Source organism: Amborella trichopoda, chromosome 1 (genome assembly GCF_054954075.1).
Source record: "Amborella trichopoda isolate Santa Cruz 75 chromosome 1, AtrichopodaSantaCruz75HAP2 v2.0, whole genome shotgun sequence".
Lineage (NCBI taxonomy): Eukaryota > Viridiplantae > Streptophyta > Magnoliopsida > Amborellales > Amborellaceae > Amborella > Amborella trichopoda.
This window is the reverse complement of record NC_142336.1, coordinates 28,546,036-28,618,124: the sequence shown is the minus strand read 5'-3', so window position 1 is coordinate 28,618,124 and position 72,089 is coordinate 28,546,036. Positions and strand designations below refer to the sequence as shown.

The window sequence follows — 72,089 nt, the reverse complement described above, 5'->3', positions numbered from 1 at the left end:
CTATCTTAGGAAACATTCGATGCTCTTGTATTTGAACCTTGCTCTCTTTATATTGTTAGTGTTTATATTTTGAAGCATGACTCCACTCTGTGACACTAGTAAGACCTCTGATGAACCATGGGCTATGTTATTATGTATCTGTATGTAAACGGGAATACAAGGGTAGTGATCTACTTACTGGGCTTTAAGTTCATTCTACTTATTTTTCCATCTGTGTAGAGTGATAACCTCCAATTCTTGAGAGTGGGCAGCTGGACAATTGTGGCAGTCGGCTGAAGCTCGAGACTGATCAACGAACTTTTTTATAGTAGGTGTCAAGTGGCGATGCCACAGTGTTGTTTTGATGAAATATTGTCATTTTGTTGTCAGGCCGATAGTGCCTTGAACAGAATTGTAAAGAACCTTTGAGAATTGGATATGTACATAATGGATTACATTTGTGCAGTTTTATGATGCATGATGAATGAGTTTTTATTTTCTTTCGTGGTTTACTTTGATTCCGCCTTTCTAAATGCGTTAAGCCAGTCCCACCTGAATGACGTTTGCGACCTCTGGTCGCGATCCCACACTTTGTCGCCCTTCGGCAAGTATAGTAGTTGGGGGCGGGATCGTGACAATGAAGTTTCTATAGGTCTAGGCTTAATGAAAACAAAATAAAGCGTCACCTCAAATCCTCATCCAGAAAGCACTTTAAGCATCGAAAATCTTTGTAATGGCTCTATAATTAATTTCCAACATTGACAATAAAATTTAAAACTCAAAAAATGTACTAGATTTTGCAGATCTGCGATACTTATTTTCGGGAGAAATGGATGGTCTAAATGAATTGTTTCAACGTACACTATTTTTAGATTTTGAAATCCTAATTATTTTTCACAACCATAATGTTCAAGCTGAGACAATATACTTAAGGTTATTCAACACTTGAGTTGCAATTTTTGATAATTTATGAGGTGAGGCTTTACTTATTTTGATAGGGTTGCCGCCCTATCAAACCATTTTCCTTTTTTTATTTAAAAACATGCTCCTGGTTTGTAATCTAAAACAAACATAATATTTAGGTCACTTGGCTTTGGTTTGAGTGGCCAAATTACCTAAACATCCCTACTTGTCTATAGCTTCCATACGTGGAAAGTGGTTAGTTTGGACATTCTCTCACAAAATGGTAGGAGGTGAAATGATTTTTTAAAATGACCATTTACTCATAGTTAAAATAAATGATTTTCCTAATGTCTTTTATTATTTTATTGATATCACCCCTTAATTTTTAAAAGAAAACTGCATTTGAAACTTCTCTTTGCTTGTAGAAGGGCATTCTTGAACAAAGAATGGTGACTCTACTACGATTTGAATTTACTCCAATGGTATTCTCTTCTAAGAAGGGATTTGACAAGAATCTCGAACGGCTTTGCAAACAAGAAAAAGTTTATAGAAGGTGTTTGTCTTATACTGTAGAAGTATGTGGACCTCAATCTATTCGAAGAACTTGTTTGACATTGAAAAACCTTATAATTGATCATCTCGACATTAAGATATATTGATATGTAAAACATTATCTTTTTCAAATCGTAAAATCGCATATTATCCACACCATCCATTTTCAAAAATGTTAAGCATTCACATATCTGTTTTGGAGTTTAAATTTTATAATTAGGGGTAAAAATAAATTTTTACGTCGTCTTAAGAGCTTTCGGTACTAGAACTGCATGTTTTAACAAGATTTAAGGTCTGTTTGATAAAACAAATTCTACATATTCAAATTTATGGATATCTAAATAAAGCAATTGCCATATATGATTTATATATAATACTTATTTGTGATTTTCTATGCATGTTTGATTGTATTTTATAGAAGAAAATAGGGTGCAAGCAGTATATATTACACGACTCTCTCTCTTTCTATGTAATTTCGTTGACTGGGGACCAAACCACAAATCCACAATGCAATCCCTAACAACCATTGCAATTCCTCTTTCTCTCTAGAAAAACCACCATTCTCATATGGTGACCTAAATAGGGCACATAAATTCTCTGCACTTTCATCCCATATATATAAGGTCAGGAATCCACACAAAATAAGAAACTTCCTATTGATGTTACATATATCTCAAACCAAAGAGATATATCCAATAGTCCTGATCTTTTTTGGATTTCTATTTCCTTTAGGAAACTGATCAATATCAATCTCAATCCCTATGGGAATATTTCAATCCCACATAATATAGGAATATCTCAATCCCACATAATATGTAAATATCTCATTCCCATAAAATATGGGATTTCATTATGTTGGTGATTTTGGATGGCACCAAATGAAGGTGCTCACCATGCCAACATCCATTAGCTAGCTCATTGGATTCTTCATCTTTTGTCAAATAAATTCTTTCATCATTCTTGTGGATTCTTTATCTTTTGCCAAATAAATTCCTTCATCATTCTTGCTGAAAAATAGTGTTTGCCATCAAATTTCTCCACCTTGAACTTTGCATTTGAAACCTTTATTGCTTTACCGAAATCCCTAAACCAGGGCTTTGATACCAATTGTTGTGTGCTAGGAAGTTTTAAACCCAATGGGTTAATATTTGGTAAATAAAATATGAGAAATTAAATATGGAATACACACAACAAGAATACAAAGATTTACGTGGTTCACTCTAAAAGGACTATATCCACGGGCACGATAAACAGAAATCCACGATACCAATGAAAGTAACATCAAAGATTTTGGAACAAACCTCAACAAAAACACTATCGAGCAAAACCCTTTAAAACCTGCTCTCCCAAACGGCACCATGCTAAATTTCTCATCTTTATTCCATAATTAGACCACTGTCTAAGAAGAGAACAACTTTGAGAGCAAATGAGACTTTATGTCACTAAAAGGGGAAACAACCCAAAATCTCATTGAGAACTGCTTCTCTAGACCAATGTCTACGAAGAGAACAACTTTGAGAGCAAACGAGACTTTACCTCACTAAAAGGGGAAACAACCCAAAATCTCATTGGGAACTGCTTCTCTAGACCACTGTCTAGGAAGAGAACGACTTTGAGAGTAAACGAGACTTTATCTCACTAAAAGGGGAAACAATCCAAAATCTTCATAGGAACTGCTTCTCTACAAGAAACCAACCTCTCGCTCTGCATGAGTTTTTAGGAGGCACCAACAATGTTTCTCTTCATATGAAGTTCTCTTCTCTCTAAGAGGAAATTGCATCTTATGAACATGAGGCTTTAACTCTCTCTCTCTCTAAAAGAACCACCATTCCCATATGGTGACCCAAATAGGACACACAAATTCTCTGCACTTTCATCTCATATATATAAGGTTACAAATCCATACAAAATAGAAAACTTCCTATTGATGTTACATATATCTCAAAACAAAGATATATATTTAATAGCCCTAATCCTTTTTAGATTTCTATTTCCTTTAGAAAACTTATCAATATCAATCTCATTCCTTATGAGAATATCTCAATCCCACATAATATGAAAATATCTCAATCCTACAAAATATGGGATTTTTTTATGTTGGTGATTTTGGATAGCACCAAATACAACAGGTCATATGGTTCCTTATTTAACTCTTGCATTAGCATAGAAGAAATACAAGACTTCTTGACACAACGTTGAAACCATGTTTGGATCACCACATTGTTGATAAATAGCAAACATGGTGTTACATGATACACCATCTATGTGAAGCAACAATTGAAGAAATCACTAGCATTCTGAATCATATGGTCTCCATGGTAAGCTGTGAGGGTCACATTCCAAGTAACGGAGTTTCAATGATATGGGTATTCGTCGAAAACTTGGCAAGCTTCTTTCGATATGCCAAGGTTAGAGTTCAGAAAAAGGAATGTCGTGCACTGCGATGTGCATCACCGTGTGCAACAAGAGGCAAGAGAAACTTGGACGGAGGCTCGGCCGCCACTCGGGTTAAGACTCGGCTCACTGTGCACGCTCCAAAAGAGGGAGAACATCATGCCCGGCGATAGGCTCCGTCGTGCATGAATGAAGAAGAGAGAGAAAGGAGAGAACATGGAAAAAGAAAGAAGAGAGAGATTAAGAAAGAGAGGAAAGAGAAAATATGGAAATAATAGAGAGAAGGAAAGTGAATAAAGAAGATCAGGAAAGAGAGAAGAAGGATTGGGAAAGAATGGATGATGAGTAAGGAACGAAGACAAATAAAAAGAAGAAAGAAAGGGATGAAATACACGCACGGCGATGGCCCACTACCATGGGTATTGAGAGAAGAGTGAGAAACAGAAAGAGGAAAAGAGAGAGATAGAGAAGCAGAAGAGGAGAGAGAAAGAGATAGAGAGAAGAAGAGAGGAGAAGAGCGAAAGTGAGAGATGAAAGGAGGAAAGAGAAAGAGAGAGATGAAAGGAGGAGAGAGAAATAGAGAGATGAGAGAAGGAGAGAGAAAGAGAGAAGAAGAAGAGAGAAAGAGAGAGATGAGAGGAGAGAGAAAGAGAAAGAGAAAGAAAAAGAGAATGAGAGAAAAGAGAAGAGGAGAGAGAAAGTTACCTTCTCAAGAGGTACCAAACTTTTTCTTCTCTTTCCTCTCTCTCTCTCTACGAGACGTGCCTACAATCTCATACAAAACTCTCAAATGTTATTCATGAAATCGAAAACTGAGGGAAGCCCTTTACAATTAGGTTTTACTATGTATTTATAAAATTTGGCCCAAACATGAGTGGATATCCAAAATCTAATCTAATTGATGATAATTACAATTTATTTGAATCAAAGAAAAATATAAAAATGAGTGCAAAATAACGATTTTGCCCCTGCCCAACAATACATAAAATTCCAAAACAGTCCCTACTGCTGCCCTAGAACGTGTGTGATCTTCCATGGCTGATTCGAGGTTGCTCCAGTGCCCATTTAGCACAAAGATGATTACTTTCTTCTTGGGCTCGGTATGAGGATCGATTTGATACCAACTTCGAACCACAGATCGTGTTTTAAGCCATGATCATGCGACTCGAAATTTGCACGAATCTTAGAAACTAACGATTGATAGTGCACTCGTTTCTTGATGTATTTATTTGATTTCTTCGTTGAATTGCACTGAGCATATCGTCACAATCGTGTTGCAACAAATGCAACTCAATTTCATGCCCAGACGAAGATTTGACCATGTTTGAGTTTTGGCCGGATCTTGAAATCTGACGGCCGGAATTCGTACCAACTTTATCGGCTCCGCATGTGAAATATGACCATTCATCACATAAGGGGTTTGGACCAGACATAGCCTCGAGCCTTACATACACGATGGAACTAGTTTCGCTTCGATCGGGTACACGAGCACCGTGTATGGCTGCTCGAGCGAGACGTGTCGCTGCTGAATTTCTTGCAACTTTTACCTCAAATCACCAACTTCTTTCTAGCTTTCCTCCATGCTCGGGCATTGTCACAGGGTGTGCCACATATTAGAACGCTCGTCTTGACGGGACGAACACGCTAGCAAAATTTGAGCATGATCCGACTCGTAACAAGTGAGATATGAGTCTTTGAAATTGCTGCTCGTGACTATGCAAACCAGTCTCCTTTAATGGATATTGGTGCAGGGAGGCTGCACGGAAATAGCATACGGCCTACATCTTTTTAATGTTTCACCCATAACTTTGTCCTAGAACATCTATTTAAGCCGAAACTTGATCCTTCAAGGTTTTCGACCGTGCTGGATCTAATGGCGGTGGTCCCACGATCATTTGACGCATCAAAAATAGTATTCCAGTTATGGGGTCCATTTCAGGGTGCTAAAGGCCAATTTTTCCAAAACTATTTCTTTGTCTGCACTGCCTTAGATATGTCGGATTGCGACGAAACTCCGCAGGTGGCCTTTTGAAGTTCTTAGGAACTTCTTCACCAGTTCTGGGTTAATTCTAAGACTGTCAAAAATTTCATTGCATGTTAGGGCTTTATTGACTGGCTTTTCTTTTATTCCGCATCGAGGACCTAAGGTACTGAAAAATGCCTTCAAACAGATGTACATATATACATAAATTCATCCCTTACCTAGTCTCCATGGTTTCCAATCCTGCTGACACCACCCAGTGACACCTTCAAAACAACTAACTCCTTAATCTATATGAAATCTCAAGCATTGAATTACTCAAAAAAATATATACATGCATGCATTCACCGTATTAACAATGGATATCATTGGTTTTGTCCCCTAAAACATGTACACCTGAATCTAGTGAATTTGGGTGTCTTCTCCATCTTGGCCTTCAATGATGCCCATATTTGTCATTTGTAAGTCTTTTTTGGACTCCTAGTAAGGCGGCCAATTTGAAGTTTTGATTCTAGAAATTTAAATTTTAGAGGTATTGTAGCAGTTCCTAGTTTGACAAAAATGTATTGCACAACACCAGGAAAAGCGTGCTTCTCAAAATGAGAATTGCACACTTACTTCCTCCCATGGAAGTGTGAGCTTCTGACGGAATGAGTAGTGCGCACTTCTTATGGCAGCTTGCCTTTTGGGCAAGTTTAAATTTATTTTTAAAAAAATATATCCAAATGAAAATTTGTTAAGTTCATTTCATTAAGGTGAATCTAAAAAAAAAAATCCACAAAAAATTAAATGATCAAGATGCACACTGCAACAGTATTTTGGTTATTTTATTTCTTACAAATTACTTTTTGTAACCTTTTACAGATTGTGAGGTAGAAAACTATAGATAAGAAAATGTAAGCTCAATTCAATGCATATAAAATATGAATAAATTTGAAATACTCAGGCATGCTCTTGTAACTAACTCAATTCATATTTCCAAGTTTGGACTTCTAAGTTTATCAAACAAATGATTTTATAACACTTAGATTTAGGTACAAATATTCCAGCTTCGAGAATCCAAGATTTCCTAGTTTTCTAGCTTCCAAATATTAAAAGACACCCTTATGCATATATTCAATAATCGATCTCCTTTCATTTTCTTTTCTTTTCTTTTGAATGTGTGAACATGTTGTGAAAGTTGGACAGGGTGAACTAGCATGGTATATGCAGTTTTAAAATTTTCTCCTTCTATCGACTAGAACACTTACAAAAGTACAATTATAATTAAATAAACTGAAAAATAAAATACATAAACAACCAAAAGAGGTCCTCACTTGCTGCCACTTATAAACTTATTTTATTCAATAAACAAAATCACATAATACAATGGGAACAATAAAACATAAAACAACATATAACAAAGCAGAATGCCAGAAGACCTCAACTGCACTTTGCAATCCCTACTGCAGGTCTCCTCCTCCAATGGTGCATGGGATCAATCCACTCTGGGTCTCCTCCTCTAATGGGGAATGGGGCCTATAGTCTATCTTAGATCTTTGAAGCATGGCAAACCATAGGCTATAACCCTTTGTTGTAGGGGGTCTAAAGGTCACACTCTTATCATAACAGTCAACAGTGGCATGGTGTGTGAACAACTAGTCCACGCTCAAAATAACATCAAAGCCATGGATATCTAAGAGTATCAAGTCTATAGGTAGGACACACCCCTCAAGCAATACCCCACACTGCTTGTACATTATATCAATCACCATAGAGTCCCCCATAAGAGTGCACACTTTTAAAGCATAGTCAAGATGTGACGATTCAACATTTAGATGACATGCAAAATGAAATGCAACAGAAGAATGAGAAGAACCATGGTCTATCAGAATCCTAGCCTCTCTACCACAAACAAAGGGTATACCTCAGATCACTGAGGTAGAAGCCTTAGGCTCCTGCTCCGTGAGTGTGAACACCTGACCTCGAGTCTTTGGTTTGTTCTCCGACTTCATCATAGGGCAGTCCTTGATCAAGTGGCCAAGCTTGCCACATCTGAAACATGCTTTCGTCTTCTTGTAAGTCTCAGTAGCAGGGTGGTTGCTCATCCCACAGTACGAGCATGTCGGGCGCTGGTTCTCCCTCACATCGCCAGGGAAAGTTTTCTAGGTCTTCACATTACCAGATGGTGAGGACCTTACTCTCCTTTCCTTACTTAGCTGGTGCTCTTCACAGTCCTTCTCAATCTTCATGGCTAGGTCCATCAATGGGGAGAATGCCTTAAGCTTGGCTGACGTCACTCTCTCCCGGATATCTAGTCAGAGGCCCCTCTCGAATTTTCTAGCCTTAAGAGCCTCTGTGTTGATAATATGTGGTGCATACCAGGAGAGCTCCACAAACTTGGTCGCATACTACTCTACTAATATCTTCCCTTGCTGTAGCTCAATGAATTCTACTTCCTTCCTCTCCCAGACGGAGTCGAAGAAATACTTCTCGTTGAATGTCACTAGGAATTCTCCCATATGGCCGCAGTCCCTGGCTCCACTCAGGACTGCTTCATGAAAGTCCACCAGTGCTTGGCGTCCCCTTCCAGTATGAAGGCCCCCAATCTTACTTTTTGCTCATCTGAACACTGTAAGAGCTCAAAGATCTTCTCTACCTGCCTCCTCCATCTATCAACCTTTTCTACTCTTGCATGCCCTGGTGGTGCAAATCTTTTGACTGAATTAACCCTCCATCTATATGGTCTAGAGCTGGGGCAGGGGCAGTTGGGACCAGTATACAATCCTTCATGACTTGAGTCATGGCCCCGAGCATCCTTAAGAATTCCCCAAAAACCTCGATGTTCTCATTTCTCTTACTCGAGTTGCTGGCACAAGACTTCAGCATCTTGATCTAAAACAAGAACACCCAGACGCTGGTTATTAGGTTATCCCTATACAACCTAAGGGCCCTTCAAAGACTTTAGGCCAAAAATCATATCCTGACTGCTCTGATACCATAATTACTTGTCGCGACCCACTCCTTACCATCCCTGCCAGGCCCACAAAAGGCTAGGCTTGGGCCCATAGGAGGACAGTAAGGAGTAGGGTCACGACCACAGTTTGCGAGTGCCACTTAGGTTGGAGTGTGCTCAGCACCTTGAAAAGAGAAGGAATTTCCAGTATCAAGCTAACCACCAAAGAACGAAAAATGAAACAAAATATACATAACCATATCTTGCTGGACAAACAAGTCCCAAGATACATATAACAGTCCAAAATAATACATATATGTCCAAGGCAAAAAAGGCCCAATGTCAAGACATATCAAAAAAACAAAATGGACTATATGGTCGAGCTGCCAACCAAAAAATTTATGCTGCAAACTAGAGCTTCAGCAGAAAGGGGGTAAGGGACCCCAAGCACGACCACCAAGATACATCACTCCAGTTACAATTGACTATCGCTCTACATGAAGGAAAAATTAACAGAGTGAGTTGTAAAGCTCAGTAAATAAGATCTAGGTGTCATGCATTCATGCTTACAAATATTGTCAAGTAAAAAATCAGCGTTTTAAGCAAGTCTTACAAAACATGGAATCGTGTGTCAAATTCATATTTAAACATACGTGTCATGCATGATTTATGTCATGGTGGAGCAATATCTAATCAGATATTATTGTAATAAGAAGTCAATCAAATCATTCAGGCATGAGCACTATAGCATATCAAAACATTTAAGCATGAGCATCATAACATATCAAAACATTTAGGCATGTATATAACCAGCATAATCAAGATCAAGAGATACCAACTAACTCCTGAAGTAGAAGCCCCACCCATTAAGCCAATCAAATCCTGATGCGTAGAGCCTCCACCATCACAACTAAGAGAGAAACACCATCAATAAATAAATTCGTTACATAATACCTCACACATGCACACAGTCCTCAGCATACTTTGGGGCTTTTGATTGGCACTGGCCTTGCAAGACACGACCTTCCCATGTGCCCTTCTAGCGCGAAAGCGTTACACTACTAAAGGGGTCCCAATGAGTAGTGCCTCACATAAGTTTTGGGGGAGCGATCACCTAAACACACATACTCCTAACTCTCATCTTATCATAGGGAGCAGAGAAAGATCATAGCTGTCGGCACAAATATCTCATCAGATCATAACAGAAGCATCTCTCCATGCGCACATATCTTATTGAAAGCATGTTTCCATGCATACATATCTTATCAGAAGCATATTACCGTGCACACATATCTTATCATAAGCATGTTACCATGCACACGTATCTTATCAGAAGCATGTTACCATGTACACATATCTTATCAGAAGCATGTTACTATGCACACACATCTTATCAGAAGCATGTCACCATGCTCACATATCCTATCATAAGCATGCCACCATGCACACATATCTTATCAGAAGTATTTCACCATGCATGGATCATATAACAAAAGTATGTCTCCATACACACGAATCATATTAGAAGCATGTCATACATATAATCATAAGAAACATCAACATGTTCAGAGCATGCTATACATATAATCACAAGAAACATCATTGTCATATTATCATGTTTTTCAGCTCAAGAGACATTATCATGTCAATATCATGCTATATTTACTATGTCATATTATTATGCTTATCAGCTCAAGAGACATTGTCATGTCATCATCATGCTATATTCACTATGTCATATTATCATGCTTATCAGCTCAAGAGACATTACCATATTCATAGCGTGTTATATATCAATGTAATAGATATCACTGTGTCATATTATCATACTTATCAATTCAAGAGACATTATCATGTCAATATCATACTATATATCAATGTAATAGAACATCACTATGTCATATTATCATGCTTATCTGCTCAAGAGATATTATCATATCAATATCATGTTATATATCAATGTAATAGACATCACTATGTCATATTATCATGCTTATCAGCTCAAGAAACATTATCATATCAATAGTGTGTTATATATCAATGTAATTGACATTACTATATCATATTAGTAGTTTTTCTAAGATAAACACCGTCCACCTTTAAGGGCGTATCATTAAATTCAAAGATCATTTAAACTTGCAACCAATTTTTTGATAATATATATTCATTACAAGATAACTTTTATATAAAAAGTAACCCCAGATATTGGTCTAAAGTTTCTCAAACTATTTGATTTTCCAGGATGAAATTTCTATTTTGCGCAACAGAAAATACAGGGTATTATCCTACTAGAAATTTGACCATAACTTTCAAACCATAAGTAATTTTATTATGAGTCCAAAACAAATTTTAAACTAAACTCATTTAACTAATATGTAAAAGTGGTTTCACCTCATTTTAGTAAATTTTGGTTAGCCAAACACTTCACTCAAAAACATGTTAAATCCATGGATTTTTATTCACAGATCTGGCATGCTTTAGTAAATAGTTAATAGCTTTCAAATTACATGAGTTATTAACAAGGGGTCTTTTCCATGTGGAAGTGCATTCAATATCCTACTGACCCACCAATATTCGTAGTCTAAGGAACGGATTAAAGTACCCTAAAAATCTCTGAAACGGGGACCACAATTCTGAAAATCAAAATACACTTTAACAGAATTTTGGTAAGCATGCTCCCACTCTCTCTCTCTATCTCTCACACACACACACCAGAATTTCACATTTGAATTAAGTAAAGAAACATACGTTAACATAAACATGAAACTATGGAAACTAAGTCTACTTACCTTGTTCCAATTGAAATCATCAAGATGAAATGTTTTACAAGCTCCACTTCGGTTGTCAAGCTTCAAGTAGATTGGGTTCAAGCTTCAAAGGTTTAAGGCTTATGGGGTCAAAGGGCTAAGAGAGAAGAAGAAGAACAAGGGGGAAAGAGGGGCAAGTGAGGGAGTGGAGGTGTGAGGAGAGAGAGTTAAACCCAATTTATGAGTGGATGTGGGGTATATATAAGTATGGGGGGTGGAAGCATGCATGTGACACATGGCACTCAAGTGATCATGCATGAGGAGAGAGAAGGCATGCATGATGAACACATCGAGGTGGAAGCATGCATGTGTCACACGGCACTCAAGTGGTCATGCATGAGAAGAGAGAAGGCATGCATGAGGAACACAATGATGAGGTTGGAAGCATGTATGTGCCACATGGCACTCAAGTGATCATGCAAGAGGAGAGAGAAGGCATGCATGAGCATCACAATGATGGGGGTGGAGGCATGCATGTACCACATAACACATAAGTGATTATGCATGAGGAGAGAGAGTGTATGTGTGTAATCATTGTGTGGGGTCATTCATGATGTAATCATTTGCATTGGGATGCATGTATTTTATGAGGATTCATGCACGATGCCTTGGGATGCGCACAAAAAAATATTCAGAGTACGAAGCACGACTTTCTAACAGTAGCTTGGATTTGAGCGATTTTTATACCGTCGGAAACTCGCGATCCCTATAATAACACGATATCACTCAAAACACCAGACATAGGTTATTCAACAAATCAAAAAAGAAATATGAGGGAAGCATTAGTAGGAAACGATTCAAGATGCAAACAAGATCAACGACCCAAAAAGTCCTGGACATTACACTTTTGCTCTGTGACCCATCTTCTTGCATATGAAGCAAGATCTAGTATCTCTTATTCCCTTATTGTCTCTCTCTCTATACCCTATTTCTTCTTAAATTTGTTCTCTCCCTTACCTTATGAGGCTTAAGGAAATGTTTATATTTTACCATATGTATTGCTTCTTTTGGTGTCGGAGTATTGCACACACTTCTCCTTTCTTCTTCCCTTTGAGAAAAGTGATTAGCTCCTCAAGTTTAGGAGCCTTTTGTCGCACCGAGATGGATGTGATGAAGGTATCCCAAGAAATAGGAAGTGCGTTCATTAAATGAACCACTTGCATAGGCTCTAAGGGTCGTGTGCTGATAACCTCTAGTTCTCAAATGAGTGCATGAAAGGTATGCACATGATCAGACAACTTTGTACCCTTGGATCTCTTGAGTTCATTATATCTCTTCATAGCCATTGAATGTTTCATAAGAGATGGATCTGCATGCTCCTTCTTGAGTTTCTTGGGCATTCTTTTTGCAATACTAATTGGCTCATACTCAAATGTGTATAAGTCAATCATAGCACAAAGCAAGATATGCCTAACTCGCATATTTTTGTCCTTCCAAGAAGCATATGCATCTCTTGTACTTTGAGATGAATTGCTTCTTAGAGGGTGAGGATGGTACTCGGTTTAGATCTCATCCAAGCCCTCCTCATAAAACACATAACCAATTTTGTGTTGTCAAGAGGAGTAGTATGTGTAGGGTATATGGTCTTTCAAGGCCCGAGTACCAATAGTCTCTCATTAGTGGGAGTGATCGAGAGATAGAATATGGTGCAAAATGACTGTGACAGTCTCCTCTTTCATTTACAAACAAAGTAAAAACTCAGAGCATCACAGATTGAATAGCATTGGCAACCGAAGTTCACGAATATAGCCGAACTTCCACCCCACGGCAAAGGCTGCCGCAACACCATTAAAGGGCATCAAAATGTCCATAATCGAATGGACATTAAAGATATAACGGCAAATCGTCTGAACCATCACTACAAGTTTCGGGAAAATTTTCCAAGATTTGGCAATGGCTGGACGCCCCTCAGAGAGGAATGGTTTCGTCGTTAGCACAAAAGGTTTTAGGGGCGTTTTGATCATTATAACTAATTTTGAGATTTGTTCTAAATTCTTTTAATTGTAATTAAGCTTAGTTTTTTAACATTCACCCCTGTTTGGTGAGTTCTCTATATAAACAAGCTTAGGTCAATTGTAAAAGGGCGGACTATTCACTACTAAAATAGAGCAATCACGCTTGTTTTCACTTGTCTGGCCCTTAATCCCGCCGAGATGAGGGAGAAACCTTTCTGAGATAGAGAGAATACTCTTGAGTGCGCGGTCTCATTCCCTCTTTCCTAAGCCAGGCTACGCCCCAAGCCTTTTCTCTCTTCCTCTCTAATCGTTACCTGCCCCATGTAGTAACCCCGTCCGCGACAAGCGCATGGTCCTGAGCTAACCCAAGAGTTATAACCCTCGGACCACCGCTCTAACTTTCTCTTGTATAGCCGAGTTGAGCCAAGAGATGCATACGCTCTCTCCCTCAATCACTTGGGAGGAGTCACCTAAGCTTGTAGCCAAGAGGGATCCAACTCTTCGGTCACCTCCAGTGCCCAGATGCCCAGCACTTGCGCGGAGAGGAAGATCATCACCGCCTTTCCTCCACACTCTTTCCTTTTGCTAGTTAACCATGTTTAAGAGGATCATCACGGAGAGGGATAATCGAACCCGCATCGCAGCTTTAAGCACGAGAGAGAGAGAGAGAGAGAGAGAGAAGTGACTTGTTGAAAGCCTAAAGAGAGTCTGTGTTGAAACCGCGCTGACAGATAACCGGAGGGCTTCTTCATTGTTCTAAGAGGCTGAATTGCCCGAGTGTGTCCCCAAACCCCAAATAGCTAGGTAAGCATCTAAACCTACCCCCGTCGTAAAATCTCTCTCTTTGTTGGTTTCTATTCGCACTCAAGAGAGCTCACATATGCACACCCACAAGCGTGCGACGCTCGCGGACAATCCGTGGTTGTTTGAGAGAGGATCTCCTCCCCGTGCCACCACCATGTGTGAGGACCGAAGGAAATCAAGCCCCGACCAGATTGTTGTGATTAGTTAGGACTTGGAGTATCCAATTGAGTACAATAGAACCTGAGTAATTTTTTGAGTAACGAGCTTGTATGGGATGGTTATGACTGATAGGACATAAGTCTGTATCTTGACACAAGGCCATTCCATGGCATTTGCAATAACGTTCACATGGGAAGCCACTCTTCTAAATCCATTATCCGAGTTTGGAAGAGTTAATGCACAAGGACTTGTAAACCATCGAGAGCTGGATGATGGAAAGCCCTAGCGTAGTGACTTTAATGTGACCAATTATGTGTCACTACCATAGACTGTGGAGCATAAGTCCGTTGCGTTAGCTTGAGACACCAACAGAAGATCATTTGGGACTAGATCGATAGAGTACTCCGATATCTATAGTCGAGGCCATGAGATCTCACTCACCCTTTTTCATTTAATTATGGTGATAAATGATGAATGAATTTTCAAAAATATTTTAAATATTTATTATGAATTTTGGAGAATTTTTCAAAATTTTTTTATTAACAAAAGTGTAGTTTTAATATTTGTTTATACGTAATTCCATTTGAAGATTGCCACGTGGCACACCCGAATGGCCATACAGTGGGCAGGTGACACCCCTGGCCCCACCATAAGATCAACGCCTAGCTGGGCGTTAATCTCAAGATGGGGGATGTGGATGGCATAAATTATTTTGTTATGTTGTCATATATTGTTATTTGACTTGTTATATTATGTTATAGCTTATGGTACATTTTTTGTTACATATTTAATTGATTCACACAAGTTCGTGTGTTGGCATGTGTGAGGTTCATTTTAATTTAATTTAAATATTGAATCCCTGAATTTTGATGTACCTACATCCTTGACGCAAATAAGAAGAGAGCTAGTGACAACCTAGTCCTGCTGGTGCCCAAGACACCGCTAGACCAAGGAACACTATAGAATAAGCCTAACACTAGACAACCTAGGAAAAAGTACCATCACACTACAAAGAGACCTTACAACTATAGCCCTGAGCTACGGGTTTCAAAATAGTACAATACCACCGTTGCTGCATCCAGAGCAGCACAAAACCCTTAGGGACCAAATTTGGGATCAATCGGACCTCTCAAGAACGTTTTGGGCCCAAATTACCTCGAACGGGTAGGTCGTATACTATTGCAGTGGGGCCTCACCAAAACCAGTCCCCAATCATAGAGGCCGTGATCTTTACCTCTCGAGATGACCAACAAACACCTACACGTCGCTCGATTGAAGTCGAAGCATGCTCAAATTCAGACACAAGATAGATCTCGACAACCCGATTATTTTGACATATGGCACGCGTCGTGACATAACCCATAATCAAAGTACATATAAGATGAGCCTGAAACCAAGGAAATCAGAGCTTTTTGAAGAAAAGACATCTCAAACTTCATGAAGCAATAAAAATCGAGATCTGTACATTGAATCATCGTAAAGATAGGTCTGATGAGACCGTATCATGAAGAGCTACAAACTGGTATAACTGTTGCATTCAATCTAAGGTCCGATAAATCACAAATTACAAGGAAGAAGAAAAAATAAGATTACCCAGTCGCCAAAATCCTTTTTTCTGAAAATCTCTTGAAATCAGAAAGTACTTCAAGCAAGTACCAAAATGGATAAAAATTGGTGCAAAACGACTGTGGAAGTCTCCTCTTTAATTTCCAATCAAAATAAAGACTCGAAACACCATAGGTTGCGTTACAATGACGGGCAAAAGTTCATGATCTAGCCGGATTTCTACCACTCAGGAAAAATCCACCTCAAGACGATAAAAAAGATATCAAACTCTTCAGAATCAAACAAGTATCAAGACTACGATGATTGATCATCTCAAACACCATCACAAGCATCCAAAAAAAATCTTCCAAGATCTGGCAAAGGCGAAAGGCCCCTCAGAGAGAGATGGTTTCGTCATTAGCATGAGAGGTTTAAGGGGCATTTTGGTCTTTATTCCTAAATTCGAGATTTTATCGTACTTTTTTTAATTGTTTTTAAGCTTAGTTTTGAGAATCCACCGCTGTTCAGTGGGTCTTCTATATAAAAAAACTTAGGTCAATTGTAAAAGGGTCGGATCATTCATTAATGAAATAGAGGCATTAAGCTCGTTTCTACTTGTCTTTTGCCCCTAACCCTTGGATCTAGTGCCAAAGAGAGTGAAAACTTTTCAGAGAGAGAAACTACCCTTAGCCCTCGCTAGCCACGCGACTCCATTCCCTCTCTCCCTCTTCTTTCTTTCTTCCCTCTCATCACTTGTTACTTGCCCCATGCAGTAACTCGTGAGAGCGGAGAACACTGACCTCGTCTCTTCTCCCTCAACAATCATGCGGTATCGTGTAGCACCCTGCTAATCGAAATACGCTCGACCCAATACCTTTCAGAATCAACCTAAGGATTCCAACCTCAGATCATCACTCTAACTTCCTCTTACAATTGAGTTGAGTTGTGAGAGATGCATATGCTCTCTCCCTCAGTCACTTGGGAGGAGTCTTCCTGAGCTAATAAGTCAAGAGAGTTTTACTCCTTCGATTGCTCTGGTCACCCAAACATATAGCATTCATGAGGAGAGGGGAATACTTATCACTTTTCTCTCTTATTCCTTCTTTTCGTCAGTCAGCCCTCATTCGAGCGAACCACTATAGAGGAGTACAACCGAGTCCATATCGCATTTTCCAACACGAGAGAGCGAAGCAACGATTTGAAAATCTTGAGGAGAGTCCGTGTCCAAACCGCATTGGCAGACAGCCAGAGGGCTTCGTAATTGTTTTAAGAGGGCAAACTACCCGGGTGAGTTCCCAACTCCAAAACGACGAGGTAAGCACTTAAACGCATCCCTGTCCTAAAATCTCTCTCTTTTTTGGTTCCTATCCGCATGTAGGAGAGCACATGTGCAACGCCCATGGACCCTCAACGGTTATTTGATAGAGGATTTTTCTCGCCGTCCACGCAAAGAAAAATCAGGTCTGACCAACTGGCGACTCCATTGGGGACATGCTACCCTATAGTTGGCTCGGTCTATTCTCAAGAAAAAATCTCTTTTATCTCTCTTTAAAACTGCAATGGACTCTTATTACTCCTCTTTCATCTAATTTTGGATCTTCATTATCCCCATATTTGTGATCTCGCCCATGGAGAGCAGAATGACCAATCATGCTTCTCTGTTGTCTTCCTCAAGTGGCTTGGCTGGCCTACCATCCTAGTTCAGGATAGGAAGATTAGGGGAAAAGGTGCTCGAACTCCTTCTCCCTCCTTCTTTGACATCAAAGGGAAATCCATTGATGTCACCTACATGGGTGGTTTTGAAACCACCTTCTCTCATAAGCACCTCGTTACTGACGGGTATCCCACCAATCGTAAGCTTAAAAGTGGTCCGCACGCCACTCCTCCTCTTCACATGGTGGGTTCTAATAAGACCACCGTCTCAACGGGTAACCTAAAGGTAACCCCTCCTGCACTTCACAAAGGTGTCGTTGGTAGGCACATCGCTGCAGATATATCACTCTAGCGACTCCTACGCCAGTCCGTGAGATCTCAAAGCCGTCGTGCACGCATTTACACACATCGCGGCTAATGGTTTAACCATCACTGTGACAAGATGGGAAAGGTAACACCTTACCTCGGTCTCCTCACTTGTTTCGGGTCATTGAGACCTGGACTCATCACAAGTGGTCTTCAGGCCACTAATGCACCGCATAATAATATCGCTGCTCAGGGCATCCCAAGGGTTGGAACCAAGAGAGCACACGACTTTCGAGGCAATCGAAAGTCTTCCAAAACAATGCACATGCATGCTGAAGGCTCGAAGGCCTCTCCAACTAAACAGGTGGGTATTTCAAATACCCAGCCTTCCACTTTACGAGGGGTTGCGATACAAACCACCCCAAACACTGTTGCAGGCCATGCACACACTTGCAGGCCCAATGACTCTGCCAATGGAAACAGTAAAAGAGCATAAAAAACGCCCCTCACTACCCTGAAGCCGCTTAGCACATGATATTCAAAGAAATTCCCTCCGCGCACTATCATGTCTACTCCTCCCTCTCTATACACTCCCTCGGGGCAGGGCTTGGGGCAAGATATTCTCAAAAGTGCTCAGTCAGTACCCCCCTTCTCCAAGCAAGTCTATTCCTCCAAAATCGACCATGAGCTCCCTTCTTCCTGGATGTCATACGTTGTAGGAGTTGATCAATTTTTCACTCATCTCCTCGTACGGCAAGCTAGTCGGGAATGAAATCGAGATCGATTCCAATTCTAGAAAAAGATCTACCGGAGCTTGAGAATTAAACAGACGAGAGAGATGAGGGTGGGTGCCGCTTCGAAAGCGAAAAGCAAAGTCTTCAGCCTCATAAGACTTACTAGAACAAAACCGGTTCTACCCGTTGCAAGCCACATAAGAACCATAAATGAGTGACACCATCCACTGTACGTCGTCAAAGTATAGGAAGATGAACTCACTCCATCAGACTCATGGCCCCAAGGCCATCACAAGCAAGCGAGTTATGGCCCCAAGGCCGTCTCGAGCCCATTCAGGTTCAACTATGGCCCCAAGGCCTTCAAGTGCCATGATTGGCAGTAATCTGTCCCCAAGACCTCCAAGAGCCGGTGCTTACTCGCGCTGCAAGGCAATCTCAAGCTCAATTCGGGCAAGCTCAACCCCTGTTGCACGAGTTGCCATATAGAGGTGTGAAGAGGACCATAATCACCCCTGTTGCCGAATTATCCGAACAAGGCAAACGAGTCGAGGTAATGGTAATAAGCCATGAATGGGATGACCCTAAAAATCCAATGGCCCATTTCGAGGATGTGTTGAACAACATTCTGGACACTCTCAAGGGACTCGAAGATGCTTGACCTGCAGTGTCTTCTCATCAAGAAGAAAACTTCCCTCTTGAGCCCCAATGTAGAGAGGAAGAGAGACCTTAGCCTCCTCCGATGGCCCGAACCTTAAGGCATCCAAACTCTTTTGCATCCTTCGATGACCAGCTCAATCTAGCATCTGAAGCTATGCCATCAATGTTTAATTAAGAAGCCGTCCAGAGGATGATCAATAAAAGCATCCAAGGTTTACAAATGTCAAAGGCACAAGAGAGTGACCAATACAAGAAGCCTTCCCTACCTTTATTGATCAAATCCCCTTCCCCATCAAATATCAGAAGGGAAAATTACCAGTCTTTGATGGCACGGGTTCACCCCAGTAGCATGTGGCTCATTTCGTGTCTGCATGCTAGAAATTGGCTTCGAACTCCAAACTGGTTCTTCGGCAGTTTGTTGAAACTTTGGTTGTGACCTTTAAATGTTATGCCCGCCTGCCCCCAGACTCAGTTCATTCCTAATAGGAAATGGAGCAATTGTTCTAGAAAGGCTTTTATGAAGCGAAACTTGATGTTCAAGCAATAAAACTCCTCACAATGTCTCAGGAGATGGACGAGTCAGTGGGCAAGTATATCCAGAGATGGAGGGACCTTTCCATGTGCCAAAGCCATCCCATGACTGAGATTGATGTTGTACAAATATGTATAAGGAACATGAAGAAGGAAATCTCCTTACATGTCGAAGCCTCAAATCCTACCACTTTTTCTGACATGATCACAAAGGCAGTTAAAATTGAAAGCTTACTAAGGCCTCATGGAGGAAATCGAACTCAGACCGTGCGTGGGAGAGGGGGGGGCGGGGGGTGTTCAGACTCTCAATTCCTCTAATAACAAAACTAACCCTCGGATTAGTCAGCAAAGGATTCTAGTCAGTGCGACAATCACTACCATGCCCCTTCATCCTAAATCCCCAACTAATGTTACTCCTCTCTAGACATTAGACACCTCTCGAGGGCTGCCACCCAGAGGTCAAGGAGAGGTCCACAGCAGCAACCTCAACCACATAATTACTGTAGGGTACCTTTGCCACAAAGCTACTATCGGATCGAACAATTCATCCAAAGGCTAAACAAGCCGTACATCTTTAATAAGGCATATTTCAAGTATCGATTCTATGAAATTTGATAGCTCGAATGGCCAGCGTAAACGTCCAAAAAAGATCTTGAGGCCTAGCATTGATAAGAGGCCTATCATGGAGGGATGGTTTTGTCATTTGTTAAAAAGTGCTTAATGGTATTTTGTTCATTTGGTCCAAAAATAAGATTAATATTTTAATTCATTAAATGTGTATTTTTTTATAATTTTGGTTGTCTTTTAGCAATCCACCCTTGTTTTTAGGTTGCTCTATATAAGGAACTCAAGTCATTTGTAATCAATCTCTTGGAGACTCTTGAAAACTCTTAAGAATTTTGGAAATTAATGAAAAGATCCTAAGAGCTTAGGCTTGTTCTTTTTCTTTAATTCCAAATTCAAGACTCAAGATGAGAGGAGAGAGAAAAATTTCTTCGATAGAGAAAATACCCTTAGGAACCCTTTCCCAAAATTCCAACTCCCTTAGCATTCCCAACTCCTAATCCCATAATCCCAAGAACTCCTAGCTCCCATACAACCTAGAGCTCTTAGATCTTAATCCTACTCCATACACCCTACACCCTACACCCTACCTTAGCTAGCGTACACCTTACCCCACTCCATACACCATAGTATTGGATTAGAAATCGAGAGAAATTGTGAATATCGTATGAGAACCACCAATCAAGATGCAAGTTATCCTGTAGATGTTGTATAGCCTCAGGCACACCAGTCACAGTTTTGACTGCCCAATAACCAATTTGGTCTCGAGGTAAGGAATAACCAGTTACACCAAAAGATGCAGTCAATACAGTTAGAATCACACCCGTAGCCCAAGTTAATTCGCGAGGTTTCTTAAATCCGCATGTGAGATAAACACGAAATACGTGCATGTACACCGTAGTTCTCCTATACCTTACGTTATCCCATACACTCTGGTTCCCATACACCATTGTTATACATCATTTTTGACGTACTTGTATCATCGAGGTGAATAAAGAGAAATCTAGTAGTAACCTGGTCCCGTCGGTATCCAAGATGTTGTCAGACCATGGGAACACTACAACAATAAGCCTATAACTGAGCAACCTCTTAAGAAGTATCGGAATGGCCTCAAATTGCATGACAGTGTATTTTGGGATAAGGACACTCGCAAGGTTTCTTCGCATCCTGACAAGTTTTGATATGATCAAGACGAAACTTGGTTCTCAAATGCAGCTCCTAGCATGCTGAAAATAGACCCCATAACTACAACCTTATTTTATAGGTCTCAAATAGTAACATACCATTAGCATTGAATTTAGAACGTCGAAAAACTTAAATGGATCAAATTTGGGCTCAATTGGACCTTCTGGAACCATTCTGGGTGTAACTTACCATAAAAGGGTGGGTTATACACTATTGTGGTACAACCTCAATGAACCAGTTTCCATTTATGGAAATTGTGCTTTTTCATTTCAGGAAGATTTTCAAATACTCATAACTTCCTCGTTTTGAGTCCAATTAAGCTCAAATTTGGGCTAGATATTGATGACCCAATCGTTTTGACATATGGCACGCGTCACGGTGGGGCTCGAAACGAGAGAATTTCTAAAGAAAAGATGAGCTCGAAAGCATGAAAATTCAGATTTTATACAAGAGAACATCCCATACTTTGAGAGGTCATGGCTCAATATCTCGATATTGGACCATCGCAAATATGGGTCCGTTGCAATTGTGTTGCGAAGAGCTACAGTTTGGCATAATTTTTATGTATGATCGGAGGTCGGATGACATGAATTTCGAGGTTGAAAATAGCACAATTTTTCGATGGCTGAAATCCCATTTTTTGGCAACTTCTCAAATTTGGAATATGCTTAAACGGAGACCAAATTTTATGAAATTTATTGCAAAATGTTCATGAAAAATTTCCTTTTCAATATGTGATCAAAATGAAGACTTGGAACATCATAGATCATGCTAGATTGGTCGTCGAAAAATTGCAAAATTTATAGACTTGGTCGGATTTTGGATTCTTCCTAAAAAATCTGTTTCAAGACAATCAAAGGGTATCAAAATGTGTGCAATGGTTCAAGCATCGATTCTACAACGATCGATCGCTCGAAATACCACTGTAAGTGTTCGAAAAATCTCCTGAAGTCTAGCAATAGCAAGAGGCCCCTCATGGAGGGATGGTTATGTCATTTGTTGAAAAACACTTAGCGGTGTTTTAGTCATTTAGTCCAAAAACGGGATTAATAAATTTAATTCACTAAATATGTATTTTTTGACAATTTTAGGTACTTTGAGCATTCCACCATTGTTTAGTGATTGCTCTATATAAGGAAACCCAAGTCCTTTGTAATGGGGTTTAATCATTTTGTAACACTTGAGCATTTTGGAATAAACCCTTGGCTTGTTTTTTTGCTTACTTTCAAGTTTAAGATCAAGTGGGGATGAGAGAGAAAAATTTCATAGAGAGAGAAAATACCCCTAGACCACCATACACCATAGCCCCTTCCCTACACCATACACCCTAGCCCCTTCCCTACACCATACACCATAGTCTATTCCATACACCATGTACCAAAACCTTAGGCCTTAGCCTTGACCCAAGCATAAACCTTCTCTCTCATGTGCATACAAAGAGGCACATGGGTGTGTACTTAGGCTAGAACACACCCTTAGTTATTCTCTCTCTTGTCTCCCTGTTCCCCTTCTCTCACTTCTCTCGCTTCCCTCCTTCTCTCTCACGTCCAACTTCTGGACCCATGCCTAAGGGCTGACCCAACTCTCTTCTCTTTGCTCCTTCTTCTCTCTCTCTCTCTTTCTCTCTCTCTCTCTCACATCCAATTCTGGACCCACTCCTAAGGGTGGGCCCAGCTCTCTCCTCTCTTTCTCTCCCTCCTTTCCCTCTTTCTCTCACGTCTAATTTCTGGACTCGCGTCTAAGGACGAGCCTAGCCTTCTTGGTTCCCTTCTCTCTTCTCTCTTGTTCCCTGAACTCACTTCCCTATGCACACCCGAGCATGCTCCTGGCCCTATGCACCTAGGCACGCCCCAAGCCCAGGCACACTCCTAGCCCTGCACATCTAGGCAAGCTCCTAGCCCTACGCACACAGGCAAGCCCCTAGCCCAGCCACACTCCTAGCCCTGCACACCCAAGCCCGCCCCTAGCGCAAGCATGCTTCTAACGTTTCCCACCCATGCACGCCCTTAGCACAGGCACACTCCTAGCCATGCACACCCAGGCAAGCCCCTAGCCTAGGCACGCTCTAACCCTGCGCACCCAGGCATGCCCCTACCCTAGGCACATTCCTAACCTTGCACACCCATGCACGCCCCTAGCACAGGCACGCTTCTAGCCCTGTGCACCCAGACACACCCCTAGCCTAGGCATGCTCCTAACCTTGCACACCCAGGCATGCCACTAGCGCAGGCACGCTCCTATCATTGCGTATCCAGGCACTCCCCTAGCTCAGACACGCCCCAAACCTTGCACACTCGGACACGCCTCTAGCCCAGACACGCCCCTAACTCTACACATCCAGATGGGCCCCTGGCCCAGACACACCCCTAACTCTAACCCCTACATGCCTCTTTATTTAATAATCTTTTTTATCGCTCTTTGTTGGTTGCTTCTCTCATTTCTTGAGCACTCAGCTTGACATCGTCCTGAGACAACGCCTTAGGGTCCTAACTCTCAAGTTGATGCTCTAACATCCATTCCATACAATAAAGTCGAGTCATAAGAGATATTAATTCTCTTTCACTTGGTCACTCGGGTGGGGTAATCCTGAGTTAGCTTTCTTTAGGGTTCCGACTCTTTCGCTACTCTAACCACCAAGTCTCATAGTGCTCGAGTTGTAAGAAGCTCCCTTCTTCCCTCTTTCTCCTTCTTATCGCTTTAATTATCCTATCCCGAACATTAGAGCCACTCACAAAGGCCACTAGAGAAGAGCACTTTCAAATGAATTGCATTAGCAGTTTCCAAGAAAGGGAGAGGTGAAGTGTTGAGTTTTGAGAGGGGTCCGTGTCCAAACCGTGCTACTGAACAGCTGGAGGGCTTTCGTTTATTGATCTAAGAGGCTAAGAGCCCGGACTTATCCCACGAACTCAAACCATGGTGAGGTAGGTGCTCTAGTCTATCTCTTTATCGCATTAAAATCCTCTCACAGTTGGACATACCTATTTGTAAAGCGACACACGAACCATGCAAGCGACCCATCCAAGGTCATGTGGTTGTTCGAGATGGGGTCTATCCGACCCTGACCCTACCAACAGACGACCCCACTGGCGATAAGCTACCCTATACTTGGTACGAACCACTCTCAAACAAACATTTCATCTCTTTCTTTCTTAAAAATTGCTATGGAGTTCAACTGCTCCTCTCTTATCCGAATTGGGGATTTCATCATCCCCATATATGCGAATTTACCCATGGGAAGTAAGGTTTTTTAATCCACTACTCTTGTGTATCTCTTGAGTGGTCGCTTTTACCCTATCACCCTAACTCAAGCTAAGGGAAACTCGGGAAAGGGTACTCAAACCCCTTGTTCCCTCTATACTAGCATCAAAGGTTAGTCCATTGATGTCAATTGCATGAGTGGTCCTAAAACCACTGCCCTTCATGCTCACTATGTTACTGGTAGATACTCTACTAGTCATAAGCTCAAGAGTGGTTCTATCACCACTCCCCCTCTTCATATGGTTGGTTCTTCTAAGACTGCCACTTTAGTGGATAATCATAAAGTTACCCCATCTATATTCTACAGAAGCACTACTGGTACCAGTACGTTGCCTCACACATGTCATGTCTAGACCATCTTGCTCAAGTGGCTCCAAAGCCACTCAACACACACTCATGCATGTCATGGAAAATGGTTCAACCATTGCTATGATGAATCGGGGCAAGAAGAAGCTCACCCCTGTTCCCTCACCTACTTTGGGTCTCTTGGGACCTGGACCCATTAAGAATGGTACTCAAGCCACTAGTGCATTGCATAATATTCACCCAGCTTGGGACAATTTGAATGCTGCACCCAAAAGAGCACATGACCCACGACTCAGTCAAGGGTCACAAATAAATATACACATGCATGCAAGTGGCCTTAAGGCCATTCAAACTGTAAAGGTCGGCATTCCAATTACCAAACCTTTCACTTCACTAAGGGTTGGTTCCCAAGCCACCTCGAACACTTCTGTGGATTGTGCACACACGTGCAGATTCAATGTTGTCGTTGAGAATAAGGGGAAGGGTTAGTTATGCGCGCCCTCATCTACCCCGAAACCCATGACGACATGGTACTCGAAGAAATTCCCTTCGAGTACACTCATATCCACTCCCTCTTCTTCACATGCATGAGTTGGCCCTCGAGATTGGACCCGGGGCCAGGTGTGCCCCCAAGGCCAGTAAAACAATCCTTCCCTTCTTCAAGCAAAGCTAAACTCCCAAGATCAACTCCGAGCTCACTACTCTCAGGGCACCATTCACTGACTGAATTGATTGACTTCGCTCTGGTCTGCTTGACACAGGACAAACAGTTAGGGTGCCCTACCTAATTCTAGTTTTGGGAACGGATCTATTGGAGCCTGTGAATCAAGCAGCAGAACAACAAAAAGGTGTCACTCATAAGAAAGTAGTCAGAGTCTTCGATATATGAAGACTTTCTAAAGAAAAACCAATTTTATGTGTTGCAAACTGCAACGGAGCTAGAAGTAAGTGGCATCGTTCAATGTTTAGTTGTGCAAGTTAGAGGAGGCGAACCTAGTTCGTCAGAATCACGACCCCAAGGCCATCTCAAGCCTTCAACAGAAGGAGATATGGCCCCAGGGCCGTCATGAGCCAATCAAAATTGAGCCATGACCCCAAGGCCATCTTGTGCCACACCTGTCTGAATTACGGCCCCAAGGCTCAAGAGCCGGTGATCACACAAGCATTAAGGCAATCCCAGATCCAGTTGGGGCACTCTGAACCCTTATTCCCTGGATTGCCGAATCAGGGCACAAAAAGGACTAGGATTACCCCCATCATAGAATCAGTTGACTCTGAAGAGCGGGCTGATATAATGGTAGTCAGCCAGGATGGCGATGGTCCTAAATATCCAATGGTGCGTTTCGATGAAATCTTGAACAATGTACTGGACATGCTCAAGGATTATAGAATGCCCGGCTGATAGAGGTATCTTCACACCAAGAAGCAAATTCCCCTCTCAATATGCAATTTGAAGAGGAAGAGAGGAAGTCTTTGCCTCCCTCCATGCCTCAAGCTTCAAGGCCTCCAATTCCCTTGGCCTTTCCTGATGGCTGAACCAATATGGCCTCACAAATTATTCCCACGGTAGTGACCCATGAGGACATTCAAAACATGATCAATAGAAGCATCCAAGGTTTACAAATTTCAAAGCCCCAAGAAAATGTTCACTATAAGAAGCCTTATCCACCTTTTATTTATCAAATCCTTTTTCCTCTGGGTTACCAAAAAGGAAGATTTCCAATCTTTGACTGCACTGGCTCACATCAGCAACATGTGGCACACTCTGTGTCAGCATGTCAAGAGTCAGCTTCCGATCCTAGACTGCTCTTTCGAAAGTTTGTGGAAACTCTAGCCTGGCCTACCTTTCAAGTGGTATGCTTGTTTACCTCCGAGCTCTATTCATTCCTGGGAAGAAATGGAACATTTGTTCTATAAACGCTTTTATGAAGTGGAACAAGAAGTTCAAGCTATAGAGCTTCTCACCATGACTCAAGAAATGAATGAACCTGTAAATGAGTACATCTCGAGATGGAGGGATCTCGCAATGTATCAAAGCAACCCCATGCCAGAGATTGATGCGGTGAAAACATGCATCAGAAACATTAAGAAGGAAATCTCCTTTCATGTCGAAGCTTCTAATCCCACAACTTTCTCAGACATAATTTCAAAGGCGGTGAAAATCGAGTCTACTAAAACACCATGGTGGAACTCAAACTCAGACTTCTAGGGGATTTCACCAACACCAGACCTAACCCTCGCGCTGGTCCGCAGAGAAATACGATCAACACATCGGTTATGACCGCACCCATTCTCCCCAAACACCCAACTAATGTAACTCCTCTCAAGGCATTAGATACTTCTCGGGGAATAGTATCATTTAGAGGTCAAAGGGAACCCCAACATCAACAACTTCAACCTCTAGGTTATAACAGAGTACCTCCACCACAAAACATGTACATGTCTGACCAATATGAGCAAAGATAGAACAAGTAGAACATTTTCATAACTTCACCGCCAACTTTTCTTATCACAATTTCTTTTTTCTTTAGATTCTCTTAAAACTTATTCTGCTACTTTCTTGATATAGTCAGTCATCTCATTCCATATTACATCGACATCATGTTCATAGTTCTTTTTTTCTTCTTCAATTAATTTATTTTTAAATAAGTCTTTTTTGTCCTTTTTTTTTAAAAAAAATTCCACCACTAAGTGCTTGGACACCCATTACTTTCACCCCTTCTCTTCCATGTCTTTATGCATATGTCCATAACCACGAGCTTATGTTGAGCAGTCAAACTCAAACTCAAACTCTCTCCTGTGATAACCTTGCAGTCTTTACATGATAGTCAATTTACCTTCTTAACTAGGAAAAAGTTCATTTGGCTTTTATGTGATCCACTTTTATAGGTTATCAAATGTTCATCTCACTTTTTAAAGTAAGTGTTTGCTATTGCTAGGTCGGCCATAGCAAAATCTAGAATAGTCTCACCTATCTCATTTTTTTCTCGAAACCCATATCCCCCATTGTACCCCTTCATATCATCTACTATCCTTCCTTACATGGTCATCTAAGTACCTTTCAAAAAGATTCTTTTTCGATTGGGTGTGTCTTGGACTATTCCATCTATGTCCTCCTAAAATTGTCTCTTAATTGTATTATCTAACCTTACTTGTTGTGCATAAACACTAATTAAGATAATAATCTCTTGCCCTAATATAAGTTTAATTAAAAGGAGCCTATCACTTATTCTTTTGACATTAACTATTTTATCTTTTAAATCTTTCTCTATTATTATGCCTACGCAATTTATATTATTATTCTTTCATATATATCAAAGTTTATATCCATCTATTTCTTTAGCTTTTTATCCTTTCTATTTAGTTTCCTGTAAACAGACTATGTTTATTTTTATTCGTCTCATTGTAACCACCAACTCCCTACTCTTATATGTAAGCATTCATACATAGACTTAAAATTTATTAAGTCTAACTTACCACAAGGTAGTGACGGGTAATTTGAAAAAACAAATCGTTTCCATAAAATGTCAATTCCATCTAATTTGGTGGAATCGAGATTTTCAAAATTTAAGCTTAAAATGAGCATTGAGAGTTCCCACAAAAATCTCAATTCGAACAAAATGGTTAATTTTAGGTGAATCAAACACAATCTGAATCCAAAATAACTAAACGGGCCCTAAAGAAAGTCACGGATGGGAAAGCGGCGTAAAGTTTTTCGTAAGCTTTCGGCCAAACTAACCCAAAGGTCAGGAAAATCATGAATTTTCCCACCTTTTCACGGTTATCAAACGGCCCCGTCCTTTTGTTTATCGCCAGTGAAAAAATATCCCTCTGCCGTCGTAGGGGAAGGCTTTTTCATTTGAATCCCGGTGAAAACGCAGAGGACTCCAAAGAAGGCTTCGGAGAAACAATGGAGGAGAAACTACTGGTAACAATGGAGAAGGGCGCCCATTGCTCTTCTTGGAACTACTCTGGGCAAAGAATGGCCGTCGGATCAACTGATGGTACCCTCTCCATTTATGACTCTGATGATCCCACTTCTACCTCCTTCTCATGCACTTCTCAGTGGAAGGTATAACGATAAACTGAACCTCCCATCTCGAATTCACGTGATAATTGTCATCTGCAACATTCGCAGGCACACGTAGGTGTAATTTGTAAGATTGTCTGGGTTCCTCCTGAGTATGGTGATGGCATTGCTTGCATTAGTGGAGATGGAACACTTTCAGTGTGGGAGGAAGTTGAAGAAGGTCGATTTTTTTTTTCTGCAACTTCCCTTCTGGTGTATGTGTATTTTCCCCTCATACTAAGTACACGATTGCCTTCAAGATTGGTGCCAGAAACTGAGGATAGGAAGTCTCTCTATCTCTCTCTTCATGAATATTTATGTGATAGAAAGTACGCTTTCATGCTTCTGCATTCATCTATGTTGAAGGCTTCGCTCTTTCTTCCTGTTAAACTTCTTTCAACATATCTATCTTTTGGGCACCCTAGGACTATTAGTTTGAGATTTAAATAAAGGATGTCATGACTTATCTTCCTCCATATGAGTTTTAAATTCATACGGTTTAAGATATTTCTTAAATCTTTTGTTGTTTACCTGCCATAGATTCATCTGCTTCTCTATGCGTGCTTGCATTTATTAAGAAATGCTTGGTGAATTTGTTGCATGCTTGCTTGAGAGATTTTAAAGTATTAAGTATTATGTGCCTTTTCTCTCGTATCAATTTTTAAACTGCATATTCAGAAATTATGGTGGAAACGCATATCTTGGCCTCCACCATTCTATGAAATACTATGCTAGCCTGACCTTTCCTTTTGGATTTTTTTGTTTTGATCACTGTACTTATGTCCTGGAAGCAAATGTTTTAATTTCATTGGGTTTTCTATTATTTTTCCATCTGCAATGACATCATTGCGTTTCCATCCTTTTACCCTTATTTCTGCAATACCTAATGCATCAGTAGTTGGGAAACATTGATAAATAATTTGCACGCATTGGGCATTAGATTGTGCTGATGAATTTGCAAAATTTTAGTAAAAAGCTATGAGTTTTATCAGTATATGCCTGATCAACGTGTAGCAAGTACATTATAAGCAACCATTTGGGGACAATTAACATCTGTATTCTTCTTCATTTCAATGCTTAGATTTCTCTTGATTTGTTTTAGGCACACAACCTCTCACATGGAAATTGTGCAAACTTTTTGAGTTCCAAGAAATTCAAGCCCTGGATCTTCAATTTGGAAACTATCTAATGGGTTTGAAGTTGGTAATGCTTCTTATTACTGTTTTGGCTTTTGTTTGTAGATTCTGTGGCATGGTACATTCATATTTCATCATGGCCCTATGCTGTCTTAAGTATGTTCTCGTGTATTATGTGTACGAGTGCGATGATACCTAAGCTTTATTCAGTCTCTCTGGTTCATATATTTTTCTTTTATTCACATTCTTGGTTCACAACAGCAGAAAGAGTACATTGTCTAAGCTGGACATTCATATGTTGATTGATATATGATTTAACTCGTAGTTTTAAATTATTTTTTGTGGTTGTCACATATTGATCATACCTTTATTGAGGTTTGTTTCTCTTAGAAAATGGAGACCCATATATCTTTCCTTTAATATGATTAGAACCTATTACTTTTATCATTATCATGTAACACGATTTTTGCTCTCGTTCCTTCTATCACAAATAGATTATTCTTACTTTAAAATGATAGGTGCCTTGATACCAATGATTGGAAACTTAGTGAATTGGGCTGCTTGGCCTCACCCAATTACTTGGACCTGGTGTGATGTTGTCCATCAAAAACCTTGATATGGTGAGTCTCACCGGGTCATGAACCTTTTGTGTATTTCTCATCGAGACTTGGCCAAGTCAGACCACTGTCTTGGACGAGCCGACTGGTGACTCCTCCAAGTTGCATGCTGATTCCAAAACCTAGGGAGTCCCGACTTGAGTCCGAGTTGCCTGTTAGAATATATGTGTTTGATACTTATTTCTTTGATCTCACTTGAGACTCACTGAGATGATTCCCACCCCTAGCTCCTTTAAATAAGTGAATGATGTGACATGAACACATGGATTTGACCAACTAACTTAAGCCTAAGTTTGAAACATGTTGGGGAGCTGAAATGTATTTCTTTGTTTGGAACCTCTTTCTCTTGTCATTCTTCAAAGCAGAGAGCTCTCTATATAAGGTTAATTTGCGAAAGAAAGGCCTTGGATCTAACCACTTTACTGTGGTTATATTATCACTTGAAAAGAATTAATACTATAAGATTTGGACATTGAATCAGGTGTGAAGAAAAACAAAATGAAAAACCATCTAAGTTTCTTGTCAAGTCTTTTTTATAAAACTTTCTAGAATGGCAGCATGGCTGAGTGGTCCACATCTTCCCCACAAAATTCTTAAAATAAAATTACCCCTTACTCGCTGGTTGCTCCTCAAAATATTCATGTCTATCAAAACCTTTTATTTCATCATCTATCTTGAAGAAGGGAAATTCCGAGATGGGACCTTCCACACCTGGGCAACTAGCAATTCAAACTTTTGATGTATTGACATGCTTGCATGGCATAAATAGTTGTACTTTTGAAAGATGCTGTCTCCCACCAGTCAATCTAAAATGCTCCTATGAACAAGCTCCAATAAATGGAGAATGTGCCTCACTTTCTTCATTGCCCATCTCCCAAAGTATCACTATTAATTATGTTCCGAGCATTTTTAGGTTTTAGGTTTTGAAGATATTCCTCGACGCCAATGAGGCTGATCATTGACATTTATGTATTTGATGAGAATGACTTGCCGTAATACTGGTTGTGGACTATCAGGTTACCAAATAGCTGAATTTGTTTGCGGCCCTCAAGTTGGAGCTTGCTCTACCCTTTTACTTGTCTAACTGCTTCACTCAAGGATTTCCATGTCTCTTAACCATTTTCCTTACTTAAGAACTTCTCATTTAAATTTCCTCAATATGCGTCCAATTGCTTGGCATTGTATGATTCTAAATCTACTGAACATTTGTACGTGAAAAAGACCTATTAAAATTTTACATGGTCTCATCATTTTAATGGATATTTTTACTGAGAGTTCATTTTCCATTTTGATTTACCACGTGCACTTTATTCTTCCCTTGTCCTCTCTTGCAAATGCATGTGCATGAATGTCATGCACAAATGAATGTTCAGAAAAAAAAAAAAAAAAACCCAAAAATCATATTATATGCTAAAGAAATTAGCTTCTTAGGATTGAAAGGAGATTTTTCAATTTTTGGACATTCAGATCTAAGTGTTTAGAGACTCAAAATTTATCAATTTTCTTCTCAAAATACTCACCTGGTGATTCTAAAGTTGGTCCCAAAATTTTAAATAGAAAAAATACTTCTATGCATGTCTTTTATCCAAGGAAGTAATGATGCAAATATTCTCCAGTGGAAGCGCACTGTAAGTCTAAGAAGGTTGATGATATATGTGGTAGAAAGGTCGTGTGAGTAGAAGAAGCAACAACACCATATCTCTTTTTATGCATCACAAGTGAGAGTGAGCATGCGAGCAATATATATATATAAATGATGGCATAGGCCCACTAGCCTACAACTACATATGAGCCTAACGGCCCAGATTCAATCTGAGCAGATCTGACGGTCACGACCTCATTTTGTATTTGAATTTGAATTTGTTTTTTCTACAAATCCAAATCACATGAAATTTTAGACAATCTGTTCTTCTCATCAAGGCACACCTAATAAAAATATTAAAAAAATAATTTGTAAAATATAAGTTAACCAAAATATCCCTAAAATATTTTTAGGGTATTTTGGTCAATTTTGCACAAAATATTTATTTGGTATTTTTCTTGAATTCTTCTATTTATAAAGAACACACACCTAAAATTTCAAGTGATTTGTCTTTATTGAAAAACAATTAAAATTCAAATACGAAATGCAATCGTAATTATTGGATCGGCCCAGATTGAATCTAGGTCGTTGGGTTCATATGTAGCTGCAGGCTAGTTGGTCTACGCAATTAGTTCCCTATACATATATATATATATACATAAGGTTATTCTAGGATACAAACCTCTGAAGGTGAACCTAGAATTACCCACTCCAAAATATTCGATCATAAGATTCTATTATATATTCAAAACTCACTTTTGACTAGAATTAGTTCATGTATTTTATGAAGGGTACTTCTGGAGTTTTAAAGTCCCCTTTAAAAGTCCATTCCAAATTTGAAAAGTTTCTTTTGACTTTTTGAATCAGTTTGAACTTGAGAACTAATTTGAAATTACAAATATGCCCTTTCTTTTAATTTTCAAACAAGCTTTTGTTAATGTAATTTTTAGATTTTAAGGACATTTTATAGTAAAAAATTTTGGAGTAGGAAATTCTAAGATCAGCACAACAGTGTTGTGTCCTACAATAATCCACACACATATAGATATAGGCGCATATGGCATGCTCCCGCTGGAGAGTACTATACGACAACTCCCTCATACAAAGACTAACTTGGGAGGATTTTTTTTTGTCTTAAATTTTAGTATCCATCAAGTGTTTCAAAAAGCGCTAGGTGGTCTGGGTAGTCCAGGCCGCTCAGCGCTTAGGCGGGCGCCCAGAACCTGGGTGGCCTAGTAGAAAAAAAAGGACTCTATAGTATCTAACAATATAAGTATAATTGTATATTGTATATACTATAAGAATTAGGGATTTAGGACACATCAAAATTCAAAAGAATACTACATAACACATAGGAGCACACACTCCATAAGTATAACCATAAGTCCATATCCAATTATGAATTATGAATTATCCATAGTCAGATTGATAGTCCACAGTCCACAGTCCACAATCCACATTCCACACATAGACATAGTTAAAACTTAAAGTTTACCAACTAAATTACCAAACCAAAGTTACCAAATACCCATCCAGTGGAATTGCAAATCCACTATCCACAATACACAACCAAGAGGAGGAAAACAAAAATTAAAGAAATACTTGAACACTCAAAATAATCATCAATCAATGTTCAAAGTTTAATCATCATTCATCATTCATTATTCATCAATCATCATTCATCATCAGAAAAAGTAGGGTCTGCATTTGCATCAAATGCATCGGAGTCATTGCCATCGTCATTGTCATCACCCTCCTCGACATAATGGTCGTCCTCCTCTGTCTCTTTTGAATCTACCTCTTCTTCCTCCTCTTTCTCCACGCTCATCCTCTGTGCAGAAGATCTAGTTGCCCTAAGAGGGTTAGCTGATGTCCCTGAAGCATCCATGACTATGTCCCATGTCAATCTTTCATGCCCCTCGACCTGATCAACATCAACCAACCACTCCATAACATTGTCCATATTTTTTGATTTGAGGGGGCCTCTCTTATCTCTCTTAGCAAACCTGTTCTTCAATAATCGATTATACTTGACATAGACTAGATCATTGAGCCTCTTTGATTCAAGCCTGTTCCTTTTCTTTGTATGAATTTAACAAAATCAAATGAAATTAATCAATATAAATAATTAAAATAATTAAAATTATTAAATATATAATAGTAATACTACAAAACAATCAAAACTAATAACTACTAAAGTACTAAATTGCTAATGCAAATTACCTCACTCCTTCAAAAGTACTCCAATTTCGCTCAAAACCGGACGAGGAAGTAGTTACGTTTAAGATCTGCCAACTTTTGTAAATTTGGAGAACTACACCCATGTTGGCTCCAACAATTGGCTGTAAAGATATAGAATAAAATCATAAATAAATAATAGAATTATAAAAATGAAACTTGATAACTTGAACAGTTGAACTTGATGAACTTAAGAATATTATTACCTGGATCAATTTTTGTCCTTTGCCTCGTCGCCATTGGACTGCCAAAAGATTTTAATGAGTACTTGTAATTTATCAGCTCGTCAACACATATAATATCTTGGATATCTGGATCAGGGATTAGCACATCTACACACTTACTAAATCCAATCATAATTGTGTCATTTATGTGTATATCCCTATCAACATAAAAAAGTTGGGTTCAAATAATAACCAGTTGCATGCAATGGCCGAAGTAACTGCCTATCCCACTTCTCATCAATAATCTCTCCCAAACAGGCTTATAACGGTTCTCATCATCTTCTAAATTTTGGGCTATCTCTCTCTTGCATTTCTCCATAGCCTCATATATGTAGCCTATAAGGGCCTTGTCACTATCAACCATGTGAAAGACTTTGACAAGAGGAAAAAATACCTTAAGAGCGCCCTTCACCCCTCGCCAAAAATCCTTAGAAAGGATAATATCTCTCACCTTCTTCCCAACCCGATCCTTGGACCACTTGCATGCTCTCCATTCATCCGCGGTAAACATCTGCCTCAACTGTACTCTCCTCGATTGTATGCTATCTAGGCATAAGTACCAGGCCTCAAATCTCATGACCCCAGGCCTCACAAGCATTTTCTTCTTTGTAAATCTATGCATCATGCTGATGGTGAGAGTGTGACTATAAATGAAATTCGTAATTGACTTTGCCTTCTTCACTACACTTGATATCTCGGTTAAACCGCCAAGAGCCTCAAGCATGAGGTCCATATAATGTGCTGCACATGGTGTCCAAAAGATTCTAAGCTAAGGTATGCGCAACAAATTAGCAACAACAACATTAGAAGTAGCATTGTCTGTGACAACCTGTATAATAAGCTGCTTCCCTTCTCTATATCTTCGAATATGAGCATCATAGATATGATCAGAGGCATCAATAGACCTCAAAAAAACTGTCCCTAAAGGACAATTCATCAGCAAATTCATCTGACATCTTCTCTTCCTATCACTCCAAACATCAGTCATAATAGAAACTCCATATTGAGCCCATGCATCCTTCTTAACTTCAACAACATCCTTTGTACCACTCACTACTTTTTTTAAAAGAGGCTCTGCAAGCTCATATGGGGTTGGGGGTTTCATCTTAGGCCCAAATTGGCCAATTGCTTCTACCAAGGCGTAGAAGCTACTTAGGGGAGCAGTATTGAAAGGAATGCTCGCCTCATAAAACCATGTAGCAAATAAAAAGCATGTCTATCTCTCTTTTCCTTATTTATTCTATTTTCAATGGTGGTTTGCTTCTTTGTTTTTTCTTTTGCAACCTCAGGGTTAGGCCAGGGCAAAAAACAATCTATAGGGCCTCTAACCTGAGCCTTCTTAGGCACCGAACTCCTAGAAGCAATTACAACTCCCTTTTCCTTCCCCCTAATCATGGATTGTTCTACCTCTTGACATCCCTCCCTGTCCTCATCACTGTCATCGCCATCATAATTGACCTCGAATCCTAGACTTAATCTCTGCTATGGAGGCATATCTCTCATCTTTTTTTCATTTTTACAAGACTCATAAAATTGTTTATTTCCTCTTTAACAACATTAGGAGTTTTTTTACATGGGGCAACATTCGGCAAGATGTTTCTTGAACCGGTTTATGTCTCCTTGTATCCTTTTCACCAAACTTGCATCTTATGTAATTTTTATTAAAAGGATTTGGTTTGTAGCCATATTTTCAGCCCGGATCACCACTTTTATTAGATCTTGAAGAAGACATCTCAAGATAATACAACTTATACAAGCAATAAAAAAAAATCACTTACTTCGATTGCTCGATCTCCAAACTTTCACCTCAAAGATGCTTCTAAGGACTCAAAATCTTCGAAAAAACCTGCTAATAGATTTATTATACATCCAAAATTAAATCTAATATCAATGGGTGATGTTTTGATCAATTTTTCATATCTCTGAGAGACCCTTCAATCCTAAAGAAATCACCAAAAACTTGTTTTTAGGGGTTTTTCTCTCTCTAAAATGGGCTCTAATGGGTTGTAGGTTTCAAATAAACCTAAAACCCACAATTTGGTCCTACCGAATGGGTTTTCTGCCTCTGGGTAGAGCGCAGGCTCTGGGCTCCTGCCTAGGCGGGTCCTTGGGCACCTAGGGATTTCTGCCTTTTTCTGGCACCTAGGCCCGAGTGATGCGCCCAGGCCTTCTGGACCTCCTAGGCGCCCAGGTGCTGGGTGGTCTGCTGTTTGAATTACTGTATCCATCTAAGTGTCATCAGATGATTATTTTCAAGAAAAAAGTTATGTTATTTCTTGACCACCTAGATTTTACCCTTCGAAAATAGGATGGTTCTTGTTCAATCTTGGGACGTTATGTTTTTCGAGGCACATAGAGTCCTATTTAATTTTTCTTTTTCTGGTTGGTTATTAGGTTCTATAGGTTACATCCCCTATACTTGGGGTACAAATACTTCTCCTAACTTGAGTTTTACCTTGAGGGGAGTAAATGCATATTTGTGTGCATCACAATTAAGAAAGAGACCACATGCACAAAAAAGAGCAGGAAAAAAAAGAACACATAAGTCTTCCCCGGATTTACCCGAAGTGCCGATATGGGGACCCTTTCTGGCCAAAACCAAAGAAGCCGCTGAAGTTGACAACATTGCGAACAACCTCACTCCCAGAATGTATCCTTGACTTCCATCAAAATCCCAATTGAAATAATTTCAAGAGCATTTGCAGTTCATCTAATCACTGGAATCCAAGTTGCTCTATGTTAATACCACGTGACTTGGATTTCTGAATTTCATTTTCTGCTCGAATCCAGTCCAAAGTTACAAACTTGAAATCTTCTGTAGTCAACTTCTCTGCAAAAATTCAATAATTATTCCCATACTGTAATTATGTTGTCTACCCCCTTTCACTGCTTTAAAAACCATCAACCAAATCCCAACACAGCTGCCCTGCTTACTGAAAATGTGAAACCTGCACCCATAAGGGAAAATGAGGGCTTCCCATATGGCTAAAGTACTCTTCTTCTGACTTGTCATTTTCTTGTTTTGATGAGTCGTTTTGCTGACGTGCTAATCTAGATGGTAAATGCAGTCATTGGAATGCTTTTTGGAATTTATGAGCATTGTTGTGATGAAAAACCTGTCAATTCCAAAATGTACATTTAACCTTCCATGCAAAGGGACATGCACATTCTTCATATCTCACTTTACTAGCAGTCCTTCTCTTCAACTCTTTCAAGTGAACTTCGTGTACCAATACTACCCCTCCTTCCATTATTAGAGCCCTCTTGTGACCAATCAAAAAAATATTGAGTGGATATAGGATTGGTTGGAGTTATCTTAATGATGAAGCAACGATTTTATTCTGCTAAACTATTTTGTGGATGAGTATTATGAGATGATTGTGGGAAATCTTATGAATTTCAAGAAGAATCTCTAAAATTTTTTGAGAATTATTTCCCTTGGTTATTAGCTGGACTCTTTGAGGAGATAATACTTACGAGTAGGGAATGCCTGATCCTCTGCCTAATATTTTTCCAAAGTCTTTTTTGTTTATCCTTTTCTACTATCTTCTTAATGGATTTTTTTTTATACAGAAAGACATATGTATGTATATGTTGATATGATGCTCGATCTTGCATTGCTTTATTTGCACACTTGATATCCTGTAGTGGGTTTGGTTTACTTTCTCTTTCTCTGTGTATGTGTGGGTGCGAGCCAGCGTGAGTGCATGTGAGCGTGTCTTCATGGCATGCATGTGTGTGTGCATGCGTGGGAAGAAAAAAATTTATCGTTTCTAATACCTTTTTTTGGAACATCATCCTGTCCCATAGTTATCATGAAGTACTGTTTTGCATGTTAAATAGCTATACTACATTTCTATGAGTGTTATTAATCACAGCGCTTTTTATATTCAAGTTTGATGGTTGACACTATGTCACTGCAACTTTCTCAGGTTGTTGCATTTGCAGATGGTCATGTGAAAATATATGAATTACAAGACCCACTTGAACTAAAACGATGGCAGCTTCAGGTACATGTACATCAGTTTCAATGTCGGTTCTCTTTGGTCTTGTTCCCTATCAATTCACTTAGCTTGCCAATTTTCAAGCTGCATTTTTTTTGACAGCCTTGCGATGCTGGAAATCTTTTCTGCCTTATTGCATTATGATGCTTGAATTTGTTCCTTATTAAGAACATATGGTTGAAACTTCATTTCCTAGACAAGCATTTTGAGTTTTAGTGAGAAAGTAACATGGCAATGCCCTAGACTCTGGTATATTTAATGATTAGTTTTTGGATTGTCCTTTTGGCTCTTAAGGGCTAAAACGTCCATAAAGTGAAATACCTTTTTTTTTTTCTTATTAAGTTACAAAACTAAGTACACTAGGGTTTAATGAGTTGACATTTTTTGAAGTATCTAAATTAAAAGGTTCATTGAGTGTAGTAATGGTCCAGAGATTCCCCTTTTTTCCTGCAAATAATATGCATGTTTCCCATTCTAAAACTTCTTGTACTATTGGTTGTTAAGATCTTTCTATGTTAACACAACCAAGAGTGAGTGGCCAAGTGGTGGTTCCATCCTCCTCAATATATCTCAACTGCATGGAATGGTTCCATGAAGATATACGATTTGTACATTGACTGATTGGTCTGAGATCTTTAATTCCATAACCACACTGTCTAATCCAACCATTCTTCACAAATACAATACTTACTCTTTTAAAGAGGGTGACGAGCTCCACCGACTGACTCCCAACAGTTTTCTTCGCAAGGGGGCTCCAATTTGTCCCCTAGAGAACAGAACATCAGATCCCAGCTGTTTGGCTAGAGCCCAAATCACTGGTAATGCCCTCAGGACCATGTCGGCCCACCTATCACTCCAAAATTACACCTGTACTGATCCCCAACAACATCTAAATTTTTTCCTGAAAATGAGCTAGATTATGGGAATATCTTTCCAATCGCTAGTCACATTTTCCTTGTTCTTAAGTGGGTTCATTCTTTCTACCTATCTTGATTAATCAGAAAGGAAAATTGCTCTCCTCAATTAAAAAGAGCGAAAAGAAAAAATTCTTAGGTTGGTTAAATTTAAAGCCAACTTGGGGTGTGATTTTACATCATCTAATATTTAAATAAAAATATTGAAGCTTGCATGTTTTGTTTGTCTGCCAATAGAACTTCCATACAATACTACTTCATGAAAAATCAAGTTGTAGGGGAAAATATGAAATTTTGATGGTAGTCGGTGACATAATGGGATACTCCTTCTAAAAGGTATATTGTTCCGATTATGGAGGATTACTGTTATAGGTATTTCTTGTAAGTTCTAGTACATTCCATTATAGGAGATGGGAAATTTATTGAGTGATACAGCCAACATATAAAAGGCAACACATCGCAGTTGATTATCGGTAGTGATATTGTGGATTGCATGAGGTAGTTCTCTACCTGAGGTTCTTCTATGATGTTGCTGATCATGCTCATCACAAATGCTTTGGTTTTACAGGCGGAATTTCAAAATGTGATGGATTTTCTTGCCAGGTCTGGGAAACCTTCGTGTGTTTCTGCATCCATTGCATGGAATCCTCAAAAACCTCAATCTCAACGGGCAGCTTTTGTTCTTGGTTTCAATTCAGATTTGCCACAATTCAATTCATCTAAGGTAACATAAATTTCTACTTGCTGCTTCTAGACTTATACTTCCTGCTGCTTAAAACTTCAAATATTTTGTATCTTTACTTATTGGCTAGGATGTAACACTTATTTCATTCTATACTAGCAGTCTAGCACATGTGGTTTTTTCTTAATATTTTAGAGATATAATTCATAATCTCTGATTCCAATATTTTATATTTTTCTTTTGTTAAAAGGCCACATTTCATCGATAAAAATATTCCCAATCATTAAATTTTTGTATCAGGAAATATTTTTTTTAATTATTTTATGATTTACAGAATTTATTGACAAAATACACAAAAGTAAAAAAGCGACAAAATAGAAATTACTAAGAGATGCAAGTCATATCTCATAAATCACTGCATTTCTATTGCATCTAACACAAGACTATGTTTTTGCTACACCCTCAGTGGTTAGAGTATCTGCTTCTTCATCACCCTTAGAGTTACAAATATCTATGAAATCTCAAAGTATGGCCAACTGCCATTGGATAGTGTATTCCTTCTGGGCCCATCTGATGACTTAAAGATAATCACCCTCTAGAATAATTCGCAGGGCGTCTAAATTCTAGGTTAGGATTAGCCTGAATTACTGGTACCCAAGTAAGAGCCCATGTCGACCTCCTTGTTGGCTCCCTGCTTCCCATCTGCATTTTTCTTTAGTGTTTGATGGCTTTCCTCTTTATGAGGTGAAAGGTGCATTTGGGAAGGAAAGACAATCAAAATTTTCTCATAATATCGCGAAACCCACCAAATGTTCATGGCCTAGTTGGCATGAATTGGAAATGTGAAAGGTAGTGCAGAAACAACAATTTTTCCATGCAAAAAATGGACACACTCAAACAGTTTTGTTAGATAAATACAAACATTATTATAGAAATGTTTGATTGATGGATAATATTTTAAATAAACTCATTTTCTGGAATTATCTCTTTACTACGTAGCAGATTGGGGATAAATTTATCTCATCTTTAAGGAAATATATTCAAGTGGAAAATTATCATAAACATTTCTCGCACTATTTATGACTTTTATAATACTTTTTATCTAACTGGTTTACTTGGAAAGACCAGTTATTGTTATAATGGACATGGAATGTGACAGGCCCTCGTACCCATCCTCCGATGCCCTTGTGAGGTTCCACTTCCATACCTTTTAAAAGTTTAGTTATATGCGGTGTCTGAAAATCTGGATCAGACAGGCAAATCGGTTGTACAGGAAACTATTTCGTATTGGCGAATTGGTGATCCCCATTGGTGGATTGGCCAGTTCAGGACAATCCGGTATTAAAAAATTCAAAAAATTGCTGAAATTTCTTAAAAATCTAGTTATTTTTATGGATTTTCATTATTTTATCGATAATATGTAAATACTGAAAACTTGAAGGCTGCACAAAAAAATAGGAACAATAGATTTCCCACCCAAAAGATTTTAGTGAATAGCGGAGAAAATTTTAGCCGGTTTCATTAAGTTTTACTTAAAATTTTAGCATCATAGGCAATAAGTTTGTATAAAATTTCAGCAAAGTTTTTGGAATTTTCTTTGAATTATTGAATGGATAGAATCTCTAGGTTTGGATACTCATTCTATTTGTTGAAGTTTTGGGAAATTTCAGTAATTTTGTTCGGATACTCATTCTACGTGTTGAAGTTTTAGGAAATTTCAGTAATTTTGTTACGTGTCTAAATAGTGGAAGAAACTTCTGAATTCTCTATCTTAAATTTCTTTAATTTCTAAAAAGACAAAGTTTCTACATATTACGTCTTAGAAAGTATGAGGATCATGTATTTATTTAATATATTTAAGAAGTTAGAAAATGTATAAGACAATATATAAAACTTATACATTGTCTTACAATAAGACAACATTTTTATCAGACATCATATAGATCGGGAAGTTGGAAGTTCATGTCTTCATGGGGATGGTTGGAAGTTTATAAGTGTTGACAATGTCATTTTTAGTCCCACATCGGGATTGTTGGAAGTTCATGGGGAGGCGATGCTTATAAGTTGCAAATATGAGTCACGAGTAGTAAGCAATGAATGTTGGGCTTGTGGCTGCTCCATTGTACTGAGAGGGCGTGGACTACTCTATCAAAAATTTCAAATTAAAAGATTAGAAACAAATAAATAAATGGAAGGGAAAATGTCACTTTCATCCTCCTCACAAACCCAACTTTCTTTTTACACTTGATTGTTTTTTCCTATCTAGCGGCATGAAGATTTTATAAAGCATTTCACCTAACCCATTTCCTTACATCTTCAAGTGTTTTATCTTTATTCTTCCAAAAGTTGCCCCTGTGACCATTAAAATGTCCTCTTCTTTTTTTCTCTCTTCTACTTTCAAAACTTGTCTTCTTGCTCTTTCCTGTTAATCCTCTCAATCCCTTTCTACCCCAGAACTTCTCTTTCATTCCTTTGAACCCATAAACTATCTCTCTCATCCTTTTTAAACCCATAAACTCTCTCTCATGCCTTTTAAACCCATAAACTCTCGCTCTCATCCCTTTTAAACCCATAATCTCTCTCTCTCTCTCTCTCTCGCACTCTCTTGTTCTGCCCCCTTGAAACTTGGGTTTTTGAGAAGGTGAGCAAGCTCCTCTCTGAGCTTCTGTCTATTAAAAAGAATTTTTTCTTTGGCTTTGCTTGTTGGTAAAAAATTTGTTTTTTTTCTGTTGTTTTTGCTTGTTTGGTTTTACCTAACTCTTTATTTTGATTTATCCAGGTTGTCATAGTGAGAATATGAGCTCTATATGAGGAGAAGGCTAAAATTAAAGAAATTAGGTATTGATAAGATGAGAGAATTGGGGTATTTAATCGATCAATTTGTTGGAAGTAGTGAGAAAAGATATGACAACTTATGGCCTCATTGGAAGTAGTGAGAAAAGATATGACAACTTATGGCCCCAAATAGTTGCGAAAAGGCTTTGATGATGATAATGATGAATCGATCAATAGCTGCGAAAAGGCTCTGATGATGAATCGATCAATTTGGAGAAGGTTGAAATAGAATTTCAATGAACTGAATTTGGGTTTTGGAGAAGATTGATTAGAACTGTCCGTGAAGCTGAGTGCTAAATCAATGTAAAAATAGAGAAAGAGATGTAGCAATTATGCTTTTGGTTTGCTTTTTGGGATTTAGCGAGAGAGAGAGAGAGAGAGAGAGAGAGAGAGAGAGAGAGAGAGTTTTTGTGGGTTTGAAGAGGGGTTGGCAGAGAGTGGAAAGGGGAGGAACCGGATTGAAAAAGTCGGTTTGAAGAAATGAGAGAGCGTGAGAGAGTTTGTGGTTTGAAAGGGATCGAGAGAGTTAACGAGTGAGAGAAATAAGACATGTTTTAAAAGTAAAAAGGAAAAAAAAAAGACATTTATAGGGACAGTTTTAGGAAAAATAAATAGGAAAATGCTTCAGGTTGTATAGAGGAGATAATATGAAATGCTTTAGGAAATTTTCATGCTGCCGGGAAGAAAAGAAACGATGTGGTGGAAAGGGAAAGTCATGTTTGTGATGAGGTTGAAAGTGATATTCTCCCCCTAAAAAAAAAAAAAAAAAAGTGTGATTTGGGTGGTCCGGCCGGTGGACACACATAGAGGGTGTGGGGCCATTTATGGTAAATAATTTTTTTTAAAAATAACTAAATAGTATAATAAATGAAGAAATTTATAGGAATCGGTAGGACTGCCCAGTTCCCTGCAAGACTGGCCACAAAGAAAGGGCCCGTTTTGTCGGGAACCGCCCGCTTCTAATATTGTTGGGGTACCAAGACGGCTCCAGTGATTTTTAAAACACTAGTTGTACGGTTTGGGAACACCCCATGTCCTTTTTTTTATGAAAGATGAGACTTTTTAATGACTGTTTCCTGTTTTCATAGAAAGGTAAACCCAATGGTCATTTGAGTCTTCCTTTCCCCCATCCTCATTTTGCATATGGAGATAGTTAGTGGTAGGCATCTCATACTATTGTTATTGGAAGGAGGATGATATCCATTCCCCAAAAAAAAAGTAAAGAGTTTTCCATCCCTAGTGAATAAAAGATAAAAATTTTATTATATTCTTTAGAGTAAGAAGATTGTTATTTTGAATGAAAATGGCGGTGATCAATAAGTCCTCAATTGGATGAGCATGTGATGCTTAGAGGAGGGAAAAATTGCCCTGTATTTTTGGTCATAAATTTATCAACGAAGGAGAGCAGAAAAGATGGAACATGTCCTATGGAATATTTTCTTGAGTATGTGCTATCAACTGTGTTTCGAAAATCACTAGGTCGTCGGTGATGTCCCGAAACTGTGTGGTTCCCGACAGAACTTGCCTGTTCTCTAACATAACCATCTGGTTTTATTAGGGAACTCGTCGATCCTGCCCGGTTCCCGTGAACTTTTTTATTTATTATTATTATTTCAATTTTTATTTACCAAAGTTGGCATCACATCTCTATATGGATGGCCTCCAGACCCACTATGTGGGTCATGAGCTAGACTGCTTGGATTACACATTTCTTAATCTTATTTATTTTCAATCTTTTTATTTAAAATATTTGGTAGAGTGGTCCACCTCCTCTCAATATAATGTCGTAGCCAAAGCCCAACATGCATTGCTTCTTACTGTGACTCATTTTTATAAGTGTCGCTGCCCCATGCACTTTCAATCATCCTCGGTGTGAGAGTAAAAATGACATTGTCAATGTTTATAGACTTCCAACCATCCCCATGAACTTCCAACCCCCCGTATTTGTTTGTCTTATATAAAAACGATGACACTGTCTATATGTCCTATAAAAATGACATTGTCATATTATTAAACAAATGTATAAGACTTTTATACATTGTTTTATATAATTACATTGAATATACTTTCTAAGATGTAATATGTAGAAATTTTATTTCATTCTAGAATTAAGAAAATTTAAGACAACTTATTCAAAAGTTTTCCCACTATTTAGAAACTTAATGTTCTTCTAAAATTTCCTGAAACTTCAACAAATAGAATGAGTGTCTAAACCTAATGATTTTGTTCATTCTATAATTAAAAGAAAATCCCCAAAATTTTACTGGAATTTGACATAATTTATTAAGTAAGATGCTAAAGGTGCTGAAGTTTTACCCGAACCTTAATGAAAACAAATGAAAGTTTCACCGATATTTACTGAAATCTTTTGGGTGGAAATCTATTTTTCCTCCAAGGCTGCAAATAATTGGGTTTTTTTGTGCTGCCTTTCATGCTCTGTTGAATTTCTCTTTCTTTGTCTCCTCTTTTCAAGTTCTAAGTATGTTTGATAAAGTAATGCAATGCCCCATTTTTTTTTCTTGAAAACTAAGAAAAACCTAGTTTTTTTAAGAAATTTTAGCAATGTTTTGAAGTTTGATTAAGGCTGGATTGTCCCGAACTGGCCGATCCCTCAATTTGGATTGCTGATTCGAGTCGCTTTCCGAGATGATCAATTTGCCTTGTCGATCCGGGATTCCAAACACTGGCTATCACAAAAATGATGGAACATTTTCTAAAAGCAGTGACACGACCCATAGGAGGAGCCTTTTTTTTATTTTTTCTTCCAATTGGTACCACCCGAAGGACAAGCTCTCAAACTAAGGTTCATTTAATATCTTTCTAAACCATGAAATCCATGAATCTCTAGGTACCTGTAGAGCCCCCACAGATTTTTCTGAGAATGCATGATACACTGTTGTGTATATTACTTGGTAGCGGCCCAGATGTCAGCGATAGACCGAAATGTGTTGTGTCTGAGATGCATGCCTGTGCAAGTCTATAGAATATACCTATGTATCCATACATCTTTATAGATGTAGTTAATATGTAAAATTTTAATAATAAAAAACTAAAGAAATAAATCACATGCCCAGTATTGCAGAAAAGTTGTCCAGAGATATGTCCTTCAATTAAATATGTTTTGTTGGGAATTCCACTATTCTCATTCTGATTATGTTCTTTAATTAAATGATCCATGGTGAAATCTCTGCCCACCACCCCCCCTCCCCCAGTTCTTTTTTTTTTGTTTGAGGGAGGGGGGGCTTTTAATTGTTAAGAACCAGTGAGAGCACCTCAACAGAAGTACTTCTAAAATTTATTAATTCATTCGCTAGCATATCGCAAGTCAACCCAAGTGACCATTTGTATTTTTTTCGTGGCAGTACAAATTTGGCTGTCCTAGTCAAGGCTGCATGCTTTGTGGACCTTTAAAATGGAAACAATGATGATTTCACTATAGACATGTCACGGACATAGAATTTTGGTTAGGTTCCATTGGAATCAAATTCCATTTAAAACTCAAAATGTTATTTGAGTAGATTTGGCTACAAAATGGCCAAATGGGCCTTTAAGTTTCTGGGGGAAAGAGAAATGTGAAAACATGACTTTTGAGGTAGAGAGAGTGTGAAGTATTAAAAAGACATCATTTTAATAATTTTGGACTTTTTTAGAATGAAAGAACTGGCCTAGTTGTTTACTCAGGGGATGGGAGTATGACAGATGAACTGATCATCTTGGATCTCTTGTTTGGTGCGAACTATAGTTACCGGGATCTTCCAAATAGGTGGTGATCCCACTTTGAGAACTCCCTCCGGCATCTCGAAAAGGGATCTCGATTTCTAAATTTGGGATCCCGATCCCGATTGTTAGGGAGCTCCTTACCACTGTCAGGGATCTCAATCCCAACCTTAAAGATTAAGACAAAAACCAAACTGATGATCTTTTTTATTTATAGCTAGTTAGCAACACAACTATAGTTTTGATATAGTTGCATTGCGGACCAAAAGGTTGGGATCAAGATCCCAAAAAGTTGGGATCTTAATCCCTATCATTTGGAGATCTTCACCCCTAACATATGCATTGTATGGATGATACTCCTAGCTTGGGATCTTCTGGCTTTTCATGATCCCCTGCTCCCAATCCCTTTCCACTCCCAGTCCCAAACCCAACAACTATTGTTCTAACATTTCTCAATGATCAACCTTTTTGAATATATGTTCCTATAGATTTCTCAATGGCTGAATTGTGTTACATGCATGTACACAACATAGTTGTTGGAAATGGTTCCGGGATCGGGGGTGGGATAGACAGATCGATGCTACCATAAAGATAGCTATGATGGGGGATTGACATCCGTACAACCTCGAACATAAGGAACATGATCCATGTGTGTTAGGGATCGAGTTCCTCAATTATTTAAGATCGAGTATTATAATATTTTGGGAGCCAGATCCTCTACTTAAGATCTGAAGTTTCCATGCACAAATTTGTGAATTCCCCAAGCGTGGGAGTGCAATAGGAAAAAATTATCCAACATAGTATGAAGTGAGGGATAAAATTTATAGGGACGAGTTCTTGTAAGTTTAAATAGCTCATCCTGGTTTTACAGTGTATATCCCGACATTGAATTAATAATATGCAATCTTAAACTATTATTAAATAAATAAGAAACTTCAAATTATTCCATAATTTATTATATTAATATATAAAAAAATCAATTCAGTTAGTAAATTAAGACTTTTATAGATTCTGTAGTTGACTCTTGTAGAGTACCAACACTTTGTTGCCATCTTTTTTGTTGAATAGGAGCAGCAAAGTTACACATAATTAAGTATAGTCCAAAATGATAGATACATGAAGTAATTTGCTATTTATTAAAGTTTATTAAATAATGGTTTTCTCATCAGCAATGGAGGACGGAGCATTTGTTGTGGAGGATTGTGGGGGAGTTTTAAATATTTACTTATAAAATATATTTCCTTTAAGGAAGCACTAACACATAAAAGTTATTGTAATGATTATTGAGGTTACGACGTAATGGAATCTGGATGCAGTACATGGTGATCCTAGTGTTACAATGTAATAGAATCTGGATCCAACGACTCTTGGGATTGCGAACCTTATTATTTAAGAACTAGATCCCAAAGAAGTCGGGAACTGAAACACATGATTAGTGGAACTCATACCCTTGAAAATTGGATTGAGAATTTAAATTCTAAAAAAATTTGATCCATGGAAGATCCCTTTCTGGGATCTTAAGATCTAGATCCTGGAAGGGATTGTGCACCATTCTGTTCTCAATATTTTTATTAATGTTTTACATTGAAAGCCATTTGAGTGTGTTAATGCCAATTGTGGATGGTTCTCTTGGACATGACTGCCTCAAATTCATAGGATTGAGGAAGCCCCTAGGAAAAAGAAAATACTGTTCTTTGCAAAATTCCTTGGTCAGAATTCATATTGAAGTGAACATTTTGCAGATCTGGGAATTTGATGAGACTCATCAGAGGTGGCAACCGGTAGCTGAGCTGGCTCTGCCTGGAGATGAAGGTGATCAGGTGCACGCCTTAGCTTGGGCACCTAATATTGGCAGGTAGATGTTATTTTTCTCTTGACTTATTTCTGCATCCTTTGTTTTCGTTTACCATACTTTTTCTGATTAAGTCCTATGTTCCTACCAGTCTACTTTCATACTGGAAGAGTCCATGGACTTTCTTTATAGTGCTAGGCACAAAGAAAGAATGCATTCCTATCACGAACATCAGGAAATGAATTTGGAAGAAAAGAGTTTTCTGCTGATACCTGACAAGCTTGCATGTTTGTAGACCATATGAAGTTGTTGCTGTTGCAACTTGCAAAGGCATCGCTATATGGCATGTGGGCCTGAATGCCGATGTAGATGGAAGGCTTTCTCTTAAGAAGGTTGCACTGCTTTCAGGACACGATGGCGAGGTATGGATGATATCATATTATCCCTTTCACTAAATCATTTAAATAGCGTTCTCATAAACTTCCTGAAGCACATGGCTATATGGGAATGTCCCATAGTTTTTGGGATCTCCTATCCAAGTTGGTGATCCTCCTCAAATGCGGTTCTGTGGTTAGGGAGCTGGAACTCGTTCGAACATGTTCTTATTCTTTTGGGAACGCATTCCGTATGTTCTTGGGAACTCTTTTGACTGTAGTTGTTAAGAAAGAGCCTGATCTCTCCTTCGACGGCCTCCAATGCGAAACCTATAAAATGCATTACAGGGTAAAGTTTGAGTTTTAAGGAAGGGTGTGCATCTTTATTCTTGACGAAATTTAAAAGAGAACTCAAACATCCAGATCCTTTATTACCTTTTGAAGTTTATTTAGTTTTTTAATATTTGTTGTATAGGCGCACCCTAATTTGTTGGCTTCTAGCAAGCAATGATCCTGGCTCTGGATCCCACTCCTTTTTGTGCTAAGACTTCTGCTCCCAGAAGCTATAGAAGGTTCATCTGAATTTCTGAATTGTGGAAATTGCCTTGGGCATTATTTTTTGGTAATTTTGATGGTCTGGTGTTTAAAAACTGAATCAGAAGGTCGAAAGCATTCTCAAATGATAAACGTAAAAATCATTAGATGTCACATTGGATGACTTGGGTTGAGTCACGAAGTCTGAGATATTTTTTTTGAACTTTGTTCTCTTACAACCACCCATTTTGAAATTTAAGGGACAAGAATGATTGTGACCTTTATATACAAAAGATAAATGGTCTCTTTGTAGACAGTCCCTTAAAAATATGAGCTGACACATTATGCTTTTTTTAAAGTCAATGTTCAACTAAGAAACCTTTTTACTATACAAAAGTTCTCGTGTTTACCACCAACCCCCCACCCCCCTCCAAAAAAAAATATAAAAAAAAAACTCTCTTTCTCCATTCCCCCCTCTCGAATTTGCATGTGCTCACAGTCTTGTGTGTGTGTTTTTTTTTGTAAGTTTCCTTATCTGTTCTGTTGTTCTGGAATAACTATGTTCTTTTTGAAATTGTGCATACCCCTGTTTATCAATATGAAACAAGCACGGGCTTCTCTTCATCCCCTGCATAGCTGTGCTATTTCCAAGAACCAAATAAGTGTGTAAATTGGATTGGAGTAACTCTCTGATTGATTAACTTTTGAAGTATGTTTATTTAATAGGCTGGGAGGGCTTAAGACTGAGTTCTTCATTGAACACTTCTACCTTGGACTTACAATGATTCAACTTGAGCCAACGCCGATACCTTAGAATCTGTTCAATTAGCTTAGCGTGGTGCTTTCCATGGCGCAAATGGTCTCAAGAACAACTAGGAAAAGAAACATTGTAAAATAAGATTTAACAATAATAGGAAAAGAGAAATGCCTTAATCTTTACATGGATCATGATTAGGTATTTCATGTTGTAATGTAATTATTGTTGCTTCTAATTAAAAAAGAGAAACCAATACCATGCTCTTTGCAACAAATAAAGTAAAATAAAATTGAAAAAGATGCATTGGTATTTCAAGACGATAAGAAAGATACCTAACGTGATCTAGATTTAACCTGTGTGGACAAAAAAAAAAAAAAAAGAAAACAAATTTGGAATTCTTCTTTGATCGTCTATAATTTAACTTGCTGAGTTGCCAAGAACATCCAAAGTTTCATGTTCTGATAATTCCACTAGAGATTTGAAAAACATGAAATACGAAATTAAAGATAAGTGTATTGTGGATGCATAGATCTGCATTAGTCGAATCTAATCCCCTGGCTCCTTAAGTTCTCCATTGAATTGCCCACCAAATTAACATCTTTAGTTACATTGGAAATAATATCTTAAATGCCATTATTTATGATTAAAGTCTGTTATTTTTGTAAATGTATATTCCATTCTCCCCAAAGACTGGCCATTTGCTTGGAGTTAACAGATTAGCTGGAGCCACCAATAAGGTTGCAGGCACCCTCTTGACTCCCACCTGAATATGAATGGCGATCAAGAAAATGCTTTAGCTCTTACCAAATCTGAGATTGATAACCGAAGAGGAAGTTTCATTTTGCCATTTCAGATTTGGAATTTTCCTTCATATCCATCTAGTTCATTATTTCCTTCCATCAAAAGTTCAAAACTAAGTTTTCGAAGGGTTTTTGGGGGAGGAATTTAGCCTCTGGTTGATAGCTGTTTGGCAAGAATTCTTTAATCACATTTGGCCGCAGACCATGCATCTCTGACATCTCTTTCCTTGAAACTTAACCCTAGCAAGACATTGGTTTCCTTCTTGAAGATCTGTTGCAAAAGCCATCTCTTCAAATTAATTCGCCAAGGTTTGGGAATGGGCTCACGCCATAGGTGGTCAGGGTGGCTGATGCCACAACATGACGTTTTGAGTTCCATTTCTACCATTGATGGTAAACCTTTTCCTTGCTGATCTACCCAAAAAAACAAATCACCTATGTTCCGACTATTTTGTTCATAGTTGCCGAGAAGCGGAGCAGGCACGGCTCTGGGATCGGGAACGGGATCGTAGTATCAACATTGGCTCAAAGTTTCTGTAATCAAGGTTCGGGATCTGTACAACATATCTAGCCCGGAGCTGCATCCCATATATAAACGATCTTGATTTGGATCCCGTTTCGCAAGGGCCGCCTTTCCCACTTCTCATAGGATCTCAATTCCAAATATCTAGGGACCCCAATCCATATAAATTGGGGTTATGATCCAATAAATATGAAGGATTGCAGTCCTAATGCTCACGAAAACTAGATCCCATTGTGCAATGGATGGGGTTCCCTTGTCCCATTGTGTTAAATGCTTTAATTATTTTAATTGTTGATATGGTGGTTTATACGTTTTACAATCTAGCCTGATACTCCATAATCCACAATCCATATATAACAGTTTAAATATTTTAGTTCTTGATGCTTGAGGATACTAAATGAAATGGATGGAGATCCACAAATACAACGATCAAGATTCCTAAATCGGGGGGGATCAAGATCCACAGGGATCAGACTCCCTCATTTGGGGGATCTTGATCCGTATGAAAAAGGGATCGAGAGTCCTAGAAAAAGGATTGACCTCACTCATAAGAAAAAAAAAAATAGATGCTCCAGCTGAGATCCTTGCTTTGGAGCGCAGGATCTAGAATCCGGAGCCAGAACCATGCCCTTCTGGGGCTCTTCCAGCAACTAAGATTTTGTTCTTTTCCATAGGCCACATACTGCTGTTGGAATGTTGAGCTGTCATAACATAGAACTTTGTTGTTCCATCTCGGGTACTCTGCACACAAGGTAAAGGGAAACTGCTGGTAAGCTTGATAACTTCAATGATTTTGTTGTTGAAGTGAGAGAATTCTAAGAAAACTTCACGTGGAACAACTTGTCTAATCGTCTATTCCAGTGATTCAAAAGTCGGCGAGTCAAACCGGACTCGTCCGATTCGACTCGGGAACCGGTAGACGCGATCCGGTTCCAGTGAAATACAGGAAATCGCCCGGTTCTAGAGAAGAACCGACGATTCCATGCACCATGTGACGTCATGATTTTCCCGATTCTTTGATTCATGACGTCATGGCCTGCCGATTCTTCAATGGGCATTTTTGTAAATTTTTTTCAATGGGCTTTTTTGTAATTTTTAAAAAGTACATGTACCTTAAGGTCCGCACACCTCGTCACGTGACTCTCCTCACTTCGCACGTGTTATCCTCATTAACTACAAAGAGGTATTTATTCACTACAACTTCCTTCTACCTCTTCGATGTGAGATAATGTGAAGGTATTAACTTGAAACATTAATATATTATATATTTTATTTGCGCTTTTAATACTACTAAGTAGAATGTGGCTTATTGGTTATAACTTTCTTTCTGCATGTGGAGGGCGTGGGTTCCATTCTCCTTGGGACAAAAGGGGGTTCTTTTATCAAGTATTTTTCTTGTCAATTTTATTTTTTTGAGGTCAAATTTTTTTCTTATAAATATTTTTCTTGTCAATTTTCTTTTTCTGAGGTCAAATTTTTTTCTTGCAAAAAAAATAAAAAGTTTTTTTATCAATTTCGCTTTTTGTCAAATTTTTTTATTATCAAAAAAGTAAAAGGTTTTTTTATCAATTTCTCATTTTGTCAAATTTAGTTCTTATCAATAAAATAAAAATTTTCTTATAAAAAAAAATGAAAGGTTCTTATCAATTATTTTTCTTGTCAAATTTCTTTTTTTTGTCAAAAAAATAAAAAGTTATTGTCAAAAAAAAAAAAAGTAATAAAAAGTTATTGTAAAAAAAAAAAAAGTTCTTATAAAAAAAAAATAATACAAGTATTTTTTGTCAAAAAAAAGGTTCTTGCTAAAAACAAAAAAAAATGTAATACGACAAACATTTCTTGTAAAAAAATAAAAGGTTTTTGTCAAAAAAACTAAAATGTTCTTATAAAAAAAATCATTCTTTATTGTAGTCTATGTATGATTATATACTGCATCCATGATAGTTCTATTATTTTTATTTTGTGTGATGTAATTTAATGGTTAAAATAAGTTCATATTGTGAAAAAATATCTCAATATTCACATATTGATGAAAAAAATGAAGATTATTAATGTAGTACCCTGATTTCTTATTGGATTCTAAAAAACAACATTTATAATAAATTTTAATAATTTTTTAAATGTTTTTACAGCTTAATCCGACCGATTCAGCTGATCCGGATCGCCGATCCACCGATCCGGATGGGTTTTTGGGGTGACCAATTCTGTCCACCGATCCGTTTTTTAAACCACTGGTCTATTCAATTCTAGTTGTCATTTATCAATGTATTTCGTATATCGGACTTGTGGCTGAACCTCACATAATGAGGGACAACTATTATAAATGTAGAATGCATTATATTATCACGTATTTGAAACACACTAATAGTTCCATCTTAGAATGAATGACATCACTGTAGTGGTTTCTCCATGGAACACTATGGATTCTAACGTGGAGTTTGAGCCACTTCACACAAAGCCATAAAAGTAGATGCTGATTAGATGTCTTGAGGCCACTTTCTCAATCCCAAGATTTTGTATATTTTGGGACAATCTTGCCTATTCTATAATGTAAGAAGCATATCGTTTTTAGTTCTAGCATTGAAGTAGACATCTGGCAACATTGTTGGTTGCAGTGTGATAATCTATGGCCTACGGAGACTCCCTCATGACTTGGCAGTGTGATAATCTATGGCCTATGGAGACTCCCGCATGACTTGGGGTTTCATGTCTTTAGTCCTGCAGCTTCACATAGAATGCATATTACATGTAAAGGGGTTATGAGAATACCAAATAAATTAAAGATAGCCATATGCACGAGAGAGGTTTGAGCATGGACAGATCACATCATCTATATCACTTCCAAGTTGAAGCTGATCTCTATCATCATTTTTTGGGGGATTGATCCACTTGAACACTGTCACATCATTTTTAAGGGGGAGCGTTCACAAGGACACAATTTTAATCTCTACATGAAATGCAAGTATATTGTGTTATTAATTTACACTGGTCATTGCACTCATCAGTGTTTCAAAAAGTGTTAGGTGGGTCCTAGGCGGCTTGGGGGGTCCAAGATACCTAGCGCCTAGGTCGGGCACCCAGAACCTGGGCGGCCCAGTTGAATAAAAAAAGACATCTACAATTATATATTGTATAAAAATATGAACTAGGTATTGAGGGCACATCAGAATTGAAAGTATACTACACAGTAGCACACACTCCATAAGCATAGCTATAAGTCGGTCCATAATCCATATCCAATTAAAACTTAAAATTTATCAACTAACCAACCAACTTAAAATTTATCAACCAACCAAAGTTACCCATTAGTACCAAACTAGTGGAACTACAAATCAACTATCCACAAATCACATTACAGTATTACACCACCATGAGGAAGAAAACAAAAATGAAAGTAATACTTGAAGACTCAAAAGAATCTTAAATGGACAATAGTTCAATCAAAGTTCAAAGTTTAATAATTATTCAACATTCATCATTCATCATCAGAAAAATTAGGGCCAGCTACATTGACATTATATTCATCGGAGTTGTCACCCTCCTTGGCATATTGGTCGTCCTCCTCTGTTTCTTCTAAATCTGCCTCTTCTTCCTCCTCATCCTCCTCTACTCTCGTTCTCTGTGCAGAAGATCTAGTGGCCTTAGGAGGGTTAGCTGATGTCCCTGAAGCATCCATGACCATGTCTCATGTCAATCTTTCATGCCCCTCGACCTCATCATCATCAACTAACCACTCCATAGCATTGTCCATATTTTTTGATCTGATGGGGTCTCTCTTATTTCTCTTAGCAAACCTGTCCTTCAAGAATGGATTATACTTGACATAGACTAGGTCATTGAGCCTCTTTGATTCAAGCCTGTTTCTTTTCTTTGTATAAATCTAATATAATTAAATGAAACTAATTAAAATCTATGGTTCATGTATTATTAATACAGTTATACAAATTACCCTTACGGCCTTATCCCTTCAAAAGTACTCCAATTGCGCTCACAATCGGATGAGGAAGTGGTTAGGTTTAAGATCTGAATGGCCAACTTTTGTAAATTTAGAGAACTACATCCATGTTGGCTCCACCAATTGGTTGCAAAGATATAGAATAAAATCATAAATAAATAATAGAATTATAAAAATGAAACTTGATTTCTTGAACTTGATGATCTTAAGAATATTATTGCTACCTAGATCAATTTTGGTCCTTTGGCTCATCGCCATTGGACTCCCAAAAGACTTTAATGAGCACTTGTAGTATATCAGCTCATTAGTGCATATAATATCCTGGATATCAGGATCTGGGACTAGCACATCTACACATTTATTAAATCCGGTTATAATTGTGTCATTTGTGTGTATATCCTTGTCAACATAAAAAACGCTGGGTTCAAATAATAACCAGCTGCATGCAATGGCCGATGTACCTGCCTATCCTACTTCTCATCAATAATCTCCCAAACGGGTTTGTAGCAGTTTTCATCATCATCAAAACTTTGGGCTATTTCTCTTTTGCATTTCTCCATAGCCTCATATATATAGCCCATAGGAGGCTTGTCACTACAGCCATGCGAAAGACTTTGACAAGAGGAAAAAATACCTTAAGAGCGCCCTTCACCTCACCAAAAAGCCTTAGAAAGGATAATATCTCTCACCTTCTTCTCAGCCTGATCCTTGGATCACTTGCATGCTCTCCAGTCGTTCGAGGGAAACATCTGCCTCAACAACACTCTCCTCGAATGTATGCTATCTAGGCATAAGTACCAGGTCGCAAATCGTGTGACCCCAGTCCTCACAATCTCTTTCTTCTTTGTAAATCTACGCATCATTCGAAGGGTGAGATGGTGGCCATAAATGAAATTTGTAACTGACTTTGCCTTCTTCACTGCACTTGATATCTTGGTTAAACCGCCTAGAGCCTCAAGCATGAGGTCTATACAATGTGCTTCACATGGTATCCAAAAGATTATAGGATAAGATATGTGCAACAACATTAGGAGCAGCATTGTCTGAGACAACTTGTACAACATGATGCTCCCCAACCTCCTTGATTCCCTTCTCTATGACTTGGAATATCTAATGGGCATCATGAACATGATCAGAGGCATCAATAGACATCAAAAAAACAATCCCTAAACGACAATTCACAAGAAAATTCATTTAACTTCTTCTCTTCCTATCACTCCAAGCATCAGTCATATTAGAAACCCCATACTGAGCCCATGCATCCTTCTTAACTTCTACAGCTTCCTTCGTGGCACTCACCGACTTTTTCAAAAGAGGCTCTGAAACCTCATATGGGGTTGGGGGTTTCATCCCAAGCCCAAATTGGCCGATTGCCTCTACCGCAGCATAAAAGCTACTTAAGCGAGCGGTATTGAAAGGAATGCTTGCCTTGTAAAACCATGTAGCAAGATAATAAGCAGCTGTATCTCTCTTCCTTCTTTATTTTATTTTCAATGGTGGTTGGTTTCTTTGTTTTCTCTCCTGCAACCTCAGGGTCAGGCCGAGGCAAAAAACTATTCTGAGGGCCTCTAACCCGAGGCTTCTTACTCCCAGAACCAGAACCATAAGCAATTACAACTCCCTTTCCCTTTTTTCTAATAATGGATTGTTCTACTTCTACCTCTTGACATCCCTCCCCAATCCCAATCATCACTATCATCATCATCATCATAATTGACCCGAACCTCAGACTTAATCTCTGCTATGGAGGCAATTCTCTCATCTTTTTTCATTTTTACCATATTAAAAACATTGGTTGTTTCTTCTTTAACAACATCAAGAGCCCTTTTACATGGCGCAACATCCCCCTTGATACCAGCAAGATCTTTATTGAAACGGTTTATGCCCCCTTTTGTATCCTTCTCACAAAAATTGCATCTTATGCAATTTTTATCATTAGGATCTGGGTTGTAGCCATATTTCCAAACGGGATCACCACTCCTATTAGATCCTGAAGAAGACATCTCAAAATAATACAATTTATACCAACAATAAAAAAAAAATCACTTACTTTGAGTTTGATTGCTCAATCTCCAAACTTCCACCTCAAAGATGCTTCTAAGAACTCAAAGTCTTCTAAAAAACCCCCCAATAGATTTATAAAAGATCAAAAATTAAATCTAATATCAATGGGTGATGTTTTGATCAATTTCTCATAACTTTGAGAAACTCTTTGATCCTAAAGAAATCACAAAAAAACTAGTTTTTTGGGGTATTTCTCTCCCTAAAATGAGCTCCAATAAGTTTTAGATTTCAAATGGACCTAAAACCCCCATTTTTGGCCCTTTAGTATAAAACAAATGCACAAAAAATGCCCTCACTGAAAGCAATTTCCGCCTCTGGACGGGGAGCTGGACCTGAGCGGCCGCCCATGTCTGGGCGCTGGGCGGTCGCCTAGGCGGTTTTCTGGGCGCCTAGGCGGGCGCCCAGGGACAATTGTTTTCTTTAGGCACCTAGGCCTTGGTGATGCGCCCAGGCCCCTAGATCCGCCTAAGCGGCCGTCCAGGGGCTGGGCGGTCGGCTTTTTGGAACACTGGCACTCATATTTTAAATGGTTGCATGTGTCATTCCTTAATTGCCCAAGATTTTCTTGAAAGTGTTAACTGTTGTATATATAAGAAGTAGGAACATAGTAGCAAAGAGAACCCCCAGAAGTCGGGCCTCTTGCCAAAAAATACGTGTACCAAGAATGGTAGCCCTATACAAAAAATGGGGTTCTAGCAAACAAAATAATCCAGTCATAATAAAAAGTACATAAATACAAAATGTAAAACACGCATGATCAAGTGGTGCTTGAAAGCGCTTCGTCTTTAGCTAGGTGGTCCGCCAAAGTGTTGGATTCCGGCCAGGTATGCCTCTATAAGACGGCCATATCCCTACAAATATGAGTAATCTCATCAAAAATTTAGGCGAAGTACCAGAGGCATTGTGGGGAGACGGAGGCCTCGGTAATGATGTTTTGAGCATCTCCTTCGAGGATCAGGGGTTGACCCCAAGAGAAGTCGAAGTGCTTAAGTCCAAATGGGAGAGCCATGGACTCAGCTAGCTATGAGTCGGCATGGCCAATGTTCTTAGAAAAGGAGGCTAGGATGTACTCGACGTGGTCTTGGAACACACACCGCCCACCCTTGTCGGGCCAGGGATACCGAGAGAGCACCCGACGAAGTTCAACTTGGTTTGGCCCAAGGGAGGTGCGGACTAGCAGTTAGATTGGGAGCAATGCAGAGTGCGAGTGCTGAGTAGAGTTTGCCAGTGGTGTAGGAAAGTCGCAGAGGGGATTCTTTTGAAACTCTTGTGGTTGGTAGCCCAAAAGATGATTGCGGCGGTTATCTTGTGGAAGAGGGTCAAAACCTTGCTTTTGACCCCCTTGAAACATTCTGCAGTTCCTCTCGGTCCAAATGACCCAAATCGTGGCAGCAACAAAGGCCTTCCACAAGGTCTTGCCGGTTTTGGGCCACAAGGTGGCGGGTTAGTTTGTAAAGTGCTGGGATGGGGGGGGTTACTCATTGCAAACCAAAAAGTTGTAGTAATAAACTCCATAGGCTTTAGGCGAGTTGGCAATGGATAAATAGATGGGGGTTGCTTTCTTCACCTATAAAACACATCGCGCAACGATTGCTGATAGGGACACCCTTATGCTGGAGGTAGTCCACAGTAAGAGTTTTTTCAGATGGGGTGATCCATGCAACAACTTGGACATTAGGGGGAGCAATTATAAACAATGCCTGGGCGACAATGGAGTTCGGGGAGAGGGGGAAGGTAGGCAGCATCAAATGTTTCTTGTAGAAAGAGGCAACAAAAAACATCTCGAGGGGGAAGGGGTCCAAAAAATTTGGTTGGGGCCCTGAAGAGGCCAAGAAGGTTGAGTGTAGCAAGGACGACATATTAAGAAATTCAAAGGTTTCAAAGTCGGAGAGAGGCTGCCTGAAAGAAGGGTTCCAAAGTCTAAGAAGACTTGAAAGGGGCATCGCATCCGCCATAGAGGAGAGTTTGTTTAGGGTCAAAGAGAATAGAGGGGGAATTGGTCTATAAGCGGTGTGGCCTAGCCAGAGATCGAGCAAGAACCGGATGGGATGTCCCTCCCTAGGGTGGAAGCGGATATTCCTTTGGAAGATGGCTAAGGTAGACATAAAGAACTTCCAAGCCCCGGATGGTCTACTAGAAGGCCTTCCAGCGGGTAACCACTCAATGGATGGGATGCGGCATTTGCAATGGATGACTTCGATTCAGAGAAGGTTGTCTTGAGTTGCTAGGCGCCACCATCATTTTCCACGCAAAGCAGTATTCTGTTTCCTCAAGAAGTGGATGTCGAGTCATCCTAGGTGTTTGGGCTGACATGCTTTCTTCCATGAGATAAGGTGATACTTGTTGGTATTGGTGTCTTTTGCCTACTGGAAGTTCCTCATTATCTGTTCAAGACGGGAAGAAACCGCTGCGGGCATATGAAATAGGGACATGAGGTAATTAGGGGTGTTGCCTAGGGTTGCCGTGATTTGAGTAATTTTTCCTGCCAAAGAGAGAAAGCGGCCTTTCCATCCTACCAAACGGCGAGCCACTTTATCAATAATATGGGACCACTATCTCTTTTTAGGTTTTTTGAGGTGCTGTGGCATACCAAGATAGCTTGCTAGAAGGTCGTCAACTTTGTAGTCCTAGCCGGGAGCTAGGGATTGAGTCTATTGCACGGTAAGGGCAATGCTAATTGTAGTAGATTTAGCCATGTTGACTTTGAATCCTGTGGTGAACTCAAAAGAATTTGAGAAAGATTCGAAGGGATTCAAGTTCCTGGGGTGTCGCATTAAGGAAGACGAGCGTATCGTCAGCATACTGCAGATGGGAAATGGCAGGTCCCCTAGGGCTGCCCTTGAAACCAGTTAGGCAGTCCGATTCGTACACGTGGGAGATTGATTAGCTAAAAACCTTGGTCGAAATGGCAAAGAGAAATGGGGAAAGGGGGTCTCCTTGGCGCTGTCCCCTAGAGGTCGGGAAAAAATCCTCTGGATGAGACGTTGATAAGAACAGATAAGTAGGGTCGAGAGTAGTAGCCTTTCATCCATGTTCTCCAATGCACCTTGAACTCCATCCGAGTCATGGTCTCATTCAGGATGCCCTAGTTGACGTGGTCATAAGCCTTTTCCCAATCGATTTTGAAGATTATAACCAGCTGTTTGGCAAGGTGTTTGGAGTGGACGCCTTAGTGCGCCACAAGAATCCCTTCACAGATCTACCTCGCTTGGATGAAGGCACATTGTGAGGGAGATTACATGGGGTAGGGTCTCTTTGAGCTTGGAAGTTAGCACTTTGGATAGGATCTTATAAGATGAATTAATTAAGCTAATAGGACGAAAGTCCTCAAGCTCTTTGGCCCCTTCTTTCTTGGGGATGAGGGTGATAAAAGTAGTGTTCATAGCTTTATGGATGATACCCTGGCGGAAGAACTCTTCAAAGAAATGTAGAAAATATTTTTTAAAGGAACTCAAGAAACCTTGAATGGGGCGATGGGGAATCCATCCGACCCCGGAGCTTTATCTTGTCCCAAATCAGCTAAAGTCGCCAAGATTCTTTTGCTTCCGAGAACGAGCATTCAACTCAAGCAGCCAAGTGACAAGGAAGGGAGAGAAAGGTAAGGTCGGCCATTCTTGGTTTGGGTCTCGAGGGAATGGTATAGAGAGTTTTGAAAGAGAGGATGGCCTCTTCAACTTCGGAAGGTTGGTCAAGAATCTTGTTGTCAACCTTAATGCTTGTAATGGAATTGTCACGACGACAGCAATTTGTGATCGTGTAGAAGAAGCCAGTGTTGAGGTCTCCGAAGTGTAGCGACTTCACTCTGGAATGTTGAAACCGAAACATATCTTCTTTTTTTAGAGTGGAAAAGTAGGCAACCTTGAGTTGGGTTCTAAGCTGGGATTCGTAGTCCGACAGGGGTTTGGATTCCTCAATGATGTCCAGGGATTGGATGGAAGAAATGTGTGAGGTCTTGAGGTGGTTGAAATTCTCGAGGATAGTTCTCCAAGATTTGGGGGAACCTTTGAGGTGCTGAAGTTTAGTTTGGTGCTTGTACTGTGCCCCACCCGATATCAATGGGGAGAAGGAATTCCACCAGGCTGGGATAAGCAAAAAAATTGCTGATTCTTCGAGCCACAAATGCTCGAAACTGAAGGGTTTTGGGCCCCTAGCTACTGAAAGTGTATCGAGGATGATGGGGCAATGTTCATAGGTTGGTTTGGGCAAGTCCAGAGCGTGATCCCGGAAAAGCATCATCCCAGCCAGTAGAAATGAGGAACTGGTCGCATTTGGAGAGGGATGGTTGAGAAGAGTGGTCAGACCAAGTGAATTGGTTGCCCTGGAGAGGAATGTCAATAAGTTCATTTCGAGAGACGAAGTCCAAAAAATCTAACATTGCTTCGGAAATATTAGAGTTGAAATCCTCCCCCCCCCCCCTTCCCAGACACCGCAGGGGTAGCAATGGGTTGGGTCCGACCGGACCCAAATCTGAATAGCTTCGGGTCCAAGTTTTGAACGTGGACTCGACCCGTCGGGTCAAAAAATTGGACCCATACCTGTACTTGTCAAGTTTCAAGTCCATTGTGACCCTCACTATGAGCTTTTTTTTTTTTTTGCCCCTTTTTTTACCATCATGTAGCCGTATTATATTGGCAACAAGGTCACAATCACCCACTATTAGATTTCAAGCCGTGTGATTTGTCGTTTAATAGCTAAAGATGACTACTAGTTCTAATTGTAAACGATCCTTAATACACCCAAATGAATAGGGCTTAAAGTAAAGTATTTGATTTCTAACGGTTTACGGGTACGGGTCTGGTCCAGCTGAACCCGGACCCATATAGTGTTCGAGTCCAAGTTTTGGACCCAAACCTGATCCGTCATGTCCAAACGCTGGACCCATACCCAACTCGTGTTAGGTATACCCGGCGGGTTTCTGGTCGAGTTTGGGTCCATTGCACCCTTAACGAGGGCTGAGGGAGGGAAGCCACTTGATCGAGTTCATCCTAGAGGAGTGTTATGAAGGAAGCAGAGTTTCGGTCGTAAATGGCTTAGAATTTCTAGGGGAGGCTGTCTGAGTTGCTACAAAAGCGAACGGTGATAGAGAAGGTGCCAGAGTGAGAGGAGACCAGGGTGTGCTTGGTGACCCAGATGCCTCCTGAAGCCCCTTCAGTTGGCAGGGATTCCCATTGACAGGGTATGCGGCTCAGACCTGCCAAATGAGGAGAGAAGGGAGGGGTAGTTTAGTTTCGGTGATGACGAGAATAGAGGGATGGTGCTTGATGCACAGGTCATAGGTGACGTCAACTTAATAAATTAGCCTTTCATAGGGAAACTAAAGAGGGGAGGGGGTGGCGGAGAGGGAATCTAGTTTACCGTCTCAAGGAAGGGCGAAGAGGATGGGGAAGGGAGTAGGCCATCGAGGGGGTGGGGTGGACCGACGGTCTATCATAGTTGATACTTGAGACTAAGTTAAGGATTTCCCTTAGCGTTTGTTCCTCGCCTTGAGCCTTGCTTGAGCATCTGCTTAGAAAAAAAGGTGGAAGGGGCCCTTAGGTCCGTCATAGGGAAAGCTTATTACCCTGAGTACTTCCTTGATGCAACCATGTGCATAGTCAATTCCATCGACATACTCAGAGTTAATCGAGGAGGAGGGGGGGGGGGGTAGGGATGATGGGGTGGGGGGAGCGATCGGGGCTGATGAAGGGGGGGAGGGGTTGGGGTGAGGGTTGTCAGTACCCGAATGCAGGCAAGGGGGGGTCGGGGGAAGGCGAGCATAAAGAAATTGGGGTGGTGAGGAGAGGCGGGGGGAAAGAGCATAGGAACAGGAGGGTTGGGAAGGTTGGTAGGGTTGGTGAGGAGTGATAGGTGTAGGGCCTGGTCAAGGAGAAGACCGGGAGGGAGGGGAAGGTGGAGAGCAGAGGAGGGAGAAAGGGGTGGAGGAGAGGGAGAGAAAGGGTTAGAGGAGAGGGAGAGAAAGGGTTAGAGGAGGGGGAGGGAGTAGGGTGGTAGGGTTGGTGAGGAGTGCTAAGTGTAGGGCCTGGCCTAGGAGAAGACCAAGAGGAAGGGGAAGGTGGAGGGCTGAGGAGGGGGAAAGGTGTGGAGGAGAGGGAGAGAGGGTTAGAGGGGGAGGGGGGGTGGGAAAAAAGGAGGGGTGAACGTACAGAATGGGCCAGGGAGTGAGGGGTGGAGGGGTGTGGAAGATGATGGGCCCAGGGAAGGCCGAGGGAGGGAAGGGAGTGGCAATGAGGCCATCAAAGGGGACGGGAAGCGAAAAAGGCGGAGAAAAAGAAGCAGCTTGAAAGAGAGGGATAAGGGGGAGGAGGGGGGACAGGTGGTGGGGGAGCTGTGCAGAGATAAGGGTCGACAAAGAGAAAGGGTCCAGCGTTGTGGCGTCCTCAGCTTCAACAATGAGCATGCTGACCGGGAAAGCTAGCCAATCCATGGAGGACCAAAGAGAAGAAGGGGAGGACGTCGAAGGCTGGGCTGAGGAGTCAGGGGGGCAGGTTCTGAGGCTTCGGGGAGGAGCAAAAGGGGTGGGGTCTCCTTGTGGGTTGGAGAGAAGAAGTAGTTTTTGTGAGGGTTCTGAGGTTCTGGGGCTTCGGGGAGGAGCTGGAAGGACGGGGTCCCTCGAGGGAGACTAAAAAGGGGGAGGAGGGGTGCGAAGAGGGGCATTGGCAAAAGGGGGAAGAGATGGAAGCAGAGCCACAGGGAGGAGAGGGAGGGGTGAGAGAAGGCTAGAAGCGAGAGGCAGAGAGAGAGACAAGGAGAGGAGAGGGGAAGAGTGGGAGGAGGGGACGGGAAAAAGAGAGAGAAGAGAGGGGCGGAATAGGTCGGGGAGGGGTTTGAATGGGGGGTGGGAATCTCAAGACGGGGGGGACAGCCAAGTGTCCTTGAAGGGATTGGGGTTTGGGAGGGGGTGGGGTTTAATGGCAGAGGTGATGACGGGAGGTGAAAACGCTTGATAGGAGGAGGGGACAGAGAGTGGACGGTGGGAGGACCAAGGAGAGATGTTGACAAGTGGCACAGAGGAGGGCGCATAGATGAGAGGAGAGGGGTAAAGTGGGTCAACGGGGGGAGGAGCAAGATAGTGAGAACGAAGAGAGACCGCTTGGAGTGGGTCGCCCGACAGCTGGTAGGAAGTGCTATTGGGCGGGAAAGAGGGAGGAGAGGGGGGGTGAGAAAAAAGGGGTGAAGGTGGATGGACCGAGGAGGGGCGTGGGTATGATGAGGGGGGGGCGGCGCGACCGGCTGATCTGCCAGGGGAATTAATGGAGGGAGGCGGAGGGAAGAGGAAAGGTATGAGGATAAGGGCATGTGGCACGTCAATGGGGCGACATTCACATGGGTAGGTTTGCCGGGGGGCTTGGGAGATGAGCTAATGCTGCTGGCAGGGAGACGAGGACCTAGGCCTGCAAACCTCGAGGCGTGGGAAGGCGGCGGAGGGTCAAGGTTCGTACGGAGAGTGGGGGCTGGACGGGGTGCTAGAGGATGGTGGCGCATTCCATGCTGGTTGTGCTTCCTGGAGACGGTGGTCTAGGAGTTGAGAGTTATGCGTCGACGCTTTAGCCGAATGGGGAAAAAAATGGGAGGAACGAGGTGAGGCTGAGGTCTAAGAACTGGAAATGTAAAAGAACGAGGCCTCCACCTTGAGCCAAAGGGAGGAAGGGATAAGCCTGGCGTCTAGGACTTCCAAGAGTAGTTGAATGGAGCCCTGAGGAAAGAATCCTAAGGATTTCCAATGGATGGCGACGAAAGTGCCGTAGGCATGGGCTATATGCTTGGAAGTTTTTTGAGAGCAGGAATGAAGGGGAGGCAGTGACTTAGACTCTCTGTTTCCATAAGGATCCATCAACCTCGGGCCATTTGCGGAAGGCAAGGGTGGCACCCTTGAAGACCAGAGGCCCGGAGGATTGCAAGGCGAGTGCTGTCTTCAGATGGAAAAATGGAGAGGATGGAGCCATCCGAAAGCTTATGACAGCCCAGCTGGGGCTCCTCCCATAAGCGTTGAGCCCTCTTTTCGTCTGCATGGAAATCGTCTCGTCAAGGTCAGAAGAAACCCACTAGAGAGGAAGGGGAGGGGTGCGAGGGGAAAGGGATGGGTGGGATGAGGTTTGGTGATTTGAGCATACTGGTTGTAGAGGTGAGGGAGAGGCATGACCCTCTCCCAACTGGGGGAGGGCAGGGGAAGTAAGATAGGAAGAAAAGTACTTCCAAACATATTGGAAATATCTCTTTTGCTGAGTGGTTCAACTTTTGACCTCCTAATTGCCGAAGATAAGATTGGACATATTATATGGAATGTCATGGGGCTCACTTGTATTGCCCATGTGAGCCTTTGAGCAGTCATTCTGATTACTGAAGTTTTCTCTCTGACTTGTGTGGTTGAATTACATTCTGCCCTTCGTACTTGGTTCCTCAAAGCATTTTGGTTTGTCTGACAAGGGTTGGGAATTATATGTATAGACCTACAACGTGGCATCTACAAGCAGCTTATCACGGTCTCTAAAATCTGAGGGATTCTATGTGACATGATGTATTTTATCTTCAATTTGCTTACTAAAATTATGCTACTTTGTCGAAGATGGAAGAGGTGATATGGTTGAAGAAAATTGACTTCTGGTTATTGTGTGTTTCTCCCTGTTTTTGTTGTGTACAGTAAGAATCAAATAGTTGTTGCAAGATCCAGAAGCTAAGAGAGTCATGTTATCACTGGAGTGTGAACTGCTTTTGCTAAAATCTCCCACAAGGGATCTTAAAAATTAAGTTGACAAGACATGTGGGCAAAAAAAAAAAAAAAACCAATCAGTTAAGTTGACTACCTCAACTACTGTTTATCATGAAAAGGTCAAACAAATAGAAGCTGGATGCCATTACATAAGAAAGAAAGTGCAAGACAGTAGCATTAAGACATTACAATCGTGTCCAAGTTGCGAATAACATGCATCTTCATGATGGCACCATCTCTGGATAGGGATGTCCCTACTAAATGAGAGTCGACTACCAACCTTTCCTGTCCAGTACAGGGTGGGGCATTGGAACTGGAAGTCTTGCATATCGCATGTCCATTTGAAATTGTGATTAGGTTTCACACTCGACTGTAATGGTTACTTATGTAAGTATGGGTTTATTGATGTCACTTTTATGCCATGCACATGACAATTCTTTTTGGGGGAAAATATGAATTTACCCAAAAAAAAAAAAAATATGACACACTCTTTTCAATGCCAAACTCTTGTTTTTAGGGGGGCTTGTAGAAGTATGAGAAGTAATGAGAAGCTTGAGAGGATTCATTGTGAGTTAGGGGTTATTTCCATCCATAATTGGATTATGCATCATACTTGAGTGTCCTCATATTATATGGGCTAGTCCTTGTGTATGTATGGTTCATTCCATGGTTCCCAGGATCTTCCAACTTGGTGGCACCCCTGGGGATCCTACACCCTCGGAGCTAGACCTTTGGTGGATCTCGCCTCCCATATGGTGGGAACACGATCCCAATTCCTTAGGGATTTCTATATAAAATACACTCATGTTAGGTTGATATTTTATAAGGCAATAACAAGTCTTAAATGCGTATCCCTTAAGGAAAGAAAGTGATTATATTGCAAAATCATGTTCTGTATATTTTCCAAATAGAAAAGAGATGCTTTTATTGGATGGATCTCGGACCTTCGGAATTTAACATGTGATTCAAAAAAATCAAGATCCTGCTCCCCAATTGTTGGGTTGTGATCCCTAAAATTTAGGGGGTATGGATATAGACCCTGACCATAGGGAGCTTCTAGCCTATCACAATCTCACTCTCCCGATGCCACTCCTGCTCCCAATCCCTTTCTTGATCGCAACAACTATGCTTCATTCTATCATCATAATGAGTTGGACTTCCAATTGAGACTGAATGAAACTAGCAACACACAAAAATGATTTCTCCAAACCACTCCATGAATTTCTAACATTGAGATCACTTTCTAGATTTTTGAAGTATGCTATAAAAGAGTTATTTAATTAGGCCCTCTTGCATAAAAGTTAAATCCATGTTTGTCATTTTGGGAACTTAAGTGTTTGCAAATGATTGATTGTTAGTAATGTTACTCTTAAAATCCAATTGATAAACTGCTAAACCCAATGACTAACCCTTTTAACTTGAAAATTACCTTCTCATATCCTTAATCATTCGATAACTTTTTCTAATCTAGAAAATACTAAGGAATTCCCCTCTTGTACTCCTATATCATTCCCACAGTCATTTCAAGACTTTTAGTATGTAAATTAAAAGGATCCTTAGTAGTTAATCCGTAGTTATCAAGACTGGACTGTCATGCTTGATTTGATTAGTCAGACTGGCAACCAGTGCCTCTTGGCTAGTCTGATATAAAGCAAAAACCGATTTTGATTGAAACTAGTCAAAATTTATATTTTACCAGCTTTGACCGATAGGGCTAGTTAAATAACGTTGGCCTTTGTAAAATATTTTGTGTTTTAAAAACAATTATTCCTATTTTTTTTTTTAAAAAAATATGGTCTAATTGGAAAAATCGATGGTCTTCGATTTTGATTGGACCAGACCGCTCATTGGTTTGGTGGCCGGTCTAATCCTGATAACATTGGGTTAATCAATTCCGTTTGGTGGCAGATTTTTCTGGGCATAGTCCATCATTTCCATGATTGAGCAAACCAGCTCTAGCCCGAGTATGTCCCGAAAGCGAGTAGGGTAGGTCTGGGCCTGCCATTGGCCTGAAAATTTAAGTTTTAGACCCGGTCTAGACCTAGTCCGAATTCATTCCATTGTCATCTGAGGCCAGTCGGCCTAAAAAAATGGCCTGCCAAGCTGAGCGGGGCCTTATGAGGGTAAAAAAGTAAAAATTGTATAATATATGTAAAATTCTATTCAATATATAAAATATATATTTAAAAATTTTCAGCCCTGGCCTTGGCTGGGCTAGGGTTGGCCTAGATCAGGCCTGAAATTATTTTGGGCCTACAAGGCTCAGCCACGGGCACAGGCTGCAGGCCAGCTAGTGGCCAGAACCTGGCCCAACACCTTGTCCAGCCTAAAAGCCTGCAAGGCATTCCATTGGTGACCCTAATTGCAAAGTGCGTTGTTGAATAAGTCAAGAGGATTCTCTTAAACTATAGGAATTCTTATAAGGTCAAGATTTTAGCTTGGTTTCATAGTTGTGAGAATTATTTAGTTCTATGGACGATCAATGTTGTTTTGGCATCTCAAAATAAGTTACATGCTTATTAGGTGACTTAGATCAGTACTTTATTAATTACCTCAAATTTAGTCTTCTGTGAATTATTTCATCCTCTTATCACTTGCTGAAAAATGACAGTTCTACATTGCTTTGATTTGATTCTGAATCACTGGACCCTTGATATTTATATGAATTATGTTGCTTGTCATGTATGCTTGGGGTATATGTGTATTTGTGTGTTTGCTGAAGCGTGTGTGCTTCTGGTTGGTGCTTCTTGTTAGTTGTCTATTGTTTAGTGTCAACATGTTGCTGCATTTCATTTCAGGTATGGCAATTGGACTGGGATATGAGTGGTATGACTCTAGCAACTGTAGGAAGTGATCGAATGGTTAGGTTATGGCAATCCAACTTGAATGGAGTCTGGGATGAACAAGCAAGTATTGAGAGTAACTGACACGTCTTACATTCTTTTATTTTCTGTGTTTCTTTAGTTTTGACAACAGAAAGAAAATAGTTGATGGTCTAGACTCTAGAGGAACCTCGTGGCTGTCTAACCTACAGATCTAAGGTTTTCAATTTTGACAACTCTTTTCGTTTCTGGTCATGCTATTCAAATTTGTATCGTTAAATGAGCTCCCTATGTCTTACTCATACACTAGCCAACAGGCCACATTTTTTGTTCACGTGCCTGTCCTGAGATCCAGATGGATATATCCCAATTCTGTCTTCTTATGGTTCACACCTGCTTAACGGTATGAAAACGGATGTGTAATTTCTTGCTGCCGGTTTCATGTTTATCTTGTCTACAAGTTTGTAATATTTCTGGTTTTTGGTAGCAAGATCTTAGTCGTAGTTTCATGTGTTTACTGATATTCCGGCTTTATTATGACTCTTTCCTTGTGATTAAAAATGGTTATGGCTGGTATATGTAGATGCGCAGTTAAACTGGGTCAGCAGCTTCCATTGGCCTAGTTTAGGCCGAAATTTGGATGAGACTTGAACAATGGATGTAATATGTTCTAAAGCACACACGATTTTTGTGTATATATGAAAGACACTTACAAATACTCATGAGCGAATTTCTATAGTATTTTGTTTATTCAAAGTCTATTAGATAGTCACGATTATTTAATACTATTTAAATTTTAATATTTTTTCTACAATCCAATTGACCTAAAGTTTTGGACGTGTGTATAACTAACCAACTCGCACTTAAATAAAATATAAAAAAATAATTACCAAAAAAATAAACCGATGAAAATACCTCAGAAATATTTGTTGGTGTAATTTGGTCTTTGTATTAAATATTGTTTTTATATATTTTCTCACACACCCAAAAAATTTCTGGTTAATCAGATTTGTAAAAATATAATAAATTCAAATATGGTCAGACCATCATGACCATTTGATGGACATTAGTGAGTGAAGTACTATAGAAAATTGCTTGAGTATTTTTAAGGGTTTTCATGTGTTTGTGGAGCGGAGGGGAATTATATACTATGAGACTATTTAGTTTTGCTACAAGAAGGTCACAATCACTTCTTGCCCTTGGATGTAAAATCTAGTAGATAAAGAAATTTTATCTTAGATTTTATACTCAAACAATGACATGCCTTTAACCACTTGATTTCAAATCTAACTGTCAATTATGATTGTGATCTCATTGTATCAAAATGTAAATGGCAACCTTAAACAATCAAAGTAAGGTGCACCACTACATTTTGTCATAACATGTAATTTTGATGTAAAAAATTCTTAGGATGGCCTTAGAATCCATTTTCATTTTAAAAATTTTAGACTTAAAAATGGTTCATATCAAGTAGACCTATAAAAATATGAAAATCTTGAAAATGGATGGTCTAAAGAATGTGTTGCAAGATGCTCGCTTTTTGTGATTTGAAATTTCTTTTTTTCTTTTTAGTTTTTTCATATTTATATATCTCGATATCCAGATGATCAATTAGTGGGTTTTCAAACTTCACAATAGCATTTTACAATGGATTTTATAGTAGCACCTTGATTCTACATTTTAAGGTCGCAACCTTATAAAATTTTTTTATATATATGGATGGAAGATACTACAAAATGTCTATAGGCGAAAATGAGCAGTGATTTTACCTACCATCATCACCATCCAAAGTTCATCTCACGGTAAAGAATGTCCGGTAATGTTTCATTTTTCATTTTTTTTCTACAAATCAAAGTGACATGAAATTTAGAGCATGTATTCATAAAAAATAGGTGAATCTACGAAACATGTAGAAAAATATTTTACATAAAAATAATTGACCAAAATACCCCAGAAAGTTTTTAGGGGTATTTTGGTCAATATTGTTTTCATCAATGTTTAAAAAAACACACCGCCTGACGCTTAGGAGTCCAAATTTTTTTTTCTGCATGCCTGGACCTGGGCGCCTCAATACAAGCAGTTGTACCTGGGCGGGCGCTTAGGCAGGCACCCAGTTCTGGGAGGGCGCCCAGCACAACTTACGATTTTTTTATTTTTTAATTTCGCCCAAAAGGGCAAAGGGGATCATTTTGACCCCCAAGTTTGTATAAAATAAGTTTAATATTGAAAAAAAAAGAAAGAAACCCTCAATCATAAACTTATTTATGAGAATCTAAAGCAATTGCTGAAAATCGAAAATACTTCTTGTGGATTGAAAAAGTTTGTTTTTATGATTGAAATTATTTTTAGGGTGCTATTGGTGGTATTAGAAGACTTTTAAGTTGATTCGTAGCTCGACTGAGATAGCCAACATCGAAGATCAGAGATTGGGTAGAAAATGTCAGTTTGTAATCTTTATTTGAGATTTATTTTTTCAATTTGAGATGTCTTCTGCGGGGTCTACTAGGGGTGGAGATTCAGGATGAAAATATTGTGTTA

General features: G+C 39.7%; 1 protein-coding gene across 2 annotated transcripts; it reads left to right on the top strand.

Annotated features, from left to right (window-relative positions):
* The first annotated feature begins 29,044 nt into the window (after positions 1–29,044).
* SEH1H (Transducin/WD40 repeat-like superfamily protein) lies at positions 29,045–70,112 on the top strand. Of its 2 annotated transcripts, none has more exons than XR_016046436.1 (8): positions 29,045–29,280; positions 29,347–29,458; positions 30,380–30,480; positions 39,007–39,084; positions 40,561–40,716; positions 48,969–49,081; positions 49,170–49,440; positions 69,528–70,112. XR_016046436.1 is itself a non-coding variant. In XM_006847267.4 (8 exons), the coding sequence occupies exons 1-8, from the start codon at positions 29,119–29,121 to the stop codon at positions 69,654–69,656; spliced, it is 978 nt and encodes a 325-aa protein (XP_006847330.2). In that variant the 5' UTR covers positions 29,045–29,118; the 3' UTR covers positions 69,657–70,112. The 2 variants fall into 2 exon arrangements, 1 of the variants encoding a protein (XP_006847330.2); XM_006847267.4 differs by having other exon boundaries at positions 49,314–49,440.
* Positions 70,113–72,089: the final 1,977 nt, after the last annotated feature.

What these genes read in the sequence shown, in the direction of transcription:
- SEH1H (XM_006847267.4), top strand. Translation starts at nt 29,119, where the DNA reads ATGGAGGAGAAACTACTGGTAACAATGGAGAAGGGCGCCCATTGCTCT. An exon ending in TGGGCACCTAATATTGGCAG is followed by an intron (nt 49,082 to 49,313) that starts GTAGATGTTATT and finishes GCATGTTTGTAG; the next exon opens with ACCATATGAAGTTGTTGCTG. An exon ending in TTTCAGGACACGATGGCGAG is followed by an intron (nt 49,441 to 69,527) that starts GTATGGATGATA and finishes ATTTCATTTCAG; the next exon opens with GTATGGCAATTGGACTGGGA.